The sequence below is a fragment of the Oryza glaberrima genome, chromosome 8 (genome assembly GCF_000147395.1).
Source record: "Oryza glaberrima chromosome 8, OglaRS2, whole genome shotgun sequence".
Lineage (NCBI taxonomy): Eukaryota > Viridiplantae > Streptophyta > Magnoliopsida > Poales > Poaceae > Oryza > Oryza glaberrima.
In genome coordinates, this window is record NC_068333.1 from 10049488 (window position 1) to 10121576 (window position 72089).

General features: G+C 42.8%; 2 protein-coding genes, 1 long non-coding RNA gene and 1 pseudogene across 6 annotated transcripts; all 4 read left to right on the forward strand.

The window, feature by feature from the left end:
• The first annotated feature begins 506 nt into the window (after positions 1-506).
• LOC127782612 (cytosolic sulfotransferase 5-like) lies at positions 507-2919 on the forward strand. The gene is made up of 2 exons (XM_052309883.1): positions 507-1102; positions 1377-2919. The coding sequence occupies exons 1-2, from the start codon at positions 585-587 to the stop codon at positions 1864-1866; spliced, it is 1008 nt and encodes a 335-aa protein (XP_052165843.1). The 5' UTR covers positions 507-584; the 3' UTR covers positions 1867-2919.
• An 8924-nt stretch (positions 2920-11843) lies between these two features.
• LOC127783032 (uncharacterized) lies at positions 11844-39463 on the forward strand (annotated as a pseudogene).
• Positions 39464-54345: 14882 nt separating this feature from the next.
• LOC127781596 (fatty acyl-CoA reductase 1-like) lies at positions 54346-60135 on the forward strand. Its single transcript, XM_052308577.1, has 10 exons — positions 54346-54565; positions 54669-54772; positions 55739-55938; positions 56016-56116; positions 56197-56392; positions 56597-56758; positions 56869-56950; positions 57753-58016; positions 59058-59185; positions 59811-60135. Exons 1-10 carry the CDS (start codon positions 54475-54477, stop codon positions 59971-59973), a joined length of 1491 nt encoding a protein of 496 aa, XP_052164537.1. The 5' UTR covers positions 54346-54474; the 3' UTR covers positions 59974-60135.
• Positions 60136-62470: 2335 nt separating this feature from the next.
• On the forward strand, positions 62471-71459 carry LOC127781937 (uncharacterized). 4 transcript variants are annotated; one of them, XR_008019099.1, is made up of 6 exons: positions 62471-62868; positions 64368-64452; positions 64937-70345; positions 70623-70728; positions 70832-70993; positions 71140-71459. It is a non-coding gene; the product is annotated as an uncharacterized LOC127781937 (long non-coding RNA). The 4 variants fall into 4 exon arrangements; XR_008019101.1 differs by having other exon boundaries at positions 64944-70345; XR_008019100.1 differs by lacking the exon at positions 64368-64452.
• Positions 71460-72089: the final 630 nt, after the last annotated feature.

The window sequence follows — 72089 nt, forward strand, 5'->3', positions numbered from 1 at the left end:
CCAAACTTTAGTGTGAACTAAACACGACCTAAGATCAAATGTGTATAGTTTAGACTGTGTTTAGTTTCCTTCAAACTTCCAACTTTTCCGTCGCATCAAATGTTTGGACACATTCATGGAGCATTAAATGTGGACGAAAAAAACCAATTAGACAGTTTGCATGTAAATTGTGAGACGAATCTTTTTGAGCCTAATTACGTCACAATTTGATAATGTGATGCTACAGTAAATATTTGCTAATAACGGATTAATTAGGCTTAATAGATTCGTCTCACAGTTTACAGGCGGAATTTGTAATTTGTTTTGTTAGTAGTATATGTTTAATAAATGTGGTTTAATAATTGTGTGTCCGTATACTTTTAAAAGAATTGAAATGGAAGTAAACACGGCCTTAATTTATTTCCATGCATAGCACGACGTTATAGTTTATTCGCATGCATATCACGACGTTTGGGGTGAATTCGCTGTCAGATGCCGACGCTTGCGGGGACAATAAAAAAACCTGCGCGATAATAAAAATCTATACTAGACTACTACACACTACACACTACACACTACAACTCTCCAAGAGTCATGCTCCAGCCATGTCAACCACCGCGAAATTAGCAGGATTGCTTCGCGATGAGCAAGGTCCCGTCGCGTTCAACGACGCCGTCGACGAGGATGCCGTCCCGGTGGAACCACTCACGGAGCACGACGACGCCATCTCCGCCATGTCGGCGTCCCACGGCAACAACATGCAGTTCCGCTGCTACCGAGGATTCTGGATATCGGAGATGTGGGCGCCGGGTGTGGTCGCCGTGCACCGCAGCTTCGCACCTCGCGCCGACGACGTCCTCGTTGCGAGCCTGCAGAAGTCTGGTACCACGTGGCTCAAGGCCCTGACTTTCGCCACCATGGCGCGCGGCGCGTGGCCGCCGTCCAGCCACGACCACCCGCTCCGCCGCCTCAACCCGCATCTGTGTGTGCCTTCTCTGGAGGTCCTGTACACCCTAGGGCGCGACGCTCTGCTGGACATGCTGCCGTCGCCGAGGCTCTTGTCCACCCACATGCCGCTCTCGCTGTTGCCTCCTTCGACCTGCAAGATCGTCTATATTTACAGGTCTATTAAACACATTTAGTCTATTTTACACCAAAGGCCTGATCAGTCCAGCAGCTTCAGCATGGCTACGATGTTTAATTTTTGAAGTTTATTGGATAATTTTTCAACTCATTTTTTTGTTAACTCTAATATTTTTTCAAGTCGAAAATATATTAAGTAGCTTGTACCTGACAATCGAGAAGACTTGTAAATCAAAGTCCAAAACGTACCCTTGTAAATTTTTTGCATATTCTCCTCTGGATAAAATCTATTATATTGTGCTGCTAATTTATAGGGACCAAAAAGACACAGCAGTTTCTCTATGGCACTTCATGAAGCGTAGACATCCTGACTTGACATTCTCTGAGGTACATGAGGCCTTCTGCTATGGCATCTGCATGGGTGGACCTGCGTGGGATAATATTCTTGAGTTCTGGTACGCAAGCAATGCAGAGCCAACAAGGGTACTCTTCCTGACCTATGAGAAGGTTCTTCAAGACCCATGTGACGCAGTTAAGAAGCTAGCTCAGTTCCTTGGTCAACCGTTCTCGGGTGCTGAAGAAGAAGCTGGTGTTGTCACAGAGATTGCAGACCTCTGCAGCATTGACAATTTGAGGAACCAAAAAGCTAACAAGTATGGCTCCATTGGCGGGAAGATCTCGCATGAATCCTTCTTTAGGAAGGGGATGGCAGGGGACTGGACGAACCACATGACTCTTGAGATGGCAGAGCGTTTGGATTCTATCCTCCGGGAGAAGCTCGATGGGTCAGGGCTAATTGTGTGACGTTATTCCTTTTATTTATTTTGATTTGTCTTGGTATGATGATAAATCTGTTTCCATGCCAAAAATAAATCGGTATTCCACAAAGTCCTGATCTTTACCAGCTTTCTAGTTTCTTTTCTCCATACATGGTTTTTAAGGTCATTCGGGTTGTGTGTGACGGTAGATGCTAGATTTGTAATACACTTTTATGTAAAATCAAAGGTGTTTTTAATTATTATTCTGTGATGAACAATTGGCATGGAAGATTATTGGTTTTGATATTTGGAATTTACTCACGAAATGGTTTGGAGATGATTGGATTTTAACAGGTGTTAAACAGGGACTGCTGGATTTGGGTCCGGTCAGACCGGGCATGTGCTGCCGGTCAGACCGGCGTGTATCGCGCGGTCAGACCAGCGCAGCCCACGGTCTGACCGCCGACTCTGTGTCGGTTTCGGTTTCGAGTTGTTTGTTTGGATATCCGTGATTGTTTCATAATTATGGCTTCTAGATGGATACTATACGTATGTAATATTGTCGTTTGCTACTAATGAGTCAAGTTGGAGATAGCTTGGTCTCGGAAAATGGTTTCTTTGTTTATTTCATGTGTAGGTGACTCGATGCCTCGGGAGAGTATTTGCGGTGATGGACCGGGAGTCGGCTTGGGGATAAGACGACGTCCGTGGTGGTTAGAGATCATGCGGGATACTTAGGCTAGAGTTGATGCACGTGGTTGGTGAAGATTCCATATGGCATACGATGGAGGTATTGTGTGCGTATGGGATGTGGAGTCGAATTTGGAAGGGGTCCAAATTTGGTATGATTGGTTATGTAAAGTTTGTTTCTTGTATTAGAGGGTTTCCTAAGGTGTTTAGGACTTCTAGTATGAGTTTGGTTCGTGGCTTTAGGCCGCCTACCTCGGATATAAATAGAGGGGGAGCGTGAGGCTTCCCGGTATTGCTTTTGGAGAGCAATTGAGTTGAGAGTTGAGTTAGGGTTTCGAGTTTAGTCGAAATTTTTGTAAGGAGTGCTGTTGGTGCACTTTGTAAACACAGAGAGAATCAATAAAGTCGTCATCCACTTTAAGAGTTCTTCGATTTGTGTTTCACCGGGTTTCGGCGGTCTAACCGGCGGCGCACCGACGGTCAGACCGGCGGCATCACGGCGGTCAGACCGGCGGCGACAGTAGTCGACATCAGGCAATCTCGGTGGTTCAACTGGAGTTCGATCTCGGTCAGACCGATGTTCATCAGGCGGTTAGACCGGTGCAACACCTTCGGTCAGACCGCGATCCGTCGAATTTGAGGGTAACTTTTATTTTCGCTAAAAGTTTTCGGTTTTTGGGTATATCAACCATTTACCCCCCCTCTGGTTGGCTTTTAGTTGTTGCGATTCGATCCTACATTTTATATTACTAAAATATGAAGACACCCATATACATAATAACCATGTAATTAGCAAAACTCTCATATGTGAGAACACGACTGATGTGATGATAAAAATGTGTGCCTATGCCAAAATAGTTGGGCATACACAAGGTCCTTATTCCCCTTCTGCAAAGGTCTGCAGAATCTTTCTGCTTTTGGTTGCTTTTGATTCCAAAATAAATGCTTCAAACTTCCAACTTTTCCATCACATCAAAACTTTTCTACACACACAAACTTACAACTTTTTCATCACATCGTTCCAATTTCAACCAAACTTCCAATTTTGGTGTGAACTAAACACTGCCTAGGTCTCATTCTTTCATAGGGACATTGCTTTAAAATATCAGATAACCAGTTTTTAAGTCTATGATAATTAATTGTGTACTAATGATTGCCTCATTTTTACGTGCCTTAATCTTTATCTTCAGTAAAATCAAATGGGGCCATAGTACAGAAGTGTAATGAAACTTCATATTTTTCAGAAATTTTATATTTGAAATTATAAAATTCAGGAACAATTAAATGTTGAATTGTGTTGTGTAGGGTTACCCTCAAAATCTTGGTTTATATGGCAATGAAAAAAAAACAGTGTATACATCATAGAATAAATCCGTGGTGTCCAACGTCAAACGTGTACCAAAATAAGTACACAAAGTACAACAAAACAAACCGGGGAACTAATTATTAGCAGGTCAATATTTATTACTATGGACGGTCATTAAATATCAAATTTGACCGTTAACTCCAGCATAAAACCAACTAAGGAACGGCAAATTTAGTGCTTGGGTTTATTACTAACCATTTTCACAAGTATGGTAAAATATTTGTATGCAGGACATTTTAGATGAAAATGTACCCGTGTTGCGATGAAATACACCTCCGGCCAATCAAGCGCGAGTACACGATTTGAATGGCCCAAAAATCAGAGCAAACTGTCATATTTGGAGCCAATTACTATCCACCGCCATGAGGGCCTACTGGACAGTGACTTGGCCGAAGGAGAGGGGGAAAGACAGTGCCAGGGGTCAGCTGAATCCTGGTTCGACCAACTGCCCTTGCGGCCATTCATCCCCAACTTCCATGTGGAGGATGGAGATTTGTCCCTATGACGATTGTGGGTGAACCGACCTCATAACCACCATAGTAACCGTCATTAGAGACTATAAAAGGAGTTTCTCACTTCACTATCAATACACACAACTTAAGTGGACTACAATTCACTTTCATTCAAGGCATAGTAGAGTATTAGCAAATAGGGAGAGAGTGAGAGAAAGTTCCGGAGAAGTTCTAGAGTTGTTGGCACTCTCTTCTCTCTTGTACCTTGGCAAATGCTTATGTAATAAAGTAAGTGTTCGGGGTTTTCTTTTTGATATTTAATTTTCTTGCTCAAGTAAAATATATTATTATCACTGCGAGTTTGTCGCTCAGTATTTGTATCAAATGATATAGTACTAGGACTCTAGATAAAGAAGAAAGTTCCTGCGCGATGCTAGAGTAGTAATTAATGTGCGGCTACCGGCGTGGCACGGTGCATCGGCGCACGGAGCAGCGGCACGGCTGTGCGACTTAGGGGCGTGGCTGACTGACGGCAGGGCCGGGCGCCGGCGCGGTCGACGGGCCGACATCGCCATCAGCGTTGCTCCCCCCTCCCTTTTTTTTCTTTCTTTTTTCATTCTTTTCTTCTCCATTTCTTTGGTTCTTTTCTTCTTCCTTGTTGGCGCTGGTCGCCGTGGGGCAGCGGTTGCGACTGGCCAGCTGGTGGCACAACCATAGAGGAGCAGCGGCTGGTGCGGCATGGCTCTGCAGTGGCCAGGGCGGCGCGGGCGGACGGCAGCTGAGCGATGCCCGGTGTTGCCTCCTTTTCTTCTTCATTGTTTTTCCCCTCTCTCTCTCTCTCTCTCGTTCGAGTGCTACCGACGTGGTGCGGGGTTGCTGCGGGTTCCTGCTGCCATGGCGCAGCTATATGTGGTGAACTTACAAGGATGCGAGGCCATGCGTAGCACGGTGTTGTGCTGCACGATGCCAGCGGCCGTCTAGACGTGGCATCACTACTGGAGAACCCCACATCTCTCCCGGTTCACAACCCCCTTTACTCCCGGGTAGCAAACCAGGAGAAGGAATCCGGGACTAAAGATCGCAGTCTTTAGTCCCGGTTCAGATACCCGGGAGTAAAGATTCATCTTTAGCCCCGGTTGGCCCCGACTAAAGATGGCTGAGCCACGTCCCGGTTGATTCCCTTTTCTTTTTTTTCAATGTTAATTTACTACTGACAATTAATCCCTGTATTTTCTCGTAAATCAGGTGAGAAGCATATCCCCAAATCAAGTAACATCCCAAATTATTCACCTCACAAATCTAAGTTACAAACAAATCAAATACATCACAAATCCTTAAATAAATTACACACAAAATAAAAACATAATATATCTATGCAATGAATCACAAATTCTAGAAATTATACATCCAGTGAATCACAAATCACAAATAAAAAAATAGGAGGACGCAGGCCGCCGCCTGCGTGCGAGGCCCTGCCGAGCGCCCGCCGCCGCTGGCCGCCTGCACGCACTCGCACTCGCCGGCGCCGCCCGGCCTGCCGCTCGCCCGCTCCGGCCGCCGCCTGGCCCGCGCTCGTCCTCGCCGGTGCCGCCCGGCTTGCCGCTCGCCCGCGCCGGCCGCCGGCCGCCTGCCCGCGCTCACCCGCGCTTGCCGCTGCTCGCCCCTCGCCCGCGCCGGCCGCCGCCTGGCCCGATGTTCGCCCGTGCTGGCCGCGGCTCGGCCCGCCGCTTACCGCTCGCTCGCGCCGACCGCCGCCGGCCTCCACCTGGCCCGGCGCTCGCCCGCGCTGGCTGCGGCTCAGCCCGCCGCTCGGCCTTGCTGAGGGAGGAGGTGGAGTAGAGGGGAGAAGGAGGAAGGGAAGAAGGGGGAGGAGGAAGAGATCGGATCTGAGGGGAGGAGAGATCGAGGGGACTTAACTGATCTTATCTAGGACTTAACCGATTAGATATGGGAGAGAAATATTTACTTTCGGTTGGTAACTCCAACCGGGACTATAGATAAATCTTTACTCCCGGGTTATACTACCAACCAGGACTAAAGATCTAAATGATCTTTACTCAAGTGGTAATCTTTACTCCCGGTTGGTACTACTAAAGATCATCGGCCCCCTGTCAGACTTTGGGGATGAACCGGGACTAAAGATCAATTGTTTTTTAACTAGGACTAAAAACAGTCTTTAGTCCTGAACCGGGATTATTGTGAAAATCGGCCGACCCTCCAAAGACCACTTCTTCAGTAGTGCATTTGCATTTGCTAACCGAAAACCTGCTAATCGGCTTTCGCCGGCGGCTCCATGTTTGCGATAGTGGATTTTTCCGGGAACGACAAAAATGAAATGAGGATAAAGAGATGATTTCATATTCGTGATCAGATCAGTGAGATGCAAAATGGGTCTACGAGTTCTTACCCTTTTTTATTCATGTCTCCAGTAGAATGTCACGCTGATAATGTAAATACCAAATAGATATATTGAGGAAAAATATTTATAAATCCTTCTAAATAAATTGGTTAGATTGTTTGTACTGATAGTAGAATTCTACTAGTTAAGAGCATCAGAGGACTAGCTCTCAGGCCTTTGCAGGCATGGAATCTACCTATCCTGTAACTTGTTATTTGCATAAGCATTAATAATTTATACTCGCGGTATCTCTTAGTTAGCTCTAATAATATCACGGTGCGTTATATACACACACTATTTCATTCAAATTTTAAACAATGGTTCTATTGCATTAATTAATATTCCAACATCGGTAGATAACATTTCATATATAGCATGCACATGGTATTGGGGTTTGCTACTGAAGCAGCACATTTAAAAGTGAAACTCAAAATGTAACTTGAATATACCACGTAAGCAACAAAATATGGACTGTCAGATCAGGAGGAGGAAAAACGAGAACCCTTGGATCATATTAGAAATCTACGGCATCATCTTTTCGTTTATGTTTATACTTATAAGCTAAAATTTGAATTTTTAATTTTAAATTTAGAGTTGTTTTGGGGTTTTTTCATTGAATTTTATTTTTTAGCCTTTACATTTAGATCACTAAAAACACATATATAAAAATTTTATTTACAAATTATTTTTCATCTGTAAATATACCGTAAGCGAAACGATGGGCCGATAGATCCCTCCGAATCTCCAATTAAAACAGAGGGAATGGAAAGCTCTCCAACAACCATGTTCACACAGGCTAGACGGCACAGGACACCTCAGTCTGTCCTGGAGTCCTGGTCATTGGGAAAAAGAAACAAAAAGAAATGGGAAAAAATTGACCACTCGATACACGCCATGCGGAAGAAATACTACCTCCACTTTAAAATGTTTGACACCGTTAACTTTTTAGCACATGTTTAACCATTTGTCTTATTAAAAAAGTTGGTTAAATATGTAAAACTACATGTTTATATGAAAGTATATTTAACAATGAATCAAATGATATGAAAAGAATAAATAATTACTTAAATTTTTTAAATAAGATGAATGATCAAACACGTACTTAAAAAGTCAAAAGTGTCAAATATTTTGAAACAGAGGGAGTACGTATCGTCGGCGGCTGTGGCACGGTGCAGCGTGGATGAGAAAGATGAGTTGATGTTGGCCAGTTGAAGGTATACTCAGTACCCTGCACAGAGGGGCAGAGCTGAGGCCACCTCCGAACCGAGGTGCCATCCCATATGCTGCCTCCGAACGAGCCGCTGCCCCCATGCAATCCGCTGCCTCTGAGCCACGGCCTTGCCCAATCATTCGCTCCGACCCGCCTACCCATGAGGTCCGAGCCTCAGGCGGCTGTCAGTGAATGGTTATACCATGACAGAAGGAGAGATCGAGGGCTCATGTTGCCGCCTTTGAGATGGTGAAATCGAGCTGGAGGGGTCGTTGCTCATGCCTCATGGTTTCGTTGAAGCGGTGGCAAAAATGGCATCGGTCAGAAGAGCAATAGTTGTGAGAGAGGGTGAGAACTGACGAGTGAGAAAGAACAACTAGATAAATACAAAGGTTGCAATTGACTGAGTTCTCAGGATAATTGTATCACTTTAATGTAATTGATTTAGTTTAATAAAATCTTCTATTATCTTAAAAAGATGCAGAGGATGCAAGAAAGACCATGCTAAGGATATGTAGTGGGAGCTCTAATAATTTTGAAACTAGCATACTCCTGTTCTTCAAGCTCTACCAGCTGCACACTCCTCAAAGATTCCACACAAATTAATCCGGCTGTCAAAAAGTTACTACTGTATAGTAATATCTCGCTTAGAAGCAAGAGCACAGTTTCACTGTTCATGTCAAAGAAAAAAAATTACCGTACTAAATTCATGTACTATTTCATATTAATTGTGACTAACTCCTAATCAATCCAATAAAACGATATGGGGATTTATGGTACTACGTCCCAGAATATACTATGTAAGAAACAAATATAGACCATCAAATTAGAAATATGAAGAGATAAGGAGTATCAAAGGAAATAGATCTATTTGACCAAGTAGAGTGAACAGAAGCTCACAAAACAACCTATAAAGGCACACGACACACTATGGTTTTAAAAAAGAGTAGATATCAAAGAACCCCATGTACATGGGCCTTTGTAACAAAAACCCACATGTGTAGGTTGTATGTTTCAAAACACCCCAGGTAGATGGGCCAAGCTAAAAAACCCCACATTTACTTAGTTTTTACCTAATGGGCTTGCCAACGTGGTTGTTTGACCCACTCTCACATGCCACGTAAGTTGTTGGGTGGGGGCAAGCGCGGGAAGGCGCGTGTTCGCCGAGCCTTTTAGGCGGGACGACGCACGCCTGCAGCGCGGTTCTGGACGCCCCTCCAAAAGTTGAGTGCGGGAAGATGGAGCAAGACGAGCAAGACGAGCAGGAGAGAGACGTTTGCGGAGAGGCATGCAACAGAGAAGGGTTTAGCATTATGATGGCCGGTGATCATAGGTAAGTAATCGAGATAAATCCCCTTAATCATTCCTCAAATTTTATTAGGGTTGATGAAATTGGGTTTTTTGGTTTTTGTGGGGAGATGAAATTTGGTTTTTGTGACTTGGTTTATGGAATGCTATATTTAGTTGCATCTTAGCTATGAACTGGAGTTTTGACTAAAGTTTGTATATTTGTATATGTAGGTAGGGAGAAAGATAAGGGGAAGAGCATTGCAGAGGTTGATGAATTTGGTTATATTGAAGCACTCAACCCTGATGGTACAGAAGATGATTCCGAGAAAGAAGATGTTGACATAGATAAGGTGTTGAAGGAGATGAGAAGAGAAAGAGATGACCCTTTTTTGCATTGTGAAGGAGATACCGATGTCGAAGACTTGTTTGTCAGGTCTAAGGTAACTAAAAAGTGCACGCAGGATAACTTAGTTGCTGGTTCAAGTGCTTTAGCGAGCACACAAAATTCTGTTGGCCCATCAAAGTGTAAACCGAGGAGGAACAGCTCTGGTGTTGTCAATGGTAACAGCAATGCGCCTTCTGATCATGTAGTCCCTAATGCTGACCAGCAAAGTTTGTTTGATGATGGTATTGAACTATGCTCTAAAGAAGATGACGGTGCTCAAGTGTCTACTGCAACAAAAAGGAGGAGGAAGAGACCAAAACGGCCTGCAGCTACAAGGATATGGTTTGACGAGGCCAAGATTTTAGATCAAAGTCAACTATGCAATGACAAGAGGGAAGGAGTGGCTGCTGCAAAGTGGGAGATAACCCCACATTACATAGAGAAGTTGGAATTAGAGAAGACTAATTCAAGTTACCGTAGGCCAGTGTGTGCTGGGAGGGGTATTTGGCAAGTGAGTTGCGGGGAGTACACTTATGCAGTTGACCTAGAGAACAGAACATGTGGCTGTTTCAAGTGGGATGTAACTGGCATTCCTTGTAAGCATGCTATTTCAGCTATATACAAGCTCAGACAATATCCTGAAGACTATGTAAATGATTTTTTCAAGAAGGCAACTTATGAGAAAGCTTATCAACACCTCATATACCCTGTGCCAGGTGAACATGATTGGGTCAGAACTACAACACCTGATATAGATCCTCCAAAGTTTAACAAGCACCCTAGTAGGCCAAAGAAAAGTAGAAGGAAATCAGTAGGAGAGGAAACACAGCATAGTGGAAAGGTGAGAATGACAACTATCACTTGCTCAAACTGCAAAAATCATGGGCACAAGTACACTAGTTGTCCACAACCACTGAGGCCTGATTTAAAGATAAGAAAGAGAAAACACAAGGTAACATTAGTTACTGCTTAATGCTTTCGAAGTTATGGCGCATATACAACTAACAATTTTGTTCTATACTGCAGAGTAATAGAGTTGTACTTGAGGAGTCAAGCTATAGTCAAGAGGTGACATTTGTAGGCACACTTCTACATGGCAATCAGTCTACAGGCATGGCATCGACTGATCATTCTGTGGGGAGAGGCCGTGCAAGGGAGGAGGCCGTGCGAAGGGAGGACGTGCAAGAGGAAGAGGACGTGCAATGCATTGGTTTGGTGTTGATCATACAAGTGATTCTGCTGCAAGCGAAATATAGAACACTAGATTTTCGCTATTTTGGTGTAGGACTAAGAGTCATCACACTTAACCATGGACGTGAGATGTGGTTAATCTGTGATGCTCATTTGAATCACATATTCTATGCAAGACATGTTATTTTGTAATGAAGGCTGGCTACAGACCTTGGGAATGCTTGGAATGAAGTAATGAAATGCTAATTGCCAATCATTGTTTTACTATTGCAAGTTAACCATATGCTACATGGCATCAACCATATGCTAATTGGAGTACTGATGTAATCTTTCCAGATGCAAGCTGAGAAAATCTGCAAGCTGATTTCACTATAAGAGAACTGATTTTGCAACATCCGTGTAAAATCCAAACAAACATTGAGGCACACATTCTTTTCCCCAAATCAAAGAAACCTAAAACAACATCTCCAATAAAAATTGTACAATAACCTCCTTGTCAACCGGACTGCAGCAAATGCTCGTTTCCACCTACACGAACCGTGCTACATCCCTCGTCTTCGGCGGCATCTTCAAGCCGAGTAGAGCCGCGAGCTACAGGGATTCATGTTGAGCAAGAGAAACGATGGGGAGAGAGACAAGCGAGAAGAACTTCCCGCGCTACAGGGTTTAGGCTCAGCGCACGCGCCTTCCCGCGCTCGCCCCCACCCAACAACCTACGTGGCATGTGAGAGTGGGTCAAACAACCACGTTGGCAAGCCCATTAGGTAAAAGCTGAGTAAATGTGGGGGTTTTTAAGCTTGGCCCATCTACCTGGGGTGTTTTGAAACATACAACCTACACATGTGGGTTTTTGTTACAACCTACCTGGGGTTCTTTGATATTTACTCTTTAAAAAAATAGAATCGAGAAAAGATTATGATAAGACATTGACACCATCGATACATCCACGTCTTCACAAGTACAATTTCATGGTCCCATTATCCGCGCTCGTGCTCGTCAACTCAACTATCAGGTGAGTTCAATGAGTTCATTCTGGAGTTCATGTTCATCTTATTTATACCCTGGAGATGCGTGCACTCTTGTTTTACTCAGGAACAATGGAGAGGATCCAAAGGAGAGAGGATTCGCGCAGGCGGGATTCGGACTGCAGGACAGTGCCAACTTCTAATGGCCGCCACGAATTCATGCGAACTCCAATTTGGGCGTGCAAGTATTTCATGGAAAGTTTATCAAGTCTACTTTCAAATGGATCTAGTCTCAAGTCCATATCTATTCTTGAGCGGTCGCAATCATCATTTTACTACCAAGTCCTTTTCTATCTACGGTGCTGCGTCACCTTATTTGGGCCCAATGGTGTCACACCCTGAAGTTCTTTCCCAAGCCTAAATTGAAGTTATAAATGATCTCAAGAAAATACCGGTGTAAAGCAAGAGTAAACCCTAATAAATTAATGCAAATAATAATCAGATTTGGCATGTGGAATTTTTCTTAGTTCTACATGTCGAAATACGCTAACAAGATTTTTAGTGGAATTTTCAGAGCTCTAGAAATAATTTTAACCAATTAAAATTGAGCACAAGCAATATTTAATCCCAGGAAAATTCATTTCCTTCTTTTTCTTTTTCTTTTTCCCTTTTCTCTTTCGAATGGGCCGTCGGCCCATTCTCTCCTCCCTCCCATTACCGCTCTCCCTCCTCTCTCCCGGGGTCGCCGACAGGTAGGGCCCACCTGTCGGGCCCGTCTCCCTCCTCCAGCCGGCGCCGCCGTGCCCCGCAACCGCCGCTGCGCATCGCTCCCACGTCTTCCGGGCCACGTCGGCCACACCTACACGTGCGCCCGCGTCTCCTGCACCCACTCCCTCTCTCTCCCGCCCGCGCCCGCGCTCGAGACGGCCGGGATTCGATTTTCGAATCCCGCCTCTCTCTCCTCCCCCACTCCCCCACGTCGGCCGGCAATTCCCGCCTCTCCTGGCCACGTCCGGACCCCTCCTCCCCTATTTAAGCACCACCGCCATCTCCTCTCTCTTTTTCCCCATCTCGCCGAGTCCTCCCGTGCTCTCTATCGCCCTAGCGCCGTCGCCCTTCTCTCCACCGCTGCCGCCGCCGCTCCGGTCGCTGCTAGCCGCCGCTAGACGCCGTGCCGAGCTGCGCCGTCGACGCCGTCGTGCGGGCCGTCCCATCCACCCCTCCTCCGTCGGAATCCGCCGCCGGAATTCACTCCTCGCCGTGCGCCGGTGAGCACTGCCATGAAAGCCGTCTTCGGCCGGCACCCTCGCCCTCTCGCATTTTCCCCTCTCCCTCTAACCCCTCTCCTTTTGTTCGTTAGGTGGTTCCGGAGCTCGTCTCGCCGTCATCGCCCTCCGTCGCTCGCCGTCGTCGATCGTCGTCGGTGAGGCCCCTCCTCCCCTTTCTCCCTCTCTCCCGCGCCGGTTAGGCGCCACGCCGCCGCCTAGCCGCTTAGCCACCGCTGTCGCCATTCGCGTCGCCGCGATGCCGCCGCCCTCCACTGCCGGCCGGTCGCCGCCGGTCGCCGCCTTGCGCCGCCGCTGCGTCGAGCCGCGCTGCCGTGCGCCATGGCCGCCGGGCCGGCTTGAGCCGTCTGTGCGCGCCGGCCGCGTATCGCCCCCTCCGCCGTGCGATCCACCCCAAGTGGATCGGGGCCGTCGGTTCGGCTGCCCACGTGGCTGCCGCGTGTGCGCCGCGTGTGCACCGCGTCGGCGCCACGTGTGCACCACGTGGTGCGCCACTCCTCTCCGGTCCGTGGACCCAGTCCACCGTGGACCGCCCTCCCCGAGTCACTGCCATGTGGGGCCCGTATGTCGGCGCCGCCCCTCTCTCTCCCGGGATTTATTTATTGCGCAATACATCAATTAAGGATTTTTCTGTTTATAGTAAAAACACAGTGAATCTTCTAAAATTCATATCTAATTCATCCGAGCTCCGTTTAAGCCTATTCAAGTCTCAGTAAATCAAGAAAAATGCATAGAATCCATTAAAAATAGTTTTGTTCTCTGTTTCAGTAGTCTTATAGCCTGTTTGTATTGTTTGCTTTGTATGTCGCTTAGATTCCGGCTCTCCCGACGCTCCGGTGTACTTTGAAATAGTCGCTGAGGTTCCTCCAGCAGCAGAGCATGGCAAGTCATGCTTGTCACTTGATCATGTTGATCCTATATTGCAAATGCTCCATTGTTTTCCTTCAAATACTGCATTGTTTTATAATATTACCATGGGATTTTTACCTACTGTTATAGCCATGTTATTTTGTACCATGTTCCTTTGTTAGCTTGGGATATAACATGACTAGATATTGGACTAGGGGTTGCTTAGCCATGCTTAGTTCAACTAGCACACAATGGGGAAAATTATATTTAACATATAGACTTCAGGTTCTAGTGTTGATGTTGGATTAGAGCCACCGTCCTGGTGTCGCTTCATTAAAATATGTTAAATGGTGGGCTATGGGTGCATGGTTTTTGCTAGTCGCACCCATGGCAATTAAGGACCGGTTCGCGGGAAACCCTGGAAGAATTCCTCGTACTTAGCACAAGCCAGCGTGGGCAACGGCTGGGCTTGTAGTGTAGTTTCCCTCTAGCTGACGCATCTAGGCAAGGGTGAGCGTGATGGAGTTTGGATGGGCCCTGCGACGGCCTATGCGGCTTCCGGATTCACCTAGGCACGAGAGGGGACTGCCTGCTGCCTTGCGAGGAGTGGGGGTGAAACCTGAGGTGTGGTGTGCTTGGTTAGAGGGGGTTATGCGAAGGGTCCTGTCACGGCCTCTTTCCGGTATGTCGTGGTGGCATGTTGGCGCACGGAAACGTGTCATGGGGCTGTGTCTTGGGGTACAGTTGTACACCTCTGATCAGTGTAAAACTATTTGAATAGCCGTGCCCGCGGTTATGGGCGGTCGACCAGATTCACCGTGATTAGTTCCACCCTAGTCTAGTCCAATGGAATTGAATAGTATAGGTGGATGGTTGGGCCTGTTGCAACGTGGTGCAGCGTTGGACAGTGGATGTTTAATATTGATTAATTATTACAAATGTTTTACTGCTTCCAACTACTGTTTATAAATGCTCGCTTTATGCAAAGGAACCACTATAGCTATCCCTCGATATTTCCCTGCATCATACCCCTATTCCGGTATGACTTGCTGAGTACAGTGGGTAGTACTCAGTCTTGCTCTATTTTCCCCCAAACCCTAGAGTTTGAGTATGCGTCAGATGGTGGCTTCTCCGACGAGTAGGCTTCGTCCGTGTGTTGATAGAAAACACGAGGCCTGGGAGATCTGCTTAACTCCAGTGCAGGTCCAAAACTCGCCTTTGGATGTATGAGCGTGCTAGTTGATTTGATCCTGCAATCAACAAGAAACAAAGACAAAGAAACCGTGATTAAATCCATAAATGATAGCCGATCGGCTAGATGCCGATGACATATCATTTATCTTTGAGCCGATGTCATGTGTCAATTGTTAAGTGAACAAATTAGAACTAAATCTACTCGATCGGCTGTAGATATCAATGATATATAATCCTTATATCGATATATACTTGAATCAAGTGATTGGGATAGATCGGTCACCTTGCCGAGACAGTAAATCACTTAGATCGAAATATACATTAATAATGAGATTATATATATATTCATAGCATAGCCGATTAGCTGGATCTAGCGTGCATCGGCTAATACTCCGATACTTCTTTATATTAAGATATTAGAGCAAATAGAATATACTAAACAGAAATCTAATATACTTAAACGCAACAAGATCTTAACATAAAGGGCGGATCTAACATGTTAATTGAGCATGTAGGATAAAGGCAATTAGATCAGATAAGATCGGCTGAAACTCCGATACTACCCTAATCGGCAACCAGTAGGCAGGCTAAAGATTGAAATTCTAAGCACGACTTAATAGATCAAACTCAACTGATACAGCATTAAGTTTGAAAAGAAGAACAATATCTAGACAATCAAGCCGCTACATGTTTCATAGAGTGGTGGATATCTCGTATAATCTAAGCCAGCATCGTTATTTCATCTAATCAGCTGCCTTCTGGTAACAGATGTTAGCCGATTGTAGGTTAAATGACGATGTTGTCAAGGATTATGCAAGATATATGATAACTTGACGGATTACATAAACAAGATTAGAGTATCATAAAGATGGAAGCACTAATCTCGAGAACACAAGCCGCCATAACGAGTTTTACCTCTTTTTGAAGATCGAAATCGATGCAGCTCAACCCGAAAGCAATAACTCGTCGAAATAAAACCAAAGCAAAGAGGGTGGCGATGCGCCGAAATTGTATTGAACGTGTGTGTTGAAAATTACATAGGGCTCGGGGTCTATCTATACCCGAGAATTACAAGATATGTCCATACCGGAGACGACCACTATCTCTAACAAACTCTAAGATACCATAAGTCTTTGCGGCAGATTTTTGCCCACATTTATCTCTAAGGAATTTACATAAAATATCCTATTTAATAGATACAATTGCCTTCCCAGGACTCTATCCATGCGTGGCAATCATCTTGAAGCACATCAACTCGAACCCAATGTCGCACTCGGGTCGTATTATCGGAATCGGCTGTATCACTTAACCAGTCCAACTCAGACTTAGTCGATCCTAGTCATAGCCGATTCGGACTCCAGCCGATTCTTACTCTGTTTCCGGAAAGAACCCTTATCTTCGATTCCAGTTCGATTTAATCTTCATCTCCGATGCTGATATTACCAAATTTGGTCGTTAACACATGCCCCGCAAGTCCGGGATATTTGGTAATGTTCCGGCTTTGCCGTGTATCGACTCCGAGCAAGTTTCGCACTCTGCCGTTTTCCCGATTGTTACCCTAGCGCTTCAAATACTAACCATTACCCCCGAGAAATCTCACACCGTGACTTCCGTTTTCACCGCTTAAGCGAAACTTTACCCCCTCTCTCTCTAGCGATTCCTCCGACGCACAAAGCGATCCCCAGGCGACTTCATCTCCGGCCAAATCTCCGCCTGCGACGATGTCGACCTCCGCCAGCCCATCTGCCGCACCATCAGCCGAATACGCTGAGGTAAGTTGCCATCGGCTAGATCCCCTTTTTCATCATTGGATCGGCCGAATACGCTGAGGTAAGTGGCCTTTTTGCTAATGTGGCTAGAAAAATTCCTCTTTTGTGGATCAAGCTGTGGCCCCACAACCAACTGGCAGTTCGTAGCCGAAGCCTTGGAAGCCAAGAAACAATTTCCTTTAGGCAAAATCCTCCTCGGCTACTTGTACCAAATGCTGAATAATGCTTTGGCTAAGTTAGCTGTCGGCTCAGTAGTCGGAGCAGGTGGACCATGGTGGCTGCTACAGACTTGGTTGAATCTAATAGTCATGAAAGTCGTTAATTGGCCATCCGTCACAGAAGCCGAATTTCCAAGATTAGAGCCGATTATAGAAAATGACGAAGAACGCACTCATCGTCGATGTATGTCATACGGAGAATACGCATCCACACCATCCGATGCTGGAGCAAAGTTATCAGCCGAACTGCTCAAAGATTGGTTCTGCAGTTTGGTTTCCCTATGAAGATTCAGCAGACCTTGAGCTCCCATCAGATTTCAGATTCGAAGACATCAATCATGAAAGATTCCAAACATCCAGAGAAGTCTTCACAGCTGCAATCACCCCATGCATTCTTCCAGTCGGCATCCATCAAGGAAGAAACATCCAAGCCTCTTATGAATTCTATATCCAAGCCTCTTATGAATTCTATCATCCAATGAGTTCAGCTAGACAGCTTGGAATGGGCCAACTCCCAATCGGCTTATTCTTTGCTGATAAGATCCAATGCCGAGGAGAAATTTCATCAACCTTGATGATGGATCGGCTGCTCAACCTTCCAGGACCCCCTCTGGGCAGCATTGAAAACATAGAGCTAGCAATGTTCAGGAGCAAAAACTTTGATAGATGGTGGGTGAATGGAAGTTGCATCTATTTCATCAACCGGCTTCAATATACATGACAGACCTCTTTCCAGATGTTGTCCCTCAAGTAAGTTTTTTATTTTACTTGATTTTATTTGAATAACTGCTTAGCCAATTTATCTTAACTAATCTTTTCTTTGATTTGTAGACAACAGAATCCTCTCCTCCTCATCAAAGCAACAGTGGTAGGGACATCACCTACGCCCCAGGCTTAATTCCTAATGGAGGTGGGCCATCTCCTCCTGTCATCGGCTATGATGCCCCCAAGACTTCAGCTCTTCTTCAAGGGCTTATCAAAGAACCAGCCGATGCCGGTAAGAAAAGGAAAACCAGATCATCGGCTGTAGATACTTCAGCCCCGGCTCCAAAGAAGAAGATTAAAAAGAAAGTTAAACCAGCTGATGATCTACCTGCCCTAGATCCATCCATTGAACAAGCTCTGGATGAAGAAGAAATCGGAGAAGATGTTGATCAAGCCGCAGCCGAAGTAAGCGATATTGAAAGAACACCATTGGCTTCACCTGAGCAGACCCCTCCAACTCCTTCTGCTCCAACTCATTTTACAAGAGTAATCAACCTTTTCTAACCACTTTTGTAATCATCTCACTTTATGGCCGATTGCTCACATACCTGGTAATTGCAGAAAAGGAAGGCTGCTGTGAAGAAGAAATCAGCTCCAATGACATCTAAACCAGCTCCACCGGTACAATAGCCTTAATTCTTTCATTAGTTAATCTTAGCCGATTTTATATAACACCTGTCTATTTTCAGCCTCCTTCCCCTCCTATTCAACAATCATCAAGCGATCGGACCCCATCGGCTGTAGGGAGTCATCACGTAGAAGAAGAAGTTCAACCAACTGCTCCGACTATCCCAGTAAATTTCTTATAACCAACATCTGCAGATCGGCTATGCCTATTCGATCTCTAACTCTCTTTAAATCATCATTGCAGGTCTTAGCCGATCTTTTCTCTTTTGATATTAGAGATTATCTTGATGAAGAGACAGAGGTTGACACTACTAGCAAAGCTCTAGCTCCTTTGTCTGATGACGTAAAGAAAACTCTTGAAGACATCTCTCATCGGCTAGAGACATCGTCACTAGACAGCCTAGTAGTCGACTGTGGATCAATTAGGACTCGTCTTCATGAGGTCCAAACTCAAATCCCAGATGAGTTAGCCGATATCCTTACTCCAGCTATTTATCTTGAACAACATTAATTTAAACTGGAAAAGGCCAAGCTGAGATTAGCCGAGCGTCGAGAGCGCAAAGACATTGAAGCAACAATCCAGGCTAATCGGCAACTTGTTCATGAAGAAAAAGCCAAACTCGATCAATTATCTGAAGGCCCGATCAAATCCAATATTGACCGGCTTGAGGCTCGCAAGATTGAACTTTTAGCGCAACTTCAAGAATGCAATGCCGAACTGGATTTAGAGCACAAGAAGCTAGCCGATCTCCCACAATCTATCGAAGAATAAAGAGCAAAGTTAAAATCGGCTATCAAGAATGTTGCTGATATGACCAAATCTCTGAAGGTCATTCCTGGAACCGATGCTCAAGATGCCCAAGCCATAGAAGAAGTAGAACAAATTAGGCAGAGAGCTATATCGGCTATCCAGCGATACTTATCTCAATAATTTTGTAATCGGCTAAAACATTCCGATTAATATGACATATAAGCTTTGCTCAAAAATTTTGCCAAAAATTTTGCACTGTATTGTGTCTGTACTGTGATAGATTAGTGTCTGTACTGTGATAGATATATATGCCCCCCTAGTTTTCAAATGTCAAGAACATTGATAAAAATATGAAACAACTAAGGGCAATATAGCAATATCGGCCATTGTACATCGGCAAACCTCAACCGATTACAAAAAACAACTAAGGGCGATATAACAATATCGGCCATCTCAAGGCGATGCAAACGCACCGGCTATCATGTATCGGCAATACTAGCCGATCATGCGTTAACCCAAACACTTGGGTAATATTTCTTCAAATACTTGCCATTAAGCGCTCGCCCATAAACTTCACCATCGAGTCCTTGCAACATGTATGCTCCTTTAGACACAACCTTATGGATTTGGAATGGCCCTTCCCAATTTGGTGACCACTTGCCGAATTTGCTATCCTGGGTTCCAATCGGCAAAATCAATTTCCACACAAGCTTACCTTCCGAAAAAGTCTTAGGTACCACTTTCTTATTATAATGCCGAGCAACACGTTCCTTATCCCTAGTAACTTTTGCAAGTGCTCGCAATTGCGACTGAACCAAGTCCTCTCGTTCATCGGCCATAAGATTATAGTACTCATCGGCTGTTAAATCATTTTGCAACTCTATTCTTCTTGAGCCGATTTGAACTTCCCATGGTAAAACAGCTTCATGTCCATAAACAAGCTTATAAGGAGGAACTTGGATTGATCCATGACAAGCCATCCGATAGGACCACAATGCTTCGGCTAAACGGGTATGCCACTGCCGAGGATAATCAGAAATTTTCCTTTTAATCAACCTGATCAAACTTTTGTAGATGCCTCGGCTTGCCCATTAGCTTGTGCATAATATGGTGAAGAATTCAATAATTTGATACCCATACTATCGGCAAATTGAACAAACTCAGACACAAAGATTGAACCTTGATCAGTTATAATAGTCTGAGGAATACCAAATCGGTAGATTATATGTTCTTGGACAAACTGTATTGCATCTCCAGAATCAGCCTTCTTCAAAGGAATCGCCTCTACCCATTTGGTGAAATAATTAGTTACCACTAATATAAACTTATGTCCTTTACTCGATGGTGGATTAATCATGCCGATCATATCAATTCCCCATCCTGTGAATGGCCATGGTTTAATGATAGGATTCATAGCCGACGCTGGCGCTCTCGAATTGCACCAAACTTCTGACAATCTTGACAACCCTTGTAATATCTGAAACAATCTTCTAACATCGTCGGCCAAAAATACCCTGTACGCCGAAGTAACCACTTCATCTTATGAGCCGATTGATGAGTACCACAAATTCCCTCATGAACTTCGCCGATTGCAACTTTAGCCTGATCAGCGCTCAAACACTTAAGTAATACTCCATCAATCGTTCGATAATAAAGCTCATCATCCAATAAAGCATATTTCAACGCCTTATATCTTAACTTCCTAGAAGCCGACTGAGATGGATTTCGTAAATATTGATGCACATCATATCTCCAATCATCGGCCGTTATGGCAGCAACTTCAATCTGAACATCTTTGATCATCGGCTTATATCCCGATGCCCCTTGAGCTAAATCATTGGCCTCAATATTCTGCTCTCGAGATACATGCTTCAAAGTCACTAGCCGAAACTTCTTCATCAGTTCTTGGCACTTCTCATTATAAACTAACGTATCATTCTTGCACTCATATTCTCCTGCCAACTGACTGATAACCAACAAAGAATCTCCCATGATTTCAATAGCATCAGCTTCAACCTCCTTGAGCAATTGCAACCCTTTAAAAACTGCCTCATACTCAGCTTGATTATTCGTCGCATAAGGTTTAATAGTATAAGCAAACTCAAAGCATGCCCCCGAGGCAAAATTATAACTAAGCCGATACCACAACCATGAGCACAAACCGATCCATCAAAAAATAAAGTCCAGGGCACAATCTCAACCGAGCCGATTGAATCATCACGATAGTCAACTATGAAATCGGCTATAGCTTGCCCTTTGACTGCCTTCGGCGACTCATACCGAAGATCGAATTCAGTTAAAGAAAATATCCATTTTCCAACCCTTCCTTTCAAAATTGGAGCCGACAACATGTACTTAACAACATCGGCCTTACATATGACAGTGCATTCATTGGACAACAGATAATGCCTTAACCTTGTACATGAAAAATATAGGCACAAACATAACTTTTCCACAGAAGAATATCTAGTCTCTGCATCCAAGAGCCTACGACTTAAATAAAACACAACTCTTTATTTTCCTTCAAGCTCTTGAATCAAAACCGAGCCGATTGACTTCTCACCGGCCGACAAATATAACCGAAAAGGTACTCCTTTCTGTGGAGAAATCAAAACTGGAGGAGAACTCAAATATTCCTTAATATTATCCAAAGCTTTTTGCTGCTCTGCCCCCCAAGTAAACTGCTGATTGGCCTTTAATCGTAATAATGGCGTAAAAGGCTCTAATCTTCCAGATAAATTAGAAATAAACCTTCTAACGAAATTAATCTTGCCGATCATCTCTTGCAATTCAGTTTTATCCTCCGGAGGCTTAATCTTCCTGATCGCACTGATACTCCTTCGAGTAATCTCAATTCCCCTCTCATGAATAAGAAATCCCAAGAACTGACCAGCCGACACACCAAAAGCACATTTTGTCGGATTCATCTTCAAGCCATATTTCCTGGTTCTCTCAAAAACCTTCCTCAAATCGGCTATGTGGTCCTCTATCTCTTTAGACTTAACAAGCACATCATCAATGTAGACCTCAACCAACTAGCCGATTAAATCATGGTATATATAATTCATAGCTCTTTGATACGTTGCTCCATCACTTTTCAAGCCGAAAGTCATTACAACCCACTCAAAAAATCTGATTGCACCGGGACACCTAAAAGCTGTCTTATGAATGTCTTCTTCAGCCATAAAAATTTGATTGTATCCAGCATTTCCATCCATAAAACTCAAAATCTTATGCCCTGATGCAGCATCAACCAGTTGATCGGCCACTGGCATTGGATATTCGTCTTTTGGGGTAGCTTTATTCAAATCTCTAAAATCAATGCATACCCTAACCTTGCCGTTTTTCTTGATAACAGGAACTATACTAGAAATCCACTCAGCATATCGGCAAGGACGAATAAAACCAGCATCATATAAGCGTTGAATCTCAGCCTTAACAGGCTCAAGCATATCGGCTTTGCATCTTCTCGGCGGTTGCTGATGTGGCCTAACCCCGGGTTTGATAGGTAGCCGATGTTCAACAATCGATCGGCTGAGTCCTGGCATTTCATAATATTCCCAAGCAAAGCAATCTCTAAATTCTTTTAAGAGCTCTATCAACTTGGTTCTGAATTCTGCACATAAATTTTTACTAATAAATGTTGGTCTTGGCCGATCGCCTGGACCTATATCAATTTCCTCCAGATCATCGGCTGACATAAAACCTTGACCTTGTTGATCATCTACTGTTTCCTTGGTGTCGACGTTCGAACCTTCCACGACGCCCTCAAAATAATAGCTTGGGTTCTCCATCTTCAATTGGCTGTATATCAGAATCGGATACTTTTAAAAAATCTCCATCCCAGACCTTTCTAGATAAACAATCAAGGCCATCCATCTCCCAAAGAGCTAAATCAGCACTAGCAACATTGACTGACCTGTCAGCCAGCACGATCTCTACCTTGTCGCCTTGCCATTGAATCAAGCATTGGTGCATGGTTGAAGGAATACAACAATTAGCATGAATCCAATCCCTTCCAAGCAACAAGTTATAAGAACCCTTCCCATCGATGACAAAGAATGTTGTAGGGATTGTTTTACTGTCGACTGTCAGCTCCACGTTCAAAACCCCTTTGGTTTCTGATGGATTGCCACAAAAGTCTTTAAGCACCATGTTCGTTTTAATGAGGTCTTCGGCGTTCCTACCCAATTTCCTGAACGTAGCATAAGGCATCAAGTTTACTGCAGCCCCACCATCGATCATCATCTTAGACATCGGCTTCCCATTGACATAACCGTTTATATACAATGGTTTAAGATGCCGATTCTCTGTCCCCTCAGGCTTTTTGAACATTGCTCGCTCCGGTGACAAAACCAACTTAGCCGATTCCTCTTCTACCTCGTCTACATCGGCCTGATCAATCCCGAATTCGGCTGGCAATGTAAAGACCATGTTAATTGGTGCTGTGACAACACTCTTCCCTTTTGCCAACCTTTTTGCCTCTTCGGCTGCAACATCATCGGCTATAGGAACCTGATTCTTAACACGTCATTCCTGTCTTGGCTTTGCTTTCTTTAGCCGATGGTTAATTTCCTGTTCAACCTCTTGAAGACGCTCCCTGTTCCTCAACCTTTGAACCCTTCTCTTCTGATTCTTCGTGAAAATACCAGAAGGACACCATTGATTTGTCCTAACTATCTCATCCTCCTGACCACGACCTTGATTCACTGGGCCCAATCTTTGATGAACAGACACTCTTTCCTACCTCAGCCGATTACTCCTATTATATGACCGGCTTGAGCTCCCAATGATATCACTACACCCAGGGCAGTTTTCGATGGACGGTAACCTCATCCCTTCATTCCAGCAGAATCTAAAGAACTCACAACCCCAATGAGGATCAAAACCATCGTCGTGTTCTTCATAATGCCTCTCCTGCTGCTTGTCATACTTCCTCTGATATTTGTTGATTATCTTAGCCGAACTCACTTGAAAACCCTTTGCACGGACCCTATCGGCTGATTGGCCAGCTGTATGTACCATATTAACAGGAAAAGGATTACCATCGACCTTCATTGGTTTCTTCGAATCATCAAACTTGATTTTTCCTCCCTCAATAGCCGTTTGGATTTGCTGCCTGAAGACCTTGCAGTCATTAGTCGTATGAGACCCAGAATTATGCCACTTACAATACCTCTTCTTGCCCAACTCTTCAGCCGATAGAATTGTATGTCCAGCAGGAAGTTGAATCTGTTTTTCTCGAAGTAGCAAATCAAATATCTTATCAGCCTTAGTTATGTCAAAGTCATACATTTCCTCTTTTCCTGAGCTCTTCACCCATTGGCATGGTATAACCTTTTTGCTCCTGACCCACTCGGCTGCCGCTATTTCGGAATCATCATCCTCATCATCCGATCCATACATATAAGAATAGACATGATTAATCTTCCTAGAGTTCTTCCTAGCATCTGCGAACCTTTGTTCATGCAAAGCTACCTTCTGTGTAAGATGTGACAAGCTTCGAAATCTTCAGATGAGAATTTTTCCCTGATCGGAGCAATCATCCCTTGAAACGCCAAATCGGCTAACTGGGCATCGGTCAAATTCAAGCTGTAACATTTATTCCTCATTTCCCTAAACCTTTGAATATACTCATGCACCGGCTCATCATGCTTTTGCTTGATTGACATGAGATCAGACAGCTTCATCTCGTGAATCCCACTATAGAAATAACTATGAAACTGCTTCTCTAAATCGGCCCAACTGTTAATCGACCCATGTGGCAGAGAAGAAAACCAAGTAAAAGCCGACCCAGCTAATGACAACCGGAATAACCTAACCCTCAAAGCATCTATGGCCGATGCCTCACCACACTGAGCTAAGAATCAGCTGATGTGCTCATAAGTCGATGTAGTATCCTGTCCTGAGAACTTTGAGAAGTCTGGTACTTTAAACTAGTTAGGGAAACGAACTCTTTCAAACCATTCAGGATAAGGTTGTCGGTACAAATTCCCAGTTTCTTTTGGTTTAAGCCCAAATTGCTCCCTCATTACATCAGCTATCACATCGGCCCATGGTCGTTGCTGAGGTGATCCTTGAGGTTGTTGTGGTGTAGGCTCAAACTGGTTGTAGAACTGAGGCTGAACCGATCCTGCCTGTTGGTACTGAACTTGGGGTGATGGAGGCTGATATTGATAACTCAAATTGCCCCCCGGTAATTATGAAGGTTCGGCCGAATACCACGCCCCAGATGCTCAGGAATAACTTGAGGCACCACCGAACCATCCGGTTGCACATGATGAACCAAGTGTTCCGGGACCACCTGATTTGCAGGGTACTGCACAGGCTGACCACCAGGCATTGCAAACCCAGCCGACGCGTTCATTGGGGCTTGCTGCTGAATCGGCTGAACGACCTGCTGTCTCAACGGTGTCTGCTGAATCGGCTGTAAAGCCGGTTGCCTTGGTGGCGTCTACTGAACTGGTTGCGCGGCCTGCTGAATTGGGGATGCTTGTTGAATAGGCTGCACAACCTATTGCCTGGACGGTGTTTGTTGAATCGGCTGCTGCTGAGCCGAATTAATAGCATTTTGAGGAGGTAGAAACATAGATGCAACCTGGTCTTGTGTTAACTGAGTCACATTCGGTCCAGGATGCTGTGATTGCTCTCTTACCAATAATTGGGGATTGATTAATTGACCTGAAGCTGATGACGGCGCTGCAGGTGCTGGAGCCAATGCTGGTACCGTCGACTGAGCTGGAGGAGTTCCCCGAGTAAGTGGATGAACATCGGTAATCAAAGTCCGATAATTTGGAAAAGTACCCCTTTGCAAATAGACTGGGCCTGCAGCCTGATGTTCAGCTATTGAACCATCGGCTACCGATTTCATCATATTTGACAAAGTATTAGTTAATACTCCAGATTGATTGATCAAAGCATTATACATAGCATAGTCGACCCGATCTTGAAAGTTATTGAAAAAATCATGGAATGCATTGTCATTCTGATTAAGATTTCCCCCTTGCAGTCCCTGAGTGCCGTCACCTTGAACTCCATGTACTCCATGAGAGTAGTCACCCTGGCTCTCCTGAGTCGACCCATCTATAACACTTTTGTCACTCGGCTGGGCTGATCCGTCTAGAACTTGTTTCTTTTCTCCCTCTTTAGACGAACCGATCCCAAGATCCTCAGGAACCACCTTCACCTTGTACTTCTGAACAAATGTGCCCTTGCAAGTTTGCATGAACGAGCTTAAAAATTGATCTCGTGCTTGCTGCATCATTGCATTGAAGTCTTTCTTCTGTTCGGGAGTGAGCTTCTCTGGATCAATGGGCACAACGTTTCCTTCATGGACGTCAGTCAAACCGAACTTCTGAGTCTTTTCCTTAACATTACCCGGGCTGGCCGACGACGGAGACAGTGGTGGTTTCTCAGCCATGAAGGAGGCTGCCTTCTGACTTCTAATCGGTCCCACCGGGCGTGCCAATTTGTGTTGACGAAAAAATCGAACACACCGGCCTAGGAGATCTGCTTAACTCCAGTGCAGGTCCAAATATGATGAGATGCGGGCGTGCCAGTCAGTTTGATCCTGCAACAGACAAGATATGCAAATAATAAACAAAACAGCCGATCGGCTGACAAGCCGATGGAGTAGTTCCAGCCGATGCCGATAATAGCCGACGCCGATACCAGCCGATAGCGATAGGGTTTAAGCAATCGGCTATATGTCCAATATAGATGATGATATAAATGCAATCGGCTGATAATAATATAATATAACAATAACATAATCCAATATAAACCAATCGGCTAGCAATGATATGATAGAATAAGCATTGATCCGAAGGTTGAAGTATACATCGGCTGGAGGTCCGATGTCATAAAATCCACATATTAGATTAAACAGTGAAACCTTTGTTGTCATAGGCTAAATCCAACATGTATACAATCCTTATAAGCCGATGCAACGTCCAGATTACTCATCGACTGAAACCCCGATGAAACCCTTATTGGCAGTCAAGAAGCAGGCTAGATATTATGGTTCTAAGCATGACTTAGTAGATCAAACTTAACTGATGCATCACTAAGTATGAAAAGAAACATAATATCTAGACAATCAAGCCATTGACTGAGTTTTCAGGGTGGTAGATGTCTAAGCTAATATAATCTAGCAAGGCGATTTAGACGATACCGGCATAAACCCTAAAACGAGAAGCAGCCGATAGAGCTAAATTGATATGCTAAGACTAGATTAACAGACACATATGATGAATAGGTAGGCAAATATATCATCCAAACCAGAGCAATCCAAGAGGTCGAATGTACTGATGCAGCCTTGAACAACGCTGATGTAGACGATACAATTGCCTGGGTCGACGGAACATTGGACTTACCCCTTCGCCAGAGATCGAACACCGATGCAGCCCCGCGTCAGGTGCCAAGTCCCGCCGGACGATAAAATAAAGTAGAAAAGGTAAAAGGTGGCGATGCGCCGAATTGTATTGATCGTAGCGATAGATTACATAGACCCCGGGTGTACATATTTATACCCAAGGGTTGATACAAGTCCTTGTCGGGCAAGAAAGAAACTAACCTAAAGATAAAAGGAAAATATAAAGTCCTTATCGGACAATAAACACACTTTCTTAAATATAAAAGGAAACTAACAAACTATTCCTAATTAATAGATAAACTGCCAGGCCGCATCCTCTTTAAACTCGGTCACTTAGGGATAAGCTCCCTTTAGTAGATTGATTTCCTTAACCGAAGATAGCAGGAATCCGACTATTGGCGACTTGATAACTCCCATCGGCTGATTCCGAGATGCTGCAGCTCATAATGATTCTAAGCCGATGGCGTCTTTGCCGATTACCAAATTTCACTGTTAACACATGCCCCCCAGTTTTGGAGTATGAGGACTCATGCTCCAAAATTCTCTTCTGTCTGATCTTGTAATCGGCTTTCATTAGCTGATACTGATGTGCTTGCCCCCCGAGCCGAGATTGAATGATCTTGGCATTGACTTCTTCTTCAGACATGTGGATATAAAATTCGTGGTCCCACCGGGCGTGCCAATTGCGTGTTGATAGAAAACACGAGGCTTGGGAGATCTGCTTAACTCCAGTGCAGGTCCAAAACTCGCCTTTGGATGTATGAGCGTGCCAGTTGATTTGATCCTGCAATCAACAAGAAACAAAGACAAAGAAACCATGATTAAATCCATAAATGATAGCCGATCGGCTAGATGCCGATGACATATCATTTATCTTTGAGCCGATGTCATGTGTAAATCGATTGGCAATTGTTAAGTGAACAAATTAGAACTAAATCTACTCGATTGGCTGTAGATATCAATGATATATAATCCTTATATCGATATATACTTGAATCAAGTGATTGGGATAGATCGGTCACCTTGCCGAGACAGTATAAATCACTTAGATCGAAATATATATTAATAATGAGATTATATATATATTCATAGCATAGCCGATCAGGTAGATCTAGCGTGCATCGGCTAATACTCCGATACTTCTTTATATTAAGATATTAGAGCAAATAGAATATACTAAACAGAAATCTAATATACTTCAATGCAACAAGATCTTAACATAAAGGGCGGATCTAACATGTTAATTGAGCATGTAGGATAAAGGCAATTAGATCAGATAAGATCGGCTGAAACTCCGATACTACCCTAATCGGCAACCAATAGGCAGGCTAAAGATTGAAATTCTAAGCACGACTTAATAGATCAATCTCAACTGATACAGCATTAAGTATGAAAAGAAGAACAATATCTAGACAATCAAGCCGCTGGATGTTTCATAGAGTGGTGGATATCTCGTATAATCTAAGCCAGCATCGTTATTTCATGTAATCGGCTGCCTTCTGGTAACAGATGTTAGCCGATTGTAGGTTAAATGACGATGTTGTCAAGGATTATGCAAGATATATGATAACTTGACGGATTACATAAACAAGATTAGAGTATCATAAAGATGGAAGCACTAATCTCGAGAACACAAGCCGCCATAACGAGTTTTACCTCTTGTTGAAGATCGAAATCGATGCAGCTCAACCCGAAAGCAATAACTCGTCGAAATAAAACTAAAGCAAAGAGGGTGGCGATGCGCCGAAATTGTATTGAACGTGTGTGTTGAAAATTACATAGGGCTCGGGGTCTATTTATACCCGAGAATTACAAGATATGTCCATACCGGACACGACCACTATCTCTAACAAACTCTAAGATAACATAAGTCTTTGCGGCAGACTTTTGCCCACATTTATCTCTAAGGAATTTACATAAAATATCCTATTTAATAGATACAATTGCCTTCCCAGGACTCTATCCATGCGTGGCAATCATCTTGAAGCACATCAACTCGAACCTAATGTCGCACTCGGGTCGTATTATCGGAATCGGCTGTATCACTTAACCAGTCCAACTCAGACTTAGTCGATCCTAGTCGTAGCCGATCCGGACTCCAGCTGATTCTTACTCTGTTTCCGGAAAGAACCCTTATCTTCGATTCCACTTCAATTTAATCTTCATCTCAGATGCTGATATTACCAAATTTGGTCATTAACACCGTGCAGTCGAGGATGCCTGTGGAGTGGGGATCCCGCTGCGGTGCAAGTCAAGGCTTAGCCCTAGTTATCTTTTAATTTTCCGCTGCATTTATGTAAGACTTTTATAATGTTTGTAAGACATGGATCTGTATGTCAACTTTGTTGTTGGTGTACCCCGGCCAGTCCTGGACGGGGATTTTAATGCACATTCTGCTTGGAATTCTATTCGGAAATTTCTGGTTGTGACAAGTTGGTATCAGAGCCGACCTTGACCGTAGGACAAGTCAAATGGAAAAACCTAAGAGCCCTCTGAATCCTTTTCATTGCATATGTTCATTGCAATTGGATTTGTTCCGAGAAAATTGGGATATGTTCTTGTGGTTCAAGGGAAAAATCTTGGTCGCTCGTTTAAGTGAGATTTGTCAAATCAAGTCAGTCTAGGGTTTTAGTAAAATTATATGAGATTTATTTGACAGTCAGTCGGGATTTGATGGGAGGAGTGCATTAGGTCCTAACTCAGGAATATGGGTTGCAAGGTATTTATGCTCTTATTGTTATTATTAGTAAGTATCTAATTTCTCATTATTTTATCGCTATGTAAGTCTGTCTTATTTATTCGCTCTCATGCAAAAATGATCTATGCATAAAATTCCGCTCTTATTCGCTTATTTTATTTGAGTCCTTTACTGCTTCATTTAGATTGGATTTGAGCATGCATTGATCCTACCCCTTTGTCTTCTCTAAATGGCCGAGCACCCACCCAACCACCGCGAAGAAGGCATGGACGATTTTGTGGCAGAGTTGGCTCACATGACCATGGTGGTGGGCTACCACAACGCGCCGGAGTACTCGACTGTTCCGCCGCTCAGTGGCGAGCTTCCTTACCATGTTCGTCTGGAGGTTCATGGCTATGTGGGCACCTGCCTCGCTAACATGGTGGTTGAGGCATCTGGAGGCACAGCAGATCACGCCTGTCAGGAGGCAGCATATCTGATGATGGCCAGACTTCGTGAGCGCCACAACTACATCTTCTGCAACACGGCATACCGTTTCCACCCTCGCCGAGCAAGTGGTGACGGTGTCAGCACCTTCCGTCCGACAGCGGGCAAGAACGACACCACCTTCGGTCACTTGTGCGCCGTGATGAGGGGAATGGACAGGATGCACTCGGATATGCACAAGGCGTCCAAGGCCTTGAATGATGGGAAGCTCGTGAGGATCATAGCTCTGAAGGATGAGATAGCACGCCTGAAGAAGGAGAATGCTCAGTTGAAGGGTCTCCCCATTCCCGGAGGAGTTCGGATCCGCACCACGCCCCGCAAATCGACGACTGCACCCGTGCGCATTCAGCTTGCGCCCAGGAACCCACCTCCGCCCGCAGCTCCCGCAGCTCCTCTAGTTCCGCCTGCAGTTCCCGCAGCTCCTGCAGCTCCAGCTCCAGTCCCGGCTCCAGTCCCAGTGTCAGCTCCCTGCGTCCGCTCTCTCCTTCGCTCCAGCATCAGCCGCCAGGGGTCCAGCCAGTGGCAATGGAGGTTGGTTGCCTGCTACTCCCAGTGGCAGCCGCGACCACAGCAGCAGCAGTTCCAGTGGCTTAGAGCCGAGCAGTGGCGAGACGTATCTGCCAGACTCCAGGAGCCGCTCAGAGGGACCTGGCGATGAGCAGGAGGATGCCTTCGACTCCACCTACCGCAGGAGCGGTTCCGAGCATTAGGCTCATTTTCCCTTAGTTTACTGACTACTTAGTATTTGTCTATTAGTTTGTGTGTTTAGGTTTGTTCGCTTGTGGGTCAGTCGACGGTCGATATCATGTGCCTATGATATGGCTGTCTTAATAAGGATTTGCTTGCTGTTTTAAGTGTTTCAATTCAGATCAGAACAATTGCAGTTTAAATTCCTATAAAATAAAGCTTAGTTCCTGAGCATCTGTTTTTCTTCTTTTCCACCCCCTCCGTCTGCTCTTCCTTCAGATGGTCAACACCAGGAATGGCAGCCGTGCAGCAGGTGAGGGCAGCAACGGTGAAGAACGCACTGACGGTGGGCATCCCAACAGCGCCTCCGGCAATGGTCCGCCCCCGCTCCCTGAGAATCCGACTCTTGCCCAAGTAATGGCTCATCAGACTCAGATGATGGCAGCCATGATGCAGCAGATGCAGCACCAGCACCAGCAGATGCACCAGAGGATGCAGCAGCAAGCCGAGCAGCAGCAGCAGCAGTTTGGTCCCCCTCCCCCTCAGTCCAAGCTGCCGGAGTTTTTACGCGTCAGGCCACCCACCTTCTCCAGCACCACCAACCCTATGGAGGCAAATGACTGGCTCCACGCCATAGAGAAGAAGCTCAATCTCCTACAGTGCAATGATCAGGAGAAGGTTGCCTTCGCCACACACCAGCTCTAGGGTCCCGCGTCAGCTTGGTGGGACAATCACAGGGCTACCCGTCCGCCAGGTACGGAGGTCATTTGGGCGGAGTTCTATCGTAGCTTTAGGAAGGCGCAGGTGCCCGACGGGGTCGTGGCACAAAAGAAGAGAATTCCGGGCACTCCACCAGGGCAACCGGACGGTGATTGAGTACCTCCATGAGTTCAATCGCCTAGCGCGATATGCACCAAAGGATGTCCGCACTGACGCAGAGAAGCAGGAGAAGTTCCTAGCAAGCCTAGATGACGAGCTGACCAACCAGTTGATCTCTGGAGACTACGCCGACTTTGAGAAGCTGGTTGACAAGGCAATCCGTCAAGAGGATCAGCGCAACAAAATGGACAGGAAGAGAAAGGCAGCGCAGTTCCGGTCCAACCAAGGAAGTCACCAGCGACCGCGCTTCACTCCCGGACCGCGCTTCAGCTCCATCAGCCCAAGCCAAGGAGACTGGAGCAAAGCCAGGGTCCTGTTTCAACTGTGGCGAGCGTGGCCACTTTGCTGACAAGTGCCCGAAGCCAAGACGTGCCAGGCCAAGGTTTGTCAACCACGCATCTGCAGAGGAGGCGCAAGCAGCACCAGAGGTCATACTGGGTACGTTTCCTGTCAACTCAGTCCCTGCTACAGTACTTTTTGATTCTGGTGCAGCGCATTCTTTCATTTCAAAGAAATTTGTGGGGATGCATGGGTTAAGAAAAGAAGAGCTTAGTACACCAATGAGGGTTCATACCCCGGGAAATAGTTCAACCTCGGTCAGTTATAGCCCTTCAGTGCTAATAGAAATACACCGATCACAATTTCTAGCCAACCTCATCCTTCTCGAATCCAAAGACCTAGATGTCATTCTTGGGATGGATTGGCTGACCAAGTTCAAGGGAGTCATTGATTGTGCGAATCGCACAGTCACCTTGACCAATGAGAAGGGAGAAACCGTGGTGTACAAATCACCAGTCTCACCGAAGCAGAGAATCTCCTTAAATCAGATTGAGGTGGAAAACCCTGTGACCACCGAGGAGAAGAGTTCACGGAAATTGGAGGATATCCCCATAGTCTGCGAGTATCCAGAAGTGTTCCCCGAAGACCTCACTAGCATGCCACCCAAGAGAAAGATTGAATTCCGGATTGATTTGGCACCAGGAAACAGCCCCAATTTACAAGAGACCGTACAGAATGGCAGCCAATGAGCTAGCAGAGGTCAAGAAGCAGGTTGATGAGCAGCTGCAGAAAGGGTACATTCGACCAAGTACTTCACCTTGGGGTGCTCCGGTCATTTTTGTGGAGAAGAAGGACAAGACGAAGAGAATGTTCGTCGATTATCGCGCACTCAATAAGGTCACAATCAAGAACAAATATTCTTTGCCGCGGATTGATGATTTGTTTCATCAGCTGAAAGGAGCTAAAGTGTTTTCTAAAATAGACTTGCGATCAGGCTATCACCAGTTGAGAATTCGGGAAGAGAATATTCCCAAGACAGCCTTCACCACTCGGTATGGGTTGTATGAGTGCACGGTTATGTCTTTTGGACTTATCAATGCACCCGCATTCTTCATGAACTTGATGAACACAGTGTTCATGGAGATTCTGGATAAGTTTGTGGTGGTATTCATCGATGACATTCTTATCTATTCCAAATCGGAAGAAGAACATGAGCGACATCTCTGTCTGGTACTCGAGAAGTTGAAGGAGCACCAGTTATATGCCAAGTTCAGTAAATGCGACTTTTGGCTATCGGAGGTCAAATTCTTGGGTCACGTCATTACAGCTCAGGGCGTGGCAGTCCATCCGTCGAATGTGGAGTCAGTTACCAAGTGGACCCCACCTAAGACTGTGTCACAGATTCGGAGTTTTCTTGGACTTGTGGGTTATTACCGTCGGTTCATTGAAAATTTCTCCAGGATCGCCAGACCCATGACTCAGTTGCTTAAGAAAGATGAGAAATTTAAATGGACAGCTGAGTGTGACAAGAGTTTTGAGGAGCTCAAGAAGAAATTAGTATCCGCCCCAGTTCTGATTTTGCCCGACCGGACGAAAGACTTCCAAGTCTATTGTGACGTGTCCCGTCACGGGCTTGGATGTATTCTAATGCAAGAGGGCAGAGTGGTCGCTTATGCCTCACGGCAGTTGCGTCCGCATAAAAGGAACTATCCGACACATGACTTGGAGTTGGCAGCGGTGGTTTATGCTTTGAAAATCTGGAGGCATTATCTGATTGGCAACCGCTGCGAAGTATATACGGACCACAAGAGTCTGAAATATATCTTCACCCAACCTGATCTAAATCTCCGACAGCGAAGATGGTTGGAGTTAATCAAGGATTACGACATGAGCATTCACTATCACCCGGGCAAAGCCAATGTGGTGGCAGATGCATTAAGCAGGAAGAGCTACTGCAATGCTTTGTGCACCGAAGGCATGTGTAAGGAATTGCAGCAGGAGCTTGAACACCTCAACTTGGGGCTTGTAGAATACGGGTACGTGGCTGCCCTAGAGGCACGACCTACGCTCGTGGATCAAGTCGGAGCAGCTCAGGTAAATGATCCTGAAATAGCGGAGCTGAAAAAGAATATGAGGGTCGGAAAAGCCCAGGATTTCCACGAAGATGAACATGGCACAATCTGGTTGGGAGAAAGATGGTGCGTACCTGATGACAAGGAACTAAAGGATCTGATACTCACCGAGGCTTATCAGAGTCAGTACTCCATTCATCTAGGCAGCACCAAAATGTACCAAGACCTCAAAGAAAAGTTCTGCTGGGTCAGCATGAGAAGGGAAATAGCTGAATTTGTCGCACTCTACGACGTTTGCCAACGAGTGAAGGCAGAGCACCAAAGGCCAGCAGGTTTGCTACAACCTCTTCAGATCCCGGAATGGAAATGGGAGGAGATTGGAATGGACTTCATAACATGACTGCCCCGGACATCATCTGGCCACGATTCAATCTGGGTAGTCGTGGATCGACTCACTAAAGTTGCCCATTTCATTCCAGTGCATACCACGTATACAGGGAAGAAATTGGCAGAGCTGTACTTGGCAAGGATCATGTGTCTGCATGGAGTACCCAAGAAGATTGTATCTGATCGAGGGAGTCAGTTCACCTCAAAATTTTGGCAGAAGCTGCAGGAAGAATTGGGGACCCGTTTGAATTTCAGCACAGCCTACCATCCGCAGACAGATGACCAGATCGAAAGGGTCAATCAGATCTTGGAAGATATGCTGCGGGCGTGTGCACTCGATTTTGGTGGAGCATGGGATAAAAGTCTGCCTTATGCGGAATTCTCGTACAACAACAGCTATCAGGCCAGTCTACAGATGGCACCATTCGAAGCGTTGTATGGCCGGAAGTGCCGCACACCTCTCTTCTGGGATCAAACAGGCGAACGTCAACTGTTCGGAACAGAAGAGTTAACGGAAGCAGAAGAGAAAGTCAGTACCGTCAGAGAGAGGCTGAGAGTTGCCCAGTCTCAACAGAAGAGCTACGCGGACAACCGCCGAAGGGAGCTCACTTTTGAAGCAGGGGATGATGTGTATCTCCGTGTTACTCCGCTCCGGGGAGTGCACAGTTTCCAGACGAAAGGCAAGTTGGCACTACGCTTCGTGGGACCATACAAAATCTTGGAACGAAGAGGAGAAGTCGCCTATCAGCTAGAACTTCCATCCAACATGATCGGCATCCATGACGTGTTCCATGTGTCCCAGTTAAAGAAGTGCTTGAGGGTACCCGAAGAACAAGCCGATTCGGAGCACATTGACATCCAAGAAGATCTGACCTATGTGGAGAAGCCAGTTTGTATCCTTGAGACCAGTGAAAGGAGGACTAGAAACAAGGTCACCAGGTTCTGCAGGGTTCAGTGGAGCCACCACTCAGAAGAAGAAGCAACCTGGGAAAGGGAAGATGAGTTAAAAGCCGCCCATCCGCACCTCTTCACCAGCTCTTACGAATCTCGGGGTCGAGATTCCGTTTAAGGGGGGTAGGTTTGTCACACCCTGAAGTTCTTTCCCAAGCCTAAATTGAAGTTATAAAATGGTATCAAGAAAATACTAGTGTAAAGCAAGAGTAAACCCTAATAAATTAATGCAAATAATAATCGAATTTGGCATGTGGAATTTTTCTTGAGTTCTACATGTCGAAATACGCTAACAAGATTTTTAGTGGAATTTTCAGAGCTCTAGAAATAATTTTAACCAATTAAAATTGAGCAAAAGCAATATTTAATCCCAGGAAAATTCATTTCCTTCCTTTTCTTTTTCTTTTTCCCTTTTCTCTTTTGAATGGGCCGCCGGCCCATTCTCTCCTCCCTCCCCTTCCCGCTGGGCCGGCCGAAGGCCGAGGCCCAACTGAGCCGGCCGCCTCCCTCCTCTCTCCCGGGGTCGCCGATAGGTTGGGCCCACCTGTCGGGCCCGTCTCCCTCCTCCAGCCGGCACCGCCACGCCCCGCAACCGCCGCCGTGCATCGCTCCCGCGTCTTCCGGGCCACGTCGGCCACGCCCGCGCGTGCGCCCGCGTCTCCCGCACCTACTCCCTCTCTCTCCCGCCCGCGCCCGCGCTCGAGACGGCCGGGATTCGATTTTCGAATCCCGCCTCTCTCTCCTCCCCCACTCCCCCACGTCGGCCGGCGATTCCCGCCTCTCCCGGCCACGTCCGGACCCCTCCTCTCCTATTTAAGCACCACCGCCATCCCCTCTCTCTTTTTCCCCATCTCGCCGAGTCCTCCCATGCTCTCTATCACCCTAGCACCGTCGCCCTCCTCTCGGTCGCCGCTGCCCCGCTCCGGTCGCCGCTAGCCGCCGCTAGACACCGTCTTGAGCCGCGCCATCGACGCCGTCGCATTCGCCGTCATGCGGGCCGTCCCGTCCACCCCTCCTCCGTCGGAATCCGCCGCCGGAATTCACTCCTCGCCGTGCGCCGGTGAGCACCGCCATGGCCGCCGTCTTCGGCCGGCGCCCTCGCCCTCTCGCATTTTCCTCTCTCCCTCTAACCCCTCTCCTCTTGTTCGTTAGGTTGTTCCGGAGCTCGTCTCGCCGTCGCCATCGCCCTCCGTCGCTCGCCGTCGTCGGTGAGGCCCCTCCTCCCCTTTCTCCCTCTCTCCCGCGCCGCTTAGCCGCCACGCCGCCACCCAGCCGCTTAGCCGCCGCTGTCGCCATCCGCGTCGCCGCGACGCCGCCGGCCGGTCGCCGCCTTGCGCCGCCGTGCGCCATGGCCGCCGGGCCGGCTTGAGCCGTCCGTTCGCGCCGGCCGCGTACCGCCCCCTCCGCCGTCCGATCCACCCCGAGTGGATCGGGGCCGTCGGTTCGACTACCCGCGTGTGCGCCGCATGTGCGCCGTGTCGGCGCCACGTGTGCACCATGTGGTGCGCCGCTCCTCTCCAGTCTGTGGACCCAGTCCACCGTGGACCGCCCTCCCCGAGTCACTGCCATGTGGGGCCCGCATGTCGGCGCCGCCCCTCTCTCTCCCGGGATTTATTTATTGCGCAATACATCAATTAAGGATTTTTCTGTTATAGTAAAAACACAGTGAATCTTCTAAAATTCATATCTAATTCATCCGAGCTCCGTTTAAGCCTATTCAAGTCTCAGTAAATCAAGAAAAATGCATAGAATCCATTAAAAATGGTTTTGTTCTCTGTTTCAGTAGTCTTATAGCCTGTTTGTATTGTTTGCTTTGTATGTCGCTTAGATTCCGACTCTCCCGACGCTCCGGTGTACTTTGAAATAGTCGCCGAGGTTCCTCCAGCAACAAAGCAAGGCAAGTCATGCTTGTCACTTGATCATGTTGATCCTATATTGCAAATGCTCCATTGTTTTCCTTCAAATACTGCATTGTTTTATAATATTACCATGGGATGTTTACCTACTGTTATAGCCATGTTATTTTGTACCATGTTCCTTTGTTAGCTTGGGATATAACATGACTAGATATTGGACTATGGGTTGCTTAGCCATGCTTAGTTCAACTAGCACACAATGGGGAAAATTATATTTAACGTATAGACTTCAGGTTCTAGTGTTGATGTTGGATTAGAGCCACCATCCTGGTGTCGCTTCATTAAAATATGTTAAATGGTGGGCTGTGGGTGCATGGTTTTTACTAGTCGCACCCATGGCAATTAAGGACCGGTTCGCGGGAAACCCTGGAAGAATTCCTCGTACTTACCACAAGCCAGCGTGGGCAACGGCTGGGCTTGTAGTGTAGCTTCCCTCTAGCTGACGCATCCAGGCAAGGATGGGCGTGATGGAGTTTGAATGGGCCCTGCGACGGCCTATGCGGCTTCCGGATTCACCTAGGCACGAGAGGGGACTGCCTGCTGCCTTGCGAGGAGTGGGGGTGAAACCTGAGATGTGGTGTGCTTGGTTAGAGGGGGTTATGCGAAGGGTCCTATCATGGCCTCTTTCCGGTATGTCGTGGTGGCATGTCGGCGCACGGAAACGTGTCGTGGGGCTGTGTCTTGTGGGTACAGTTGTACACCTCTGATCAGAGTAAAACTATTCGAATAGCCGTGCCCGTGGTTATGGGCGGTCAACCAGATTCACCGTGATTAGTTTCACCCTAGTCTAGTCTAATGGAATTGAATAGTATAGGTCGATGGTTGGGCCTGTTGCAACGTGGTGTAGATGTTTAATATTGATTAATTATTACAAATGTTTTACTGCTTCCAACTACTGTTTATAAATGCTCGCTTTATGCAAATGAACCACTATAGCTATCCCTCGATATTTCCCTGCATCATACCCCTATTCCGGTATGACTTGCTGAGTACAGTGGGTAGTACTCAGTCTTGCTCTATTTTCCCCCAAACCCTAGAGTTTGAGTATGCGTCAGATGGTGGCTTCTCCGAGGAGTAGGCTTCGTCCGTGCCGTCGAGGATGCCTATGGAGTGGGGATCCCGCTGCGGTGCAAGTCAAGGCTTAGCCCCAGTTATCTTTTAATTTTCCGCTGCATTTATGTAATACTTTTATAATGTTTGTAAGATGTGGATCTGTATGTCAACTTTGTCGTTTGTGTACCCCGGCCGGTCCTGGACGGAGATTTTAATGCACATTCTGCTTGGAATTCTATTCGGGAATTTCTGGGCGTGACAAATGGGCCATATGTCGAGTTGGGTCCATTAGGGACATGTCCAAGGGTTTGAGCACGACCCCAACACCCCTGTAGTTATTCTACCCCCCCCCCCCCCCTCTTCTTATACCTTTAGCCGCCGCCAAAATCAATTGGGTTTTGTTTAGATCAAAGTTTAGCTTCGCTACTTTGCCGTGTAATCCCGTGATCGGTTAGATCACTGGTTTGCTCGTTACGGAACCCCACCTATGATACTTTTGTTGATTCAACCCTACATCTTTAATTCACAAATTGAGTTGCTTGTTCATCTTATTCTTGCTAGTTCTTGATTGCTTGCAGGAGCAAATACCCTCGTGGTTGGGCTGACCATGCATCTGTCGAGATTCTCGACTGCCTCTAGAGTTGGTGTAACATCCCTGGATAGTTGTAGTTGGATCGCCAACGTCGCTCCATCATCGACTTATCCTCTCATCAAAAGATCGGGGCACCCTCGTGCACATCAGATTAGCCCAATTTAGAAACATTTAAAAAACCTAAATTTTGCATAATCTAAGGAATGGTTTGTAAAACAGTATATTTTTGTACTATACTATCTGATTAAGTCACTAAGCTTAAATTAGAATTTCTCACTGTAAATCATATAGGTTAAAACACTTATAAAATATGGCATGGAAAAAGCGCTATTGATTTAATTTAAAAATAAAAGAATTCATAAACATATCCTTCCAAAGCAGGTGCGAGAGAGGATAAAGGGGATATGCAGAGCTGGAGATGGTAGATGGTGCAAATAATAATAAGATATTGTAAATTTAGTTTAATACACAAAATGTAAATTAAAGTTTGCTATAAATTGTTTATTACATGCCAAAATAAATTGGCATCTGTAAGTGTTTTAACTAGACTCTTCCTGCTAATTTTATTCTCTGGAACTTTAAAAAGTAAATTCAAGCACAATAAAAATAATATAGAGAACGGTTATCATGACTATATGTCTATATCAATAATAAATTCCTCATGCACTTAACTATTAGCTTTAATTCATCTATAGCCAATCTAATAGCTCATTCATACAATAGTTATGTATAAACATATATTACACCATTAATATATGATCACACATCTCATACACACAACGTATTGGAGTTCGTGTTGCATCTAGCTGTAAATATATAGCTCGCTTTCCTTCTCTCTCCTCTCTTCTCTCCTCCACATATGCTTATAGCTGACTTGCAGCATGTTGTTGTACTCGCTGTAAGAGCATGTACAATAGCACGCTATTAGCTAGCTATAAACATATTTTAATGAGATAAAAGATGAGAGAGAAGAGTAGCGGGCTACAGATCTGTAGCCAGCTGCAGCACAGACTCCAAGACACAGTGTGTGTATGACAGATGTGACCATATATAAATAGTATAGTAAACAACTATTATATGAATTGGCTATTAGATTGACTACAGATGAATTGGAGCTAGTAATGGGCTATACTATTGAACTTGCTCTAATATAATTCAAATATCTTCACATATAACTCGGAATACGATGGTTAATGTCGCGTAAATATCAGACTTTATATGCTAGTGATTGGTTAAAGAGTGAATATGGCATTTGCTTGAAGTACACACCCGGCCCGGAAACTACAATGCCAGTAAAGCCATATTTCTAGACGTCAGCCGCAAGTGTGTCTGCCTCTCTAGTACACGACCAATTAATTTATTTTTCTGGAGACATCACAGCAATGGGGATAGTGACTATAGCTTGAGTGGTTGGTGTGCTGGTCCGGATGGCTCACTAGATCGGGTATTGGGGCAGCTAATAATGGCCATAAATAGTACTCCCTCCCTCCGTGATAATAGAATACAAACATTTTTAGAGTTAGACATAGTTATTAAGAAAATAGATAGAATTAAATAGAAGATGATTGTGATTGGATGAGAAGTAGATGTAGGTGGAAAATTTGAATGCTGAAGGGTTGTGATTGGTCGAGGAGAGAATGTTGGTGTAAAAATTGTTATATTTTAGGACAAATTCTGGAGGTTAGAAGCTGTTATATTTTGAGACGGAGCGAGTACTATGTACCACGCGATATGCTGGTGAAACGTTCGCGTCAGTACTTGAAGCAGTTGTTTTTTACTTGTTTTTTTAGTCATGTTTTTCATATTTTAAAACCGTCATATCTATAATTGTTGCTAATACGTCTTTTCGTGACCGACATTGTATGCAGCGCATTTTCTTTTCGAACACGCGGAAGCTTGGTGATTCGATGTATTAGAAGGCACTATAAAAAACGATATTTGTGGGCGCCCTCTTTTTTCTTAGGTGGGATAAAATAAATCCGGTATGTAAAGAGAGTTGGGAGCACTACCACAAAAATCATTTTTCTATATGTCCAAATCTTTTTTTTATGCGGTTGAGCCAGGTGTCTGCGCCAAAATGATTTTTCCATGCAGGTGGCGCACCCGCATGCGAAAATCCGCGGGTGCTTATATTGACTGCATGCAAAAATAAAAAATCACGGAAAAATTCCAAAAGAAAAGAAACCCCGAAGCCTAGCCCCAAGCTCCTCCGCCCTTGCTTCTTCGCCGGCAGAGGCCCAGCTAGCCGTTACCCGCGCCAGATCCATCGCCGTCATGCTTGTAGCTAAACGCCACCACGGCGCAGCTACCTGGTGTCGCGCCTCCTGCCGTCGCACGCGCCAAATCCGTCGCGTTGTCGCCGGATCCTTGCTAGAGGGAAGCGGTGGAGAAGGTGGAGCCCAAGGACGCCCAGTTGGCCGCTGCTCGCCATTACGCCAGATCCGCGCGCATGAGGGCAGAGCGACGTTCGGATCTATGCTGAGGGAGGTGGAGCCCAAGGTGTCCCAGCCAGCCTTCGCTCGCCACCGCGCCAGATCCACCGCGTTGCCACCGGATCCGGGAGCGTGGGGGGCAGAGTGGCGGTCGGATCCGCGCTGGAGGGAGGCGCTGGAGTAGGAGGTGGAGCCGCCCGCCCGCCAGCCTTGCCGCTGGCCCGGAGGAAGATAGGAGAGGAGACGAGAGGAGGGGTGAAATAGAGAGGATAGGAGGGGTGAATAATGTGAGGAGAGTGAGAGAGAGAGAGGAGAGAAAGTGAAAATTTTGAAGTGCCTAAGAGGGAAAAGAAAGAGGAGAGGAGAAAAAAAATCTACAGAGGAGAAAGTTATCTTCGCATGCGAACCACTTAAGAGGTCTGCATGTGAAAATCTATTTTTTGCATGCAGTCCTTTAAGAGTACTGCATGCTAAAATAGACTTATTTTTGCATGCGGCCACTTAAGAGAGGTCCGCATACGAAAATAGGTTTTTCCATGCGGGCCTCTTAACGAGCTGCATGTGAAAATGAATCTTGCAGACGTCATCATTTACGGTCCGCTTGCAACCTATAGGGGTCCTCGTACAAAACAAGTCGTTTCTGTAGTAGTGGTTGTTCAGTAAAGACATTTCTACAAAATTGAATTTCTGCAAGGTGAATCCTCAGAGAGACCCACATATATTTTATTCACCCAGCTAACTCCCTCTACTTTTTTTCCTTCTCTCATCGTCTTCATCCTAACTTTTTCTCTCCCATGTCTAAGGGGCGGTTTGGATGACTTCCATAGTTTACTACAAAAAAAATTAGCAAAGTGTGGCATGCCATATAATATATAGCTAAGAATTTGTTGGCCACAATTGTGGCAAGTTATGGCAAAAAAATCACTCAATGGCAAGTAGACCAGCTTGCTAAAAAATTGTGGCATAACTCACTTGTGGCATGAAACAAACACTAGGCTTAACTGGTCAAACTTCATCGCCACAAGTTTGAGGTTGGCACTCAACCAAACAACTCGTAAGTCTCTCAGTATCGGCTGCTTGCCATATCGGCTAAGTCAAGCCCTTGTCTTGTTTCTAGCCGATACGATGCCAGCCGATGCGCAATCCGACTCTAAGTTCAACTCGATTCCACACCAAATCCGCTTCAATCTTACTTCTTCTCCGAATCTGATGCAAAATTCCGTTGTTAACACTCTCCCATCCTCATGATGGCAATGGGATGTCCGATCCTCCGATAGGTATTGATAACTCTCGATTTGATGGAAACTTGACACACAGAATCCAACTTCCAATCAACAAGATATGAACCCTCCAATCACAGCACCACATCTGCTCTGGTTATCAATCGTGCACTGCCCGATTGACCTCGTCAAGAAGACTAATGTCGATTCTCCTGGATCGGCAATATAATTTATAGGGTGCACAAGATCAAGGAGAGATGGTGACGCAGCTGTTTATATTGGTTTCGGCCCTTCATGAGAGGTAATACTGTTAACGAGAAACACGGCGGCCTGGGAGATCAGCTTAACTCCAGTGCAGGTCCAAGGCTTACCTCAAGTGTGCTAAAGGTGTGACAGCTGGTTTAATCCTGTAACCAGCAAGGAAACAACAAACAAGGTGAGTCAGCCAAGAGCCGATAGGCCGATAGGCCGATGACGTATCGTTAGTGATCCCAGCCAATGTAGTTGGACCAGATCGGCTATGGATTGATAAATAAATTAAGCGCAAACCCTAAATATGCCTCATCGGCCGTAATATCATCTAATTAGTTTGTCAAATATATATCAGATGATACTATAGAAATAGCCGATGAAACAATATTTAGAGCAAGATAGAGAAATAAAGAAAATGTACTAGCTAGTACTCTAGTACAAACTTATATAAACAAATCAATCTAAAATATATCAAATAACGATTAGTTACCAAGTTTGGCAATTCAGCCGATACTGATCTAGACTTGATATATTTATATAGGGTGATCTGTCTATATATAGGTGGCAAATATGCATAAAACTACAATAGAATCATGTATATTAGGTAAGATTATCTCTAATTACAATTAATTCCAAGTTAGTTTTTAGGGTTCTAGACAAGACTAGGGATGATGCATCTCAAAGTAAGTAAAGAAACCTAAAGTCTAAATAATCAAGGAATTAAAAACTTTTCGAGATGGTGGATGCCTTGGTCAATCTGATCTAGTAAGACAATTTAGACGATACCAACAGGAACCCTAAAACGAGAACCAACCGATAAGGCTAAATTGAGATACTACGACTAGATTAACTAAGACATACGATAGCAGATGGTTATGATAAAAGGAGTAGAACATCTAAAACGACATAATAGCCCCGGAAGAAAAGGCCATAGAGACGAGTAACCTCTTGTCGAGAGAACTCGCCGAAAAGAAGAACGAAAAGGGTGGCGATGCACCGAAGTTGTATTGGATTGTCTCCCTATTACGATGGTCTGGGGTTCATATTTATACCCCGAGTACAAACTTAGTCCGTTATAGACACGACACAAACTTTCTAAAGAGAAGATACAAATAAGACCACATGGCGGTCTCTTGCCAAATCTCTAATAAACTGACTTAAGTATCCTAATTAATAGATATAATTGCCTTGCTCGAGCTCTATCTCTAATAGGCAATGACGGTTATCCTGATCTAGGCCCAAAACAAGCCCAAGTCATATCGTATCGGCTATTTGCCTTATCGGCTAAGTTAAGCTTCTGACCTATTTCTAGCCGATACGATGCCAGCCGATGCGCTGTCCGATTCAGATTCAACTCGATTCCGCACTAAATCCACCTCGATCTTGTTCCTTCTTCTCCGAATCTGATGCAAAATTCCGCTGTTAACAAATACCATAGTCTAGTTAAGTAGATTGGATCTGTATCAATATGGCGCAGCACGGCGTGTGAGTAACACATGGAACGTATTGTATAATGTAACCGGCTAGATATGGTAATGTATACCTTATAATCCGGATACCTACCATCTATTTACATGGGATAAGATAAGTCGTCTTATCCTCAATCTCTTTCTTAAGATACATGTAAACCGGATGGGCCCAAAGTGCTCAGCCCACCACATACTATACAACACATTGTTTGCTGTGGATACCTAGGTATTATGTACCCCACAATAGCCCCTGAGTACTAAGCTTGACGAAGACTCAGAAGTTGGTGAAACCATCAGGGAGAGACGAGATTGGCTGAGTACTCACCCCAGCATAGCCGAGCAGAACTCTCTTAGCCGAGTGGTACAATACGGCAGATATATCCAATGTGGAGGCACAACCACCAGTTAGTGGCGACGATGCCAGCTAGCGCGAGGGTGTGGTGACCTAGCGGTGGCGTAGGCAATGGCCTGGAGAGGCAACTCCCAGTCAGTAGCAGAGGAGCCGGCCAGTATGTTGACGAAATCATACGGCGGTGGTGTAGGTAGCTAGCCTGGAGACGCAACTCCTAGTCAGGAGCGAAGGAGTTGCCCAACACGGGGGCGAAATCACACGATGACAGCGAAGGAGCCAACCATCACAGGGACGAAGTCACTCAGCGGCGCCGTAGGCAGCCAGCCTGGAGATGTAACTTCCAGATAGCGGCGGATGAACCGAGTAAGGCAGCACACAGGAGTGTGCACCACACAACATAGTGACGTCTGAGTAAGGTAGCCAACTGAGGAGGCGCAACCCCCAATCGGTAGTGACGGAGTCGAGTAAGACAGCACTCACGAGTGACCCTCACCTAGCTAGTGGAGTGATGGCTGAGTAAGGTAGCCCTTAGGGGCATATCTCACTCAGCGGCACGGTCCAGTCCTTAAGCGTAGGAGACAGGTGTGTGTGTGTGTTGGCAACTTTTTGTGACAAGTTGACAAGCACGATCGTAGCACCTTATGCCTTGCGGTGATCCTAGAGTCACCAACCACCTCGATCTAGCAAAGAGCTAAACCTAGATGGGTTTTGACAAACAAACCGGCTAGCGGAGCCAATTTTAGATAACTATCCGTCTCGTGGGCAAAATGGAAGGTTTTCAGGACAAACCTACAAAGAGATGTCGCACTCTCGCAGCAGCGGCGGACGGTTTACGGCGCAAACCGACAAATATGGACAAACTAATTAAGAGAGAACTAAAATCAATATGAAAAACGATTCGATTGATTGACTGTAGATTGGTTGTTACAATGGAACAGGCCATGTCCCTTATATAGGAGTTGGTCTTGCCCTCTACAGGCCCTCCTCCACGTCCAACTCGGGGTAGAAACCAAAGGAAACCCGAAACATGCCTTCCCAAGCAAGGAAACCTCGAGACCCGACGAAACACAGTCGGACTCGGACCTACCGGTCAGACCGGCCACACACCGCCGGTCTGACCGGCCCTCAACCGGCGGTCTGACCGCCCAACACACGCGGTCAGACCGGCCCACTTGAAGGAAACCCGTCACTTTCTAAACTTTGGCAATTTTCCCCTATTTCGTCCATAGGTGCCAAATTTGGGTGTAAACACATGCCCCCCCTGCCTTTTTGGTGAACATACGTGAACCTAAAAGCATAGAACATGTTATCTCTGGGCGATAATCCAATTACCGGCCATAGGACTTCCTAAGCATCTTGTCAAATGCTCAGGAAGTATTTCTTCAAGTATTTCCCATTAATTGCTCTCTGAAAACACCATCTTGAAGTGTCTTCATCTCCTTCAAAGTCTTCAAACGCTTGTCGATGACGTCTTCAAAATTGCTTCCCATCAAAGTCTTGAAATCTTCAACCGACGAGTCATCTTGCTTGAAATACTGAAGAGAGCCAAGATTTACCTCAACTGGCAAAACGGCAATTTCAACAATGTTTTATTACCTGACTCGGCTTATTCATTAGCCTGAGCGTAGTAAAGAGAAGAACTCAACAACTTAATATCATAAGATTCGGCAAAACTTCTCACTTCCTTGAACATAAAGAAGCTCCTTTAACGTTTGAGGAATACCGAATGTATGAACAATATGCTTCAAAATAAAGTCAATTACCTCCGTACAAGTAATATTCTCGAGCGGCACAGCTTCGGTCCACTTAGTGAAGTAATCCATTGCAACTAGCACGAACCAATGCCCTTTTGATGACGAAGGATAAATTTGACCAATGAAATCCAAAGCCCAACCTCGGAACGGCCATAGTTTAATGATAGGATTCAACACAGCGGTAGGCGCTAATTGAACATTCCCGATCCGTTAACAAGCTTCACTCCCTCTATAGCATTTGAAACAATCATCAATTATTTTCGGCCAATCTCGTAAGCAACCAATTTATCTTACGGGCCGATTGATGAATTCCAAAAATCCCTTCATGTACTTCTCTCCTAGCAACTTTAGATGATCATTATCTAAGTACTTCAACAATACTCCATCTATTTTTCGGCGATATAATATTTGAACGCTTGCCGCCGAATCTTCCGATCAACCTTAAGTGTAGGATCTTTCAAATATCTAATCAAAGGAATTCTCCAAGCTATTTCTAACTCATGGGCACAAATGTCCGAATTCACAATTAATTCGGCCTTTTAATCAATTGTAATGTGCCCCCAGCCTCCTGTCTGGGATCGGTCAGACCGGCCACGCAATGCCAGTCAGACCGCCCTGTCTGCCTGGTCAGACCGGCCATGCAGAGCCGGTCAGACCGCCGGTACCACCAGTCAGACCGGCCGTGCAATGCCGGTCAGACCGCCCCTAGTCTGTGATTTTGCCAATTTCATCCAAAGACTTAAAAATCAAGCACCGGCTTTTCTAGTATCAAAAATACTCCTTTCTTCATATTATAACTAGATGCTTGGTGTATCAAACTATTGGACCGAAATCCCTCCTCTCTAGACATAAAAAAAATTATAATATCCAACTAATATGTCTAGATGAATACTAATTCAAATGGCTTTTGAAACAATAATCATCATGGCATCAAAACACTTAGCCAATTGAAGTATGATCAATAATGAATCACCAAAGTCATATGTGTCACATGCATAGATTCCAATAAACTATAAATGTAAGTAATCGGCTTGAGCATGTATGTAAAATATTAACAATGCCAATGTTCCTAAAGAAAACCACTCTAGAGCAAATCATCACATATAGACCATTGACATTAGCCGAATTACTAGTAAGCAAAACTTTCATGGTGCAATAAATATGAAATGTATATCTTATATGGTGATCCATAAAAACACATATGATTTGGCTTTAAATAAATATCAAAGAGTCATGAGCCAAATCATACTTCAAACAAATTATATGCCAACCTACCAATTCTACTACCTAGAACTGGCATTTGCAACATGTATGTATAATATCAATTTGATAAGTACAAACACACATGTGCTAGATAGCAAGCAATGTTCTAACATGGCATAGGCATATAACGGTAAACACAATAAACTCATACCTTGCCTTAGCATCCAACAAACGGCGGCTCAAAAATGTGATGTCGTATCCATCGCCGTTCATCTCTCTTGATTTCTTCATAAGCATATTGATGTCTTGCCCCCCGAACAAAATTGGCTTTCTTGGTTGCGCGATTTCGAAGGCAAGATAAATACCACACTAACACCCATAGCATCATGCGAAGGAGACTTATCTTTAATGACCGATAATTCTTCTCTCATGAAATTGGATTTATCACTACTATGGGAAATCACCGGTCTCTTAACTTTTACTTCTTTAGGTCTCCACACTCGTTTAGGTGTCGTTCGAGGATCTAAATTGTTACATGTTTTGTTCTCCACATCTTCGGTCTCCTTTTCTTTTTGTCCTAAGGCTCGAAGACGTTGTAGCCTCCTCTTTTGAGAGCGAGATAAGCCAGAAGGTATCCACTTCGGCTATGGTTGTTTTCTAGGAGCCAAGCAATGATTCTTAATATTTTTGGTCGAAGTAGAAGCTCCTGTGTTGCTCTCAATTTTCCCGCTCACCTTTAATGCCCCCAGTCTGATCGGCCTCTGGGCCCGAACAAACCGGCTGCAAGCCGTCGGTCAGACCGGCCAGGAAGGTTGGTCAAACCTGCAGTAGGCTGGCGGTTAGACCGGCCAGCTGGCTCGGTTAGACCGCCGATGTCGACAGCAACAGCGTCAGCTTCAGTCTTCTCCGCTTGTATAGTTTTCGCCGCATCTTCAGTAGGTACTTGAACATCTTGAGATTTCTCCTTGATAGCAATGACCACCGAGCTTTGGCTTCTTTCCTCACCCACACCTTCTTCACCTTTTTCACCTTTGATCCACCGGACCGATTCTTTTGTGGGAAACGGTCTTGTCTTGAGTTAGAATGGCTTGTTACTGTCCTAGGTGATTGCTTCCATCCTTGATGACACGGCATAGGTGGTTGAGGCATCCATGGCATGTAATACATAGAAGGATAACCAAATGGTGACATTGGATGTGGATACCATGGCATCACAACCGGAGGTTTGTATGGAGTTGGTATAGTTGATGGCTCCGATTGCTTTGGTGTTTGACCAAATCTCTCCGTACGAGATGATCTTGGTCTTTTTGAATCACTAGTTTGATTATCAAATCGTTGACCGGCTAATCCTTTCTTGTACTTAGTCATAAGCATCTCAAAAGTGAGCTTCGGCTTTTTGGCATTTTGGAAACTAGATGACTCATCCTTTGCAACTTTATGATCTTCGGCCTTCGCATTTTTTATTCTATTCTTGGGCCGAGGATCCCCAATAATAACACTTTTCCCTTTCTTTTTGCCAACATCAATAGAACTAACAGGGAGAGGATCACTAACAATTCCGGTCTTAGGCATAGATGTAACCGAAATAGTTTCACAAATGACCGATGAATCATCAATCGGTCTTTGCTCTATCAAGCTTGCATCTTTAAAATAATCATGAAACTCATGCTCCATTTGTAACCATGTAGAAATTGAATTAGGAGCAAGTAAACTATACCATGTAGATGCAAAGTTTGACAAAGAAAGAGGAAACAATTTTAACTTAAGAAAATCGTCACTACCGACCTTACCACATTGATCAATAAATTGGCCGATATGCTCCATTGTTGTTCTAGCATCCTCACCTATGAATTTTGTGAAGTTGGGCACCTCAAATCCTTGCGGGTAGGGGACCGAATCTACGTGTTCAGGATACGGTCTTTGATATGTATGCATAGCTACTATGGATTCTATTTCACTACTATCCCGCAAGACATTGTCATCATCTTTTCCAACATCAACCTGACCGACTTGTGATTCGGTCTTAGGTGACAATGCTATTTCACTTTCACTTGTGATACAATCTGAACCGTCACTTAGTTCGGCTATATTTTCAATGATGCTATTCTCTAAGCTAGCAACACAATCCGAACCATCACTTAGTTCGACTATTCCATCATTGTCTAAACGAGTAACACAATCCGAACCGTCACATGGTTCGGCTATACTCGTTACGGCATCATTGCACAAATCATTAACACAATCCAAACCATCGCTTGGTTCGGCTATACATGATATTGCACTATCATCTAAACTAGCATTTAAACTATTATCATCCACTCGGCTTTCCTGAGCCAGAGCTTCGTGCAATACATGATCAACATCAAGAAATATATGGCCATTCAATCTCTCTTTAATATAATCAAGCAATCCATTATATGCAATGTTGGCCAAATCTTTGTCAATTATCTTCAAACTAAAACATCAGCTTTTAATATCTCTAAACCTCTCAATATAATCAGTGACAGATTAATCGTGTTTATGCCTAACTGATGTTAAATCAGACAACCTAAGCTCAGTCTTACCAGTGCAAAAATAATCATGAAATTTTTGTTTTAATTGAGCCCAAGTACTAATAGAATTTGCCGGTAAAGAAGTAAACCATATCAAAGCAGTACCGGACAAAGATAAAGAAAACAAGCGCAATTTACATGTATCCATACTACTAGCCCTACCACATTGCGCTAAGAATTGACCTACATGCTCGCATGTGGTCCTACTATCCTCACCACTAAACTCGATTGCCACATAGACGTCATATGTGCAAACTCAAGTCAAAACCGCTCGAAACAGTGTTGAGGGGGATAATTCATCCGGTATTAAAAGTTCGGGGTGAGTAATGTTTGGTTTTTGGGTTCAGGGGGTAATTCGGTTGACCGCGATAATTTTGGGGATAATTAGTACATTTTCCTTTTTGTTATGGATAATAGAAATGGTTTGCATCTTAGTAGTTCTCTATCAAGGCGCGTGCTCAATACTAAGCAAGTAAACACATGGAAAATAAGACAAACCCTTACTCTGAATAGAATAAAGACTGGAGCACGAATGTGCGCTATCAGTAAGTTTTTATGTTCACATATTCATCCTTTGCTTAGTTTTAGTAAGTTTTTTATGTTTCACATATTCATCCTTAGCTTTTTTAAGTTGAATGATAAAATTGTCACACTGTTTGGGAAGATCGGCCGTGTCGTACGGATTGATAAAACTGTCTCCACAAATAAGAGAGAGGAGGTGCGGGATGGGGAGGGCAAAAGAGGAGTGAAATTGGGTAGACGATGTCACTATCATCAATATAACTATCCATCACATTATTTACTAGCCAGAAGATACAGAGTTGTTGCCTAAGTTCTGGAATGTTATATCTCCCGAGATAGCATTGACTTCAAAAGGTAACCAAATTTACATAAGAGCTCTATTCTAAAGTCTAAACCCATGAGTATGTGATGGAAACATCACGGAGTACCTTTTTCCAATGGGTCTGATCTTACCTCTAAATTATGAGTCAGTGGCAATTACAAAAACTCTTACCACCTCCATAAAATAGTTAGGTACTCTTTAGAATTTTTTGAGTTTTGTTTATATTAAAATTTAGCTATTGCTATTTTTTAAGGTAAACTGTGATTGATTACATTGACGTATTCTCCTCAGTTAATTTATATTAAATTCCTATTTATAATATTAGATTTTTTTAATCTTGTTTTTCTTGTTTCTTAATTTACTTATAGGAAAAAGGTTAATTTGTATCGATAAGATTAACAACTAACGGAGTGTATCGATCGCTAATACAACAACACAATGTCTCGCATGACTCGCATGACTGTAGTTGAGTCATTAATGTTTCTCCTAAATTATAAATATGTTCAGCTCACCGAAATATTGGGTCACCCCCTGATCACATCATAACTGTAAGCGTAACCAAAACTGTGAGCATATCAGTGGGGATAATGAACGTGGAACTTAATTAACGCGTGCACGACCATGTTGGCTGACTCAACAGGTTTAACGGTTGGTTCAGAAACAAAAAGACATCGCAGGTTTTCTCTCAAACCAGTAGTATCATTAATAGTGATATTATTTTCAGTACCAGTTTTAAATAAACTGATAATATTAATGATGGTTGTAAATATTTTCCATGAATTATTATTGCATGATATAAATACAATAAAATATGTTATGTTTGAAACTATTTTTGCATTATAGTTAACCGATATACCGGCCCAATCTAATTCCATATATGGTCGCTTTGGGTTTTTTTGCACGCTTTTTTCCCCCTCTTTGTACACATTTTGGGTGTTCGATAAACCTTCGGAAAACTAGGCAGCGCATGCGCGCCAGCTGCGCATATTTTTCCGGACGAAAGTAGTTAGACTAACCAATTAGTCTTAGTATTTAATAGATAAGATTTTCTTTATTCCGTGAATTTTTTTTTAGATTGAAAAGAAATCTATACCTGAAGTCAAATTTTGAAAACTTTAAACCCAGATTTGAAACTTTCAACTTGAAATTTGAATTTTTTTGAAGTTAAAATTTAAAAACTTTCAACTTTTCTTCTCAAATTTGAAAAACTTTCAACACGCATTTGAAAACTTTCAACCCGGATTTAAAACTTTCAACTCAGATTTGAAAACTTTCAACTTGAGATTTGAAAACTTTCAACTCAAGTTTGAAAACTTTCAACTCGAGATTTGAAAACTTTCAAGTCTAGATTTGAATTTTTTAAGATGATATTTGAAAAATTTTAAGTCAAGATTTAAAAACTTTCAACACAAAATATTTAAAAACACGTGTGCTGAAGATTAAAAAAAATAATCAGAAAAAACGTAAAAAGGAAAAAAATCGTGAAAAAAAAGAAAGCGACAAAAAGTCACAAGGTCGGGGAGGGGCTGTCAGCCTGCCACCTGGCGCGCACGAGACAATTAGCTGCACCCATAAACTTTTACAGTTACAAGAAATAACTTGACTCGTGTAGATATCTTTTTCTGGTGACTCGATAGTTTAACTATAATTTTATCCAAAACGTCAAGAAGAATTATGAAACGAAGGGAGTAAATATTAACAATGGAAATGCATGCAGTATAAGTAGCTTATGCAAATGTGTGTGTTTTTTTAGGAGAATGACGACAGGAGAGCTGCCGGAATTTAATTGAACAGAGAAAAAAAATTACAATCCCAGCGAAGGAACAAAGATCCGAAGTCCAAAAGGAGAATCTAGGTCTAAAAGCCGTCCTACGCAGGTTTAGATCTACTTAACAAGATAAGCGACCTCAACTGTTGTACAAGAAATGCTTTGAAAAATTCTCCTATTTCTCATAAGCCAAACATTCCACCAAGTGATTAATGTGAGTTATTAATGACTATTGTTCTTGATTGGTCACCATCAGCATAGCTACATGTAAGGAGCTAGTTACAAGAAAAACTCTACCAATTTATGTCCATGAATAAAACGGCATGCAGAAACCTGCCAACAAGCAACAACAATAAAATATATTTCCTCGAAAATAGAAAAACAAAGATGTCGGTGCTCTAGTATTACCCGAGGTCTATTATATGCACAATTGTTCGCTTACCTACCATACCTTCTACAGCTCTTGTGTGCGATTTAGACCATATTTCCCCTACTTTCCCTATTCAAAATTAAGCCAGCTACAACTGACCAACTCAACAATTATGTTGGCTTTAAAAGAAAAAAAAAATCATGTGGAGAACAATGTTCCGGGTCTTATATTGCCAAATCAGTGACGTACGTGGTTGAAAATAAACCCCCAAAAGAAAGTTTGAATCCCTACTCTTCTGACATAAAATTTCCAACAACATAGCAAGTTAATTTCCACAACAATAAAAATCATCCGCAAATAAAAATCGTCCACACCATTATTGCTGACGAAAACAATAAGAAGGCTTGCAGGGAAATGCAGCAACAATTAATCATGGAGTTCTTTAGCTTCTAAAGCAAAGCTGGTCGTCACTGGAACATCTACCTCACTTGCCCTGCTCCCTTCTTATAAATACATGGCCAAACTCCTGTGGACGGCAACAGGTGATGCCACCACACTTGACTACCTAACACCCACCAAGTACTCTTTTTACTTTTACCACAGCGCATAATTCTCAGGCGCTCTTGAGGCACACACACAAAGCACACCGGCACCAGTGATGATCAGCCAGATGGATTCTGGAAATGTTGTAGCGTTCTTCAGGGGCAGGAGCATCCTGATCACCGGTTCAACCGGGTTCCTTGGCAAAGGTGATTGATTGTTGATCAGTGAATTCTGTACCCCTGCAGACAGTGCAGCTTGTTTGATTGGTGTTTAACTGTTCGGTGTTTTGGTTCTGTGCTCATTGTGCAGTGCTTGTGGAGAAGATACTCAGGGTTCAGCCAGATGTCAAGAAGCTCTACCTCCTGGTCCGGGCAAACGACGTCGAATCCGCGACGCGCCGGGTTCAGGACGAGGTGGGGTAGTTCTTCTGGCTGTTTTTTCGCCACCCCTGTTGTAGCTTGTAGGGTTTTGTACAGTCTGAAATGGCTGACTAACCATCACAATGTGTTTCCATGCATGGGCGCCAAATGTTGACATATTGAAAGAAAGCTCACAAAAACATCTATGATTTTCTTCACAAGTTAGACTGCAGTCCTTAGAGCATATCTAATTGTTACCGAGTATCTAGTTCAAATATTACATGACGTCTGAAACCACCATGGCATAAACAGGAGAAAAACGTGGCTGTAAAAGTTATTTTTTAGTATCAAACAACAAAGGGCTTTTGCTAAAATTTGTTCAATATGATAGAGCATTTGTTTGGTAGCTACATCTAGAAATCCATTTACTCTCATCACGCATTCATCAAAACTACCTCTACAATTTTTGTCAGACCAGTTACTGACCAAATGAAGTAATTATGTTTATAGAGAAGTATACATAATTTGCAAAGTGACAAGAAGTTTACTCCAGGACTGTCCATTGAGCAATTCTGCCTTGGAAACTACAGGGCAGCAGGGGTACTTCAAATAGATAAAGACATTGACATGTCGGAAGCAATGGGAAATTACCAAAAATGCTTACCGGAAATAATACACACTTGCACAGTGGACAGTAGTGGAACACAAACTAGAGACGGTAAATAGTAGTTGAGGTGTACCCAAATAGTAGTTGAGATGCATCCAATGCTATTGTCAAGTCGAAAGAAATAAATGAATGGAAACTTGCACTGTGCCAGATCTGGAGGTTCTCTCAATCCTGGTGGTCCTATTGGACTAGTAGAATTCGTTCTGAGAAATACATTCTCCCAAGTCCCAAGAAAGTATTCATAATAGATGTATTAAACTGATCATACATAGAACAGTTTGTAACGCTCTGACAAAAGCTATTATATTCTTTTATGGTGTTCTTTCCCTCCAAATGCTATTTGATTTCTTTAGGTGACAGGGAAGGAGATCTTTCAAGTTCTGAAAGAAAAGCATGGTGATGGGTTCGAAAGTTTCGTGGAAGAAAAGGTCTGTACTTTGGCAGGGGACATAATCTATGAGAACTTGGGACTAGATTCTGCCAAATTGACAGAATTGTCGAACGAAATCGACATCATCGTCAATGGTGCTGCGACTACAAATTTTTATGAAAGGTTTGGGAACTTTTCTGGTCAGAGATTAATAGTGTAAATTGGTCAACATGATTTATCAGCGTCTGACGATTTTGCAGATATGATGTGGCTTTTGACTCGAATGTCTTGGGAGCTAAGAACATCTGTGAATTTGCGAAGAAGTGTACAAAACTGAAGATGCTGCTTCATGTTTCGACTGGTAGTAAAAAACAGCACTTGCTTAATATATTTGGCATATGTGCTTCATTGTGAATTCTGATGATATAATGACTTGAACAGCCTATGTCGCTGGAGAACAAGAGGGACTGATACTAGAGAAACCATTCTTGATGGGTCAAGCACTAAGGGAAGGCAGGCATTTGGATATCACATCCGAGCTAAACCTGATCAAGGAGACCAGGAGAGAGATGAAAGCTAGTAACCGTTGTTCAGAGAAGACTGAGAAGAGAACAATGAAGGAGCTTGGGCTCAAGAGGTCAGCCACAAATCAATCTTGAGCCAATCAATCAAACAAAATATTAGTTCACCTAAGAAGCTCCTTAATCTTTTCTAAATCCCTTAATTTTTTCTTTACAGTAAAGTATAATTTATTAGAAAAAGTTAACGGCTAAACCTCAGCGTATCTTCAAAACTGACAAAGTTACTGCATTTTTTTACTTGGATGCACAACTGAATGAAGGGCTAAGCATTTTGGATGGCCAAACACCTACGTTTTCACCAAGGCAATGGGGGAGATGCTGCTGGGGCACCTCCGCGGGGACCTTCCGGTGGTGATCATCCGGCCGAGCATCATAACCAGCATCCTCAAGGAGCCATTGCCCGGATGGATGGAAGGAATCAGGTGAGTGAGACGCATATACAAAAACTAAATCAACTAGTACTTGTCGCTAGCTCTTTCTTGGCCAGCTGATCGAATGGATCACTGAACATTTTCGCCTCGATCTTTTGCAGGACGATCGACTCGGTGATCATAGGTTACGCCAAGCAGACCCTGTCCTTCTTCCTCGTCGACCTCAACCTCATAATGGACGTGGTGAGTAAGGCCTTGTTGTTCTTTTGGGCTTTCTTCTAAAAAATTACTCCTACATGTTATGGAAATTACCTCATAATGGAAATTATTTGTTACTCCCTCCATATTTTAATGTATGACGCCGTTGACTTTTTATCCAACATTTGACCATTCGTCTTATTCAAAAAATTTATGTAACTATCATTTATTTTATTGTGACTTGATTTATCATCAAATATTCTTTAAGCATGACATAAATATTCTCATATTTGCACAAAAAATTTGAATAAAATGAATGATCAAACGTTGGTCAAAAAGTCAACGACGTCATATATTAAAATACGGAGGGAGTATCTAGAAATAAATAAATTAAGGCCTTGATTGGTTGGTATGGGATTAGAGGGGATTAAATGAGAATATAATTACACGTCACAGTAGACATGGAATAAATCCGACCTATCCCTTTCTCACAGGGATTAACCAAACAAGTTCATAGAGAGGTTCTATATCTAGGAAATCATAAAATTTTGGGGTACTGATATTAGCGAAATCTTGGAATTTTGGATATTTTGGGCAAAAATGGTTAAAAAATTGAACAGATTTTGGTTAAATTTAAATGAATTTTACTTAATCCAAAAAAAATGTATTTTTTGACTCAAATAACTTCCTGTCGCTGGATCGAAATACCCGAAATTAACGAAATTGCAAACCAAAATATTAAGCCCTTTAGTGACAACCAACATTAATTAATTCAACAGTCTGAAATGATTAACCTCCATCGAGGTTAGCAATGGCGCTGTATACTGACTGTGCCTGGGACATGCAGATACCGGGGGACATGGTGGTGAACGCGATGATGGTGGCAATGGCGGCGCACTCCGGGGAACAGGCGCAGACCATCTACCACGTGACGTCGTCGCTGCGCAACCCGGCGCCGTACGCGGTGCTGTCGGACGCCGGCCACCGCTACTTCTTCGCCAACCCGCCGCCGCGCGCGGGGAAGAACGGGCGGCTGCGCAGGATGCGCTTCTTCAGCACGGTGGCCAGCTTCCGCGCCCACATGGCCATCAACTACAAGCTTCCCCTCGAGGTCAGTTTGCTTTTTGTTGATTTAATTTCTTGCTTTGAATGGTTTGATAGAAACCATATATAACTTCTCTGTCGTAGGACTCGTGCATCTATCTACACACACCAGATGTAACTGGAGATTTCGTTAATTAACACTAAAAAAATGCTTTATCTAGTAAAATGCTCCAAATAAATATGTTTCCCATTACTCCCTCCAGGCTAATAATACTTATCGTTTTATATAAGAATGAGGTCAAACTTTATAATCTTTGATTATAAATTATTTTTAAAATATTTGTCTTTTAAATATAATGACTAAATGTATAGGTTAGTCTTAAAAAAGTACTTTAATAAAATCATATATTTATTAACACTTTTATATATATTATAATAGAAAATAATGGTCAAAATTGTTTTTTTAAGACCATGCCCTTGTCAAAAACGACAAGTATTATTAACCCGAAGGAAGTAATTCATTGTTTTATTCAGAAAAATGCAAATCTCAGTGAAGATTATCGGTTATTATTAGTCCGAGGGTATCTATATATCTGAGCAATGCAAGTAAATAATTCAGCTGACGGATATTCTTTGATTCGAATTTATTTAAACAAATTGCTATTTAACAGATTTTAGTCGTCGCTGAAAAAAATTCTTTTTCTTTTCAATTATTTAAAGTGGAAGTGTTATGCAGTATAATATAATGTGTAGCTACTTCTGTTCATTTTCACTACAATCTTGTTAATATATGTAGTTTTAATTTAATTTTATCTAAGTTTGGATATTCTTATGTAAGTAGAGCTAAATTAATGATCAGCCTAATGAAAGGGATGAAGTTTACATTGTGAATGACGGATGTTATTGTAAGAGAGTTACATTTTTATCCGAGAGATGATGAAAATAACTGAAAATTTCTCCTGAAAACTAGACAGCCCCTACAAATAAATCAGCCAGTTTGCCCCTGCTTAATTTTTAGCCATTTTTTTCCTGAAATTTTATTACAGAGGATTACCAAATTAAGCAAGTGGCATACACCGATTCATTTGTGAAACGTGATGGTGTGCAGATCCTTCGGCTGGTGAACATTGCGCTCTGTGGCATGTTCTCCCGGCGCTACGACGAGCTGAGCAGGAAGTACAAGTTCGTCATGCATCTCGTCGAGCTCTACGCGCCCTACACCTTGTTCAAAGGCTGGTAAGCACCCAAGCACACACTCGCTCTTCCTAAGCAAGCTAGCATGTATGTCAAATTGCTACTCCCTCTATTTTTTAATAGCTGACATCATTAATTTCTGAAATATATTTGATCATTTGTTTTATTAAAAAAATTGTGTTTCTAATATATCGACGTGTAATCTTTTTGCGAGCTCGCGAAAAAAATTAAAAAATTTGTGTGATTATTATTTATTTTATTATGAGTTGTTTTATCATTAAATTAGTACATTAAACATGATTTATATCTTGCATACTTGCGTAAAATTTTTAAATAAGATGAACGATCAAACGTGTGTCCAAAAATTATGGCCATCATCTCTTTAAAAAATGGAGGCAGTATATGGTAACATTGAACCTTTTCATCAAACTCTGTTCAACTATATTTATTCAATTAGTTAGTTATAAGTAATAAGTGAAAAGTGTATACTGGCTGTCTTCAGAAGGACCTTGGGTGTGACTAGTATGTTTGATTATTTGTACAAATATTTCTAGAAAGTTGAACACTCAAATAAATTTAAAAGTTAATGGCGTGATATATTTAAGACCGGAGTACTAGTTAACGGCCAATAATTTGCTCCCTCATAATATATTATGGCAATATGTAGCTTCGACGACATCAACACGGAGAAGCTAAGGATTACGATGAGGAAGCAGGAGGACAAAAACGATGGAGGATATTGTTTTGATTTTGACCCCAAGTCGATTGATTGGGATGAGTATTTCTACAAGGTTCACATCCCCGGTGTAGTCAAGTATCTGTGTGATTGAGCTAATCAAATGTCTGTTTCTTGTCTCGTCTTAAACAGTACTCCGTCCGTTTCACCAAAGATTATTTGTTCTAGCTTTCATTTTCTTTTTATCAAAATATTTGTTATTCTCACGTTCTAAGAGCAAGTTTAATAGTACAGCCAACTATTAACTCCAAATCATCTAATTTAAGAGCAACTCATAAAATAGTTACCTATAAACATATACTTCCTCCGTCCCATAATATAAGGGATTTTGGAGGAATGTAGCACTTCATAGGACTACGAATCTGGACCTCCTATGAAGTGTCACATCACTCCAAAATCTCTTATATTATGGGACATAGAGAGTACTACATTATTAGCATCTGATCACACCTATTATACACATATTTGTGTCTTGTAGTTTGTGCTTCTACAGCTAGCTACGAATCAATAGTCTGTTGTTCTTCTCTCTTCTTTTTTATTTTTTCGATATGTATTTATAGCTAGCTTTTTATTTTTTCGATATGTATTTATAGCTAGGTTATAATTTGCTATTGTACCTGCTCTAATATATTTTTAGAGGAGATGTGACCTTCTAACCCTTTAGTTATTTGTATGGGGGATGCCAATGGCCATGAACCAAAGGCAAAGGGGTTCAAGCTCTTAATCTCAGTTAATAACAGCTTTAGGACACGTTTGGGATAAACTAACTTATGAGGCTAACCTTGTTATTCCCTTCATCCCAATTTAATCATCCCCTACACTTTTTAAGGTTATTTTGCATGGGTGGTCCCTAAACTTGTGTGGATGTATCAACTAGGTCCCCGAATTTTCAAAATGAATTTTTGGATCCCTCAACTTGTCCAAACGGGTTCCAACCCGCTCTGTGTGCTGACGTGGCATGCCATGGTGGTGCCTACATGTCAGTAGAACCCATATGTCAGCCACATATAGAAAAAATTAAGGACGTATTTTTTTCTCCTCTCTTTTTTCATTTAATTTTTTCAAAATTAAAAACATCATTTTCTCCTCTCTTTTTAAATTTTATTTTTTCTACATGATTGACATGTAGATCCCACTGACACGTAAGAATCATCGTGGCATGCCACGTCATCTCATGGAGCGGGTTGGAGCCCGTTTGGATCTATATGACACACATGACAAGTTTAGGAACCCAAAAATGTATTTTGAGAGTTCAAGGATCTATATGACACATCTGTACAAGTTTAAGTACCGCCCGTGCACTTCACTCTTTTTCAAATTGATCATCATCTAAACTAGTGTCTATTCGAGTATTCGGGCATAAGTAAATGGCATATCGTTGCATATGTATGTTCGTTTATTTGTGCAGTACTTCTTCTATTCCAATTTGATCATCCCATAAGCAAATGACACCATGACTAAGGACACCAAAATATTTATCATTCTCAAATTAATCCTTATCGATTAAGGTGCTTCATCGCTTCGTGTCCCGTAGATTGCTCGTGTTTTAAATATTGCGTACCATTGCACCAATAAAAAATTAATATTGGTTAGTTGCATACAATACAATCAATGATACACATTTACTCTTTATACAAATAAACAAAGAGACACTTGTTAGATGATGATCATTTTAAAAAGACCTTAAAAACCCTAGGCCATGATCAAAATGTGATGGAGGGTGTAGTACTTCTAAATACAATTATTATATGTCTATTCGTTTATCTGTGCAGAAATAAATAGCATCGTTGTTGGTCTTACATGCCCACGTGAATGTCTAACCTAGCACCTTGATCGACGAGATTTAATTTCAGGATGAATGGTCTTAATGCCGTTTGTAAATATGATTGATCAAATTAGGATGGAGAGAGTATTTTTCATATCCCATTATTTTGTCTATGTTATTGAATGACAACTACGTCACGTTGAAGGACGTGGTGACTCATTGAGTGATTGGAATAGTAAAACAATATATTAATTGGTTGAAATTTTTGGGATCCTCCATTACATGGCTCTAGGGGGCTATTTATAATGCTATTACAGGCTCATACCCTCTAGGGTTTGGTTATTACAAGGAAATTTACATGGTTAACTTTACGATAGGGACACTACGGTGGGTATACAATGTCTTTTATATTTATGGGCCCTGAGGTGGTCTTCCTGGGCCGACCCATTAGGTGGCGAAGGGCCTCCATGGGCCACCAGGTCTCCTATGCCCTTAGCCGAAGGTAAGGTGCTCTCGCAATGGTAAAGTAAGGTGCTCTTTATAAAACATGTACATCTCAGCAATAGACTAGATTAATAGTAAACCATCTCAATAGTATGTCTATATAAGTATCTATAGCTCTCTCATCCATTGCCTCGTTTTTCCCTAATAGACTATCTCCAGGTTACTAGATAGCTTTACTCTCTCTCTTCATTTAATCTCTTCTAAGTAGAAAAATATACTGATATGGATCTTTTATAGAGAGCCTATAGATAACCAGTGCCCTAATAGTAGCGGTTATTAGCGATCTCATATCAAGCAGCGGTTACAGCGATCCATCGAAGCGATAATGAAAAAGTAAAAAAAATCTTCGCTCCTGTTAGTGCGCCAGCCCGCCGCCGCCTCCTCGCGCGAGCCCGCCGGAGCCGCTCGCCCTACCCCGCCGCCTCCTCGCTCGCGCGCGCCCGCCGGAGCCGCTTCCCTTCGCCGCTGCCCTCCCCGCACGCCTGCGCCGCCGCTCCCCTCTCCACGCGCCGCCCGCTCCGCCGCATACCTCCGGCACTCCATCCTCCACTCCCCGCACTTCTCTGATGTAACCGCATCCGTCTTCCCAGCTCTCCCCTTCTCTCTCTCGGTCTCGCCACGCGCCGCTCCTTTCTCCCTCAATGGCTCCAGCCGCATTGGACGCCGGCGGTTGGTGAGCATCAGAAGGACAGCGCATGCGTTTCATCGTTGTCTTGTGAGGTGAGGTTTTCTTTGGTTAGCAGTAAAAATCTGGTGAGTGGTGAGGTTTTAGGTCATGTTTAGATTCTACTATTTCAGTAATGCAAACTTGCCTGGTCACCACATTGTAGGGACAATAGCTGAAGCCAATAATTACTTAATTAGTAGGAAACGAGATGTGCTGAATCTGATCTGAATATCTCATGTATATAACCATATTTCTTGGGGTGCAGCTGACTATGATCCAGTGACTGATGTTCACTCTTAAGTCGCAGAATTGTGTGTTTATAGGAGACCCGGCACAAGAGCAAAATAGTTGTCTGAACACCACAGCCAATGATGTATATATACAACCTTGTTTTAATCAAGTGTGTGATGTTGTCAAATCTTGAGTATGTTACTGAAATACTGTGGTTCTGTGTTTTGTCTGACGACATATTGTGGTACTGAACGACCAACTAACTAAGCTTACCAACGACCATTTTGTTTAAGGCCAACCCTAACTTGTTTTGTGCCCTTTTATGCAATTCTAAAGCTAAAATAACTATGTATTGACGTCGCGCTTAGTTTTCCTTATATAGGTGTACGATAATGTTTTACAAAATTCGTTTAAACATATTATGTTTCAGACTTTCAGTAGCTGTAGCCTGTAAGTTCTAAATTTTGACTCCGATCTTCTAACCTTTCAGTTGAACACTTGTCTATCATCACGATTTAATTCTTCCATGGCTTAGTAGTATCAACAGTTCAATAATACCTAGATATTAGTCCATTTTGCTACATTGTTAACTCATTTGTCATGATAAGTTCATAACTAAATTGCAGGAGCTAATTTGAATTCAATACATTATTTTCTTTGGTTAAGTGGGTCTTAGATCAATTTTTTGTTTGCATAAATGGAGTCAGGTTTACATTTATTTTTGCATTCCATTTACATGTAAACTTTTTTTATGCTCCTTCTCTTTGATGAATGGAGTCATGTTTATTTCTGATTTTCATGAAAAGTTGTTCGAGGTTACTGGATCACAATCCATCCTGGAGCAGCCTTATGAAAAGAAGTAGCTAAATTTTCTATGGGTAAATATTTATTTAAAATATGGTGTGAAATCTGTTTTCTTTCCTAATGCACACGAATATTTGTCCAAGAAGATGTTCTGCTGGAATCTTTTAATGGCCACATGGTAATTAGTATTTGAGGGTTAACAGGGCAAATGAGGCTTGCTGCAATCGTTTGACTCTGAATTTATAAAGTTTTTAGGGTGCACATGTCTTACAAATTAGTTTACGCTGCTATAAATTTGAAGAGTTAGAGCAAATTTGTATAAATTAAATAAATGAAAATACACTACTGGGCAAAGCCCTGGTAGTATTTCCAGTTAAAAAAAAAAGATTTAGAGCAAGCAAAAGGTATGTTTGTACTTGGTTTCTTATTCTGATAGAGCTAGCAAGCAAGATGTCCTGGATGGAATATTGATGACACCTTTGACTTCGTTTACTAAGATTTGGTGCATGCATAACAGTGGGTCTATCATGTGGCCCTTGGGCACACAGCTTATATGGGTTGGTGCTGATCAGTTTGCACTGCAGACCTTTGTTCCATTAAAGGTAGCTACTATGTATACTGCGACCTCTTTTTAGTTTACTGTTCTAATTGTCGTTTGGACTTCATGCTATTTAAAACATGTCAAATCAGTTAGACAATTACCATTCTTTGTATCTGCATTGCCATTTTCTCCATTGGTGCACTTGTTAGCAAATGTTTGAACTGTGTTATAGCAACCTAGAAGAGCTTTATTTTTAACCTGTAGAAAATTTACATTAGTGCAAGGGAATGTGTATCCTATTTACTAAAATTCTGAGAATTTTTTTTACAAGGCATGAGAGTTTTTTTTTGATGATTTTTTTTATGAATCCTTTGATGCTCGATTAAGGGACTTATATTGTAGCCACACCTTGATTCCACAATATTACTTTTTTTTTGTGTTTATAGTTGAATTTATTTTGTTTAATGAATAATAATATAATTTCCTAATTTATTTCTTAAATAGTGTCATATTGATTTGTTCCTTTTTTTTTTTGGAATCTCAAGCTCGCAGACTACCCAATGCCCATCGGATTGTCCGATTGAATTTCAATCGGATTTACGGACGAAAAATCGATGTCACGGACGAAAATTGGATGTGACAAAAGGAACAAAAGAATCGTTTAATTAGTTAAGAAATGCAGCTCAAGAAATCTTTCTTTCCTCCACCTAATGTTGTACACCCCACAACCCAAATAGAAGCCTAGTTAAGAGTCAGCCCAGGAGGAATGAGGAAAAGTGGAATACTGATCAACCTTTTCTCCACTATCTCGTACACGACGCCGCCGTTGTTCCGCCTCACGTATCTTTTCCACACTGCGCCTCCCCACTCGCCATCGCATTCGCCCTAGCCTGGAGAACGGCGGCCGCCGGCCGGTCACGGCTACAACTGCGGCATGCCTTGGCACAGCACTACGGCTAACCCGTCACTGACTCGGCGTTCATCCAGGGAGCACAACTAGCGTCAGCCAAACTGCCATAAGTCCATCAGCCATGTAGTACTCCATCAAGGTAAGAAATAATGCTTCACTATTTGTTTTTCAACCAATTTGATTTATTACAGACAAAACCCTGAATTTTTCATAGACTTGTTGATGTTATTCTTCGTGTTGTAGGGTTAGAAAGACAGTACATTTCAATATGGGATCTTATTAATATTTGGAGTAAAACTACTAATTGGAGGCAAACTGTAAGTTATGTGAACCATCATTCTATTTTTATACTTCAAATCTGAAAATCAGTACACTTTTACAAACAAAAATCAGTACAGTTTTAGAAATTCTGAAAATGCAAAGATAGAGCATGGTACTTGATTTTTTTTCTGTTTCTAGTCAAGAGAAAACAAGGATGGTGGATATTAAGCATTTGTTAATAAGAAAATGTTTAAGGTTGGCACTGATAATTGACAAAGATGGACTCTTCTGAGACCAGGAAAGGACCGACTGAGATATTACCTAATACAGAGATGCCGGGCAAGGTTGATAACTCAAAAATCACTAATCAACAAATTGACTTGATAGCAAACATCTGTCAATTAGAACAAAAAAAACCAAAGAAGGAACATGTAATTCAAATTACGCCGCAAGATACTTGTATTTTCTTTATAAATTATGATGTCTTTTCTTTTGTTCAAATGTGATTTATTTATGAAATCTTTCGCTATAGATTATATTTGCACTGAAGAAGACATTCAGATCCTTCGTTATGTGAGACAATTTCCAGAGAGAAACGGTCGTCGACATCGGCGGTGCCTTTCTTTACAAATATGACATGAACTATCTTTTTCATGACGATAGTTGTGTTAATGGTGATGTAAGTATAGTTATGTTTAGTACACATGCCAAAACATAGCCAAAAATAATCTAATGTTTTTTTATAGGTTCTAAATACTTATATTCATTGTATAAGGGAAGAAAAGCATCTTATTAATAGAGATGGTCGAAACTTATTTTTGGAGAACACTATTATTTTTAGCATTCTTAAATGTGATGGTGCCTCAAACTTAGGTCACAAAAATTATAAGGATGCTACTGTTGTGACAAGAGTGGCCAATTATCTAGCTAACGACATGGTAATCTCTATAATCCCTCATACATATCAACTATATTTTAGTGAATAATACTGACAAGGAGACGTTTGATGCAGCTATTCATCCCAATTAACATAGAAGAATCTCACTAATACCTAGCAGTTGTTAATGACCATAAACGCGAGATACATGTACTCGACTCGCTAGGAATAATGGACCGTCGTGATCTCCATACTACCTTGAGTAACTATTAGATTTTTAATTATTGTTTAATTGCTTATTAACCATCCCATATAAAGTTGAGGACATGGAAGCCCGTCACTTCCCTGCACCAAAAATGGACTGTTACATTTATATGCATGGATCAGCAAAGTAATTATTGTGTTTAGGTTGTAAGAAAGTACCAGTTTTCCGTTTTTGGAACATCTCTTGGTATTTTTCGATTCCATAGATAAATGCCATCATTCCAAGTTGGATTGGTTCCTTCCATTGCGAGCTTAACATTGACAGCTATATTAGCTATCTTGTGAACATAGTGTAGGGTTGGATGAGGACCCTAAATGTATCAGGAATGTGCAGCGGGTCAAATATAAAGACAGTTCTAGCCTTCATGTCTAGCACAAATAATGTGAAGTGACCAAGGAAAGAATGCGGCAATAGAATCTGGAAAAAGAATTCAGAAGCAAACATAATGTACGATTGAAGAAGAGTAAGATTTCCCCAAAAGACAAATGAAACATAGCTTTCCTTGGTACAGTTTGAAATGTTGTAGTCCATGGCAGGCCAGCATTCAAACAGTTTAGCCAACCGTTTGACATCAAGTTTTGCACGACGCCTCGGGTCACGAGGGAAATCAGAGATGGTCTATCATGCGAAATATTTATGCTTAGTGAGACAAGATATATAGTTAGAAAGTAGTTCTATGAACTCACCTAGAATTGTAGGTCCATGTAGTGGATTTTATCATCTAGAAACAACAGAAGTGGGTTGCATGTAAGCATCCGAATAGCCATGTTGAAGCAGCATTTGTCCATCACTTATTTACATCTAGAATGTCTTGAAGATTTCTGAGGCTCAAAGAGATTGGATATGGCTTCATGCTCCGAATCCATTCTTTCCTGTAAAAATCAAAGAACCAATTAGGCTAAGCGAGATAATATTTATTCAATATTTGCTATGCATATAAGTATGGGTGAAAAACTGACTTACTGTAAAGATTCAGCACAATCAATTGACATGACATATTTGCAAAGCGCACCCAACAACTCTTTTCTGTTTGTTAATGTTGTTCCTGGGGCTACAATACACAGAGATTCTGATTCGATCCTATGCGAGACTTTAGACGGTTTTAGCACCTGAACTATTTGTACATCACTTAGACTCTCATAGTCTTCATTTTTTGGTTCAGGTTGCATACATACTTTCCTCGTGTTATACTTAGAGCACCACAATATTGAAGCTAGCTTAGACCTAAATTTTGTGATATCTTCATGTGAAATAATAGCAGCAAAGAATATGTATTGTTCTCGTGATTTATATAATTGAACTTACAACGAACAGTTGTATGAAATACCTGAGTTACTCTATCAGAAAGTTTTGATCATGTCCAATACTCCACGTAGTTTAGCATCCAAAGTCCACAGGGTGACCTTCATTATAGGATGTAAAAATTGCATTGAGCCATCTATTTAGTTAAAGAGGTGGTAATCATTTGTACAAGCATGTGCTGAAACATATCCAACAGTTTGTATTCTCTCCGGAAACTTTTCTATGATGGCCATGTTGTAACATCAAAGCTTCTGCCATGTTTCTTGGCTAAGCTCTTTATGTTCAGCCACAACCTGGATATGTCTATGCAGTCCTTTTAGCTACCATGTTGAACATATAACATTAAATGATCAATAATAACATTAATCTTAACAATAAGCAATTAAACAATAATTAAAAATCTAATAGTTACTCACGGTAGTTTGGAGATCACGACGGTCCATTATTACTAGCGAGTCGGGTACATCTATCTCACGTTTATAGGCATTAACAACTGCTAGGTACCAGTGAGATTCTTCTATGTTAATTGGGATGAATAGCTGCATCAAACGCCTCCTTGTCAGTATTATTTACTAAAATAGTGTTGATATGTACGAGGGATTATGGAGATTACCATGTCGTTAGCTAGATAATTGGCCACTCTTGTCACAACAGTAGCATCCTTATAATTTTTGTGACCTAAGTTTGAGGCACCATCATATTTAAGAATGCTAAAAATAATAGTGCTCTCCAAAAAAACGTTTCGACCATCTCTGATAATAAGATGCTTTTCTTCCCTTATACAATGAATATAAGCATTTAGAACCAATAAAAAAACATTAGATTATTTTTGGCTATGTTTTGGCATGTGTACAAAACATAACTATACTTACATCGCCATTAACATAACTATCGTCATGAAAAAGACAATTCATGTCATATTTGTAAAGAAAGGCACCGCCGACATCGACGACCATTTCTCTCTGGAAATTGTCTCACATAACGAAGGATCTGAATATCTTCTTCAGTGCAAATATAATCTATAGCGAAAGATTTCATAAATAAATCACATTTGAACAAAAGAAAAGACACCATAATTTATAAAGAAAACACAAGTACCTTGCGGCGTAATTTGAATTACATCTTCCTTCTTTGGTTTTTTGTGTTCTGATTGGCAGATGTTTGTTATCAAGTCAATTTGTTGATAGGTGATTTTTGAGTTACCAACCTGGCCCGGCAAATCTATATTAGGTAATATCTCAGTCGGTCCTTTCCCGGTCTCGGAAGAGTCCATCTGTGTCAATTATCAATGCTAGCCTTAAACGTTTTCTTATTAACAAATGCTTAACATACACCATCCTTGTTTTCTCTTGACAAGAAACCGAAAAAAAAATCTAGTATCATATGCTCTATCTTTGCATTTTTAGAATTTCTAAAACTGTACTGATTTTTGTTTCTAAAAGTGTACTGATTTTCAGATTTTAAGTATAAAAATAGAATGACGGTTCACATAACTTACAGTTTGCCTCCAATTAGTAGTTTACTCCAAACATAATAAGATCCCATATTGAAACGTACTGCTTTCTAACCCTACAACATGAAGAACAATATCAACAAGTCAATTAAAAATTTAGGGTTTTGTCTGTAATAAATCAAATTGGTTGAAAAACAAATAGATGATGCATTATTTCTTACCATGATGGAGTACTGCGTGGCTGATGGATTTATGGCAGTTTGGCTGACGCTTGTTGTGCTCCCTGGACGAACGCCGAGTCAGTGATGGGTTAGCCGCAGTGCTGTGCCGAGGCAGCCAGGGAGTGCCACAGTTGTAGCTGTGACTGGCCGGCAGCCGCTGTTCTCCAGGCGAGGGCGAGGGCGAGGGCGAGTGGGGAGGCGCGGCATGGAAAAGATACGCGAGGCGGAACAACGGCGGCGTCGTGTACGAGATAGTGGAGAAAAGGTCGATCAGTATTCCACTTTTCCTCGTTCCTCGTGGGCTGACTCTTAACTGGGCTTCTATTTGGGCTGTGGGGTGCACAACATTAGGTGGAGGAAAAAAAGATTTCTTAGAGCTGCATTTCTTAACTAATTAAAAGATTTGTTTTTTTCCTTTTGTCACATCCAATTTTCATCCGTAACATCAATTTTTCGTCCATATATCTGATTGAAATTCAATTGGACAATACAAAAAAAGAGAGAAAAGAAACGGGTTATCTTGCCGGTGATTATCTTGGTCGAGAGACATCTATAGACTATGTCAACTGTGCGCCTTAAAATGACTTAGTGCACTCATCTCCTTGCTCACCCTATTTCAATGGACATCGCATGAAGCTCTACATTGGAATCGGTTGCAAGGCCAGGTAAATCACACATTGTTTTGGTCCATTTGCTAATCTGTTTTGCCACTGAGTAAATCACATTAATACATTGTGCTAATAGAAATTAACCGTAATAGAGCAGCTGGCAAATTCATATATTGCTAACATATTATTCTCCTGTTCACTACCTTTAAATATTAGAAGTATATAAAATTAAAATTAGTATAAGTCATAAAGTCATTAGTCTTGCAAGGAAAATTTTAAGTAGGAATCGAGAATCAGCAACCTATTATGACACCTAGGCGCCTCCCATTTACAGAGAACAACAGCAAGGTATGGGTGGTGTTTCTTTTAGCTTCTTGGTACAGCAACCGGAGTAAAAGCAACTTGACTGCACGAGCCCTGTTTTAGTGTTGAAAGTTCAGGTAAACAATCTTGACTGCAGTCTATATATAGCTACACAATAAGCTTTTTTTTTCTGCAACTAATTAACTTGCTCATCATTGTTGGGCTGATTTTTTTTTAAAGAAGGAATGCAGCCTCAACAACCTATTGTGACAGCCAGACGCGTCACCAAAGAGGATTACAAATTGCAATGATCGAGCTTGCTAAGATATGGATGATGTTGTTCCTATGGGTTGCTTGGTTCAGCACACGAAGCAAAATCAACATTATCAATGGTAAAATCAGGTACACAATAATTCATGTATCCATTGTGTATACAGAAGTGCCATAAGAATTTTATTCCACATCTCATTCATTCTGTCAAGAATGCTGGACTGATTTTCAAAGTGGCCAATACTTGTTTAACTCTATACCATTGTTTCTATCTATAGGACCACATACTTTTGTTGTTGACCTTGCTCTCACACCTCCTGATGGGCGAAAGAGAGATGCTAGTGACCACTACTCGCTGCTCAAGAATGATGCTCACGAGCAAACAACCCTTTGTGAACCCAGAAGGCTGATAGATGTTACTGGTAACATCTACAAGGACTAGGCTCCCTATGTAAATATTTGGACATGCACATTTAGGCTGATTGCTTCTGTTTGTTACGTACAAGACTCTGCTAAGTACCCTGTGTGGTCAATGTGTACTGGACATGTTTGATTATTTCTCGGCTTTATGAACCTTGCATATACTACTTGATATATAGATATCTGCCTCTTTGTTTGATTTTGGGATTTGAACGGAACTGTCTATCTATCTAACAGTGCAACTATTGTCATTATTTTATTAAGGTTCACACTGTTTCTGGTAGATAGGTTAAGAATTTACATATTTTTTAAGTAAAGCAACTGCAAATGTGTAAATAACTATGGAGTTGCTGTTGAAATTCTGGATGTCCATTTTTTTGTATTTTACGTACAGTTGTTACTAAAATTATGAAATTCTGAATGCCCCTGTTCAAACATGGATAAGATAGGTCATGGTAATTTTGTTTTCCATCACATGTTAGCTCAAATTCTTGCTTATATAAGACTTCTGCATAGTTTACAGATCTAGAATTTTGCTCAAAGTAAAGTTTAATTTCATCTCCATTTCAATGATTTATTTATTACTGACATGGATTCCAAAATTCTATATTATTGTAGTCTGGTTGTACGGATCAATATATATTGTGTTGTCCAAATATATATATGTCTAATGTGTATGTCACGTGATCAAATTCATCCAACTTATGTACAAAAACCGCTATTCAAAATCACCTTGAGGGGTAAAATGAACAATTTTACAAAGTTTAGGGGGTTAGATGTTCGGTTTTAAATTTCGGGGTGCTAGATG

What these genes read in the sequence shown, in the direction of transcription:
- LOC127781596 (XM_052308577.1), top strand. Translation starts at nt 54,475, where the DNA reads ATGATCAGCCAGATGGATTCTGGAAATGTTGTAGCGTTCTTCAGGGGC. An exon ending in GCTGCTTCATGTTTCGACTG is followed by an intron (nt 56,117 to 56,196) that starts GTAGTAAAAAAC and finishes TGACTTGAACAG; the next exon opens with CCTATGTCGCTGGAGAACAA. An exon ending in AAGGAGCTTGGGCTCAAGAG is followed by an intron (nt 56,393 to 56,596) that starts GTCAGCCACAAA and finishes AACTGAATGAAG; the next exon opens with GGCTAAGCATTTTGGATGGC.
- LOC127782612 (XM_052309883.1), top strand. Translation starts at nt 585, where the DNA reads ATGTCAACCACCGCGAAATTAGCAGGATTGCTTCGCGATGAGCAAGGT. An exon ending in AAGATCGTCTATATTTACAG is followed by an intron (nt 1,103 to 1,376) that starts GTCTATTAAACA and finishes GCTAATTTATAG; the next exon opens with GGACCAAAAAGACACAGCAG.